Genomic DNA, 72089 nt, shown 5'->3' with positions numbered 1-72089 from the left:
AGGACGTCTAACTTGTTTTTGCAGGGTATACTTGTGATGTGATATGGCCAACGATGTGATGTGATATATTGGATGTATGAGATGATCATGTTATAATAGTTAATATCGACTTGCACGTCGATGGTACGGCAACCGGCAGGAGCCATAGGGTTGTCTTTATAACTAACGTTTGCGCTTGCAGATGCGGTTACTATTTTGCTAGGACGTAGCTTTAGTAGTAATAGCATGAGTAGCACGACAACACCGATGGCGACACATTGATAGAGATCATGATGATGGAGATCATGGTGTGATGCCGGTGACAAGATGATCGTGCCGGTGCTTTGGTGATGGAGATCAAGAAGCACGTGATGATGGCCATATCATGTCACTTATGAATTGCATGTGATGTTAATCCTTTTATGCACCTTATTTTGCTTAGAACGACGGTAGCATTATGAGGTAATCTCTCACTAAAATTTCCAGACGAAATTGTGTTCTCCCCGACTGTGCACCGTTGCTACAGTTCGTCGTTTCGAGACACCACGTGATGATCGGGTGTGATAGACTCAACGTTCACATACAACGGGTGCAAAACAGTTGCGCACGCGGAACACTCGGGTTAAGCTTGACGAGCCTAGCATGTGCAGACATGGCCTCGGAACACATGAGACCGAAAGGTCGAGCATGAATCGTATAGTTGATATGATTAGCATAGAGATGCTTACCACTGAAACTATTCTCGACACACTTGATGATCGGACTTGAGATAGTGGATTTGGATCATGTACCACTCAAATGACTAGAGAGATGTACTTTTTGAGTGGGAGTTCTTAAGTAATATGATTAATTGAACTAATTGTCATGAACATAGTCTAATGGTCTTGGCGAATTACGATGTAGCTTGCGCTATAGCTCTACTGGTTTTATATGTTCCTAGAGAAAATTTAGTTGAAAATTGATAGTAGCAAAACTTTGCAGACTGGGTCTGTAAAACCGAGGATTGTCCTCGTTGCTGCGCAGAAGGATTATGTTCTTAATGCACCACTCCGTGTGCTGCACCTCGAGCGTCGTCTGTGGATGCTATGAACATCCGACATACACGTTTATGATGACTACATGATAGTTCAGTGCAAAATACTTAATGGCTTAGAAGCAAGGCGCCGAAAACGTTGTAAAACATCACGGAACATAAGTGATGTTCTAAAGAGATGAAATTGTGATTTCATGCTTGTGCCCTTGTTAAGAGGTAAGAGACCTCCGACAAGATTCTTTGTCCACAAAGTAAAGGAGAAAGGCTCAATCGTTGAGCGTGTGCTCAGATTGTCTGAGTACGACAATCGCTTGAATCAAGTGGGAGTTAATCTTCCAGATGAGATAGTGATAGTTCTCCAAAGTCACTGCCACCAAGCCGTGAGAGCTTCATGATGAACTATAACATATCAAGGATACATACAATGATCCTTGAGCAATTCGCGATGTTTGACACTATGAAAGTAGAAATCAAGAAGGAGCATCAATAGTTGATGGTTTGTAAAACCACTAAGTTTCAAGAAAGGCAAGGGCTAGAAGGGATACTTCGTGAAACGGCAAAACAGTTGCTGCACTAATGAAGAGACCCAAGATTAAACCCAAACCCAAGACTAAGTGCTTCTGTAATGAGGGGAACAGTCACTGAGGCGGAGCAACTCTAGATACTTGGTAGATAAGAAGGCTGGCAAAAGTCAAGAGAAGTATATTAGATATACATGATGTTAATATGTACTTTACTAGTATTCCTAGTAGCATGAGGGTATTGGATACCGGTTCGGTTGCTAAGTGATTAGTAACACGAAATGAAAGCTACGGCATAAAACGGAGACTAGCTAAAGGCGAGGTGACGATACGTGTTGGAAGTGTTTCCAAGGTTGATATGATCAAACGTCGCACGCTCCCTCTACCATCGGGATTGGTGTTAAACCTAAATAATTGTTATTTGGTGCTTGCGTTAAGCATGAACATGATTGGATCGTGTTTATTGCAATACGATTATTCATTTAAAGAGAATAATGGTTACTCTATTTTCTTGAATAATCACCTTCAATGGTTTATTGAATCTCGATCGTAGTGTTACACATGTTCATAATATTGGTGCCAAAAGATACGAGTTATTGATGATAGCACCACTTACTTGTGGCACTGCCGCTTGAGTCATGTTAGTATAAATTGCATGAAGAGGCTCCATGTTGATGGATCTTTGTACTCACCTGATTTCGAATCACTAGTGACATGCAAACCATACCACATGAGCAAGGCCTTGTTTTCATTGAGATGAAATAAGATAGTAACTTGTTGGAAGTGATACATTTTGATGTATGCAGTTCAATGGGTACTGAGGCACGCAGTGGATATCATTATGTTTTTACTTCACTGATGATTTGAGTAGATACAGGAGTATTTACTTAATGAATCACAAGTCTGAAATGTTGAAAAGTTCAAATCCGTTTGAGAGTGAAGTTCGTCGTAACAAGAGGATAAAATGTCTATGATATGATCATAGAAATGAATATCTGAGTTACGAGTTTTGGTACGCAGTTAAGACAATGTGGAAATTGTTTCGTAGTTCATGCCACCTGGAACATCATAGTGTGATGATGTGTCTGAACGTCATAGCCACGCACTATTTGGTATGGTGCATACTATGATGTCTCTTATCGAATTACCACTATCGTTTATGGGTTATGCATTAGAGACAATCGCACTCACTTTAAATAGGGCACCGCGTATTTCCGTTGAGATGACACAGTATAGACTGAGGTTTAGAGAAATCTAAACTGTCGTTTCTTGAAAGTTTGGGGTTTCGACACTTATCTGAAAAAGTTTCAGTCTGATAAGCTCGAACCCAAAGCGGACAAATGCTTCTTCATAGGGTATCCAAAACAGTTGGGTGCATCTCCTATCTCAGATCCGAAAGCAAAGTGTTTGTTTCTAGAAACGGATCCTTTCTCGAGGAAAGGTTTCTCTCGAAAGAATTGAGTGGGAGGGTAATAGAACTTGATGAGGTTATTGAACCATCACTTCAACCAGTGTGTAGCAGGGTACAGGAAGTTGTTCATGTGGCGCCTACACCAATTGAAGTGGAAGCTGATGATGGTGTTCATTGAGCTTCGAATCAAGCTACTACAAACCTCGTAGGTCGACAAGGTCGCGTACTACTGCAGAGTAGTACGGTAACCCTGTCTTGGAGGTCATGTTGTTGAGCAACAGTGAACCTACGAGTTATGGAGAAAGCGATGGTAGGCCCAGATTCCGACAAATGGCTGGAAGCCATGAAATCCGAGAGAGGATCCATGGATGAAAACAAAGTGTAGAATTTGGAAGAATTACTTGATGGTCATAGGACTATTGAGTAAAGATGGATCTTTAAAGGAAAACAGACGATGATGGTGATAAGTCACTATTAAGAAAAGCTCGACTTATCGCAAAGATGTTTTCGACAAGATCAAACAGTTGACTATGATGAGACTTTCTCACTCGTAGCGATGCTAAAGGTCTGTTAGAATTATGTTAGTTGTTGATGCATTATTTATGAAATATTGCACGTAGGATGTCAAAACATTGTTTCCTCGACGGTTTCCTTGAGAAAACATTGTATGTGATACAACCAGGAGGTTTTGTCGATCCTAAAGATACTAGCAAGTATGCAAGCTCCAGCGATCCTTCAATGGACTGGTGCAAGCATCTCGGAGTTGGAATATGTATACTTTGATGAGATGATCAAAGATTTTGGGTTTGTACAAGGTTTATGAGAAACTTGTATTTCCAAAGAAGTGAGTGGGAGCACTATAGAATTTCTGATAAGTATATGTGGTTGACATATTGTGGATCAGAAGTAATGTAGAATTTCTGTAAAGCATACAAGGTTGTTTGAAAGGAGTTTTTCAAAGGAATACCTGGATTGAGCTACTTGAACGTTGAGCATCAAAAGATCTATGGAGATAGATCGAAAGCGCTTAATGGAAGTTTCAACAAGACGCATGCCTTGACAAGTTTTGAAGGAGTTCAAAATAGATCAGCAAAGAAGGAGTTCTTGGTTGCGTTGTAAGGTGTGAATTTGAGTAAGACTCAAAACCCGACCCCGGCAGAATGAAGAGAATAGACGAAGGTCGTCTTCTATGCCTTAGCCGTAGAATCTAAAGTATGCCATGCTGTGTACCGCACCTGATGTGTGCCTTGACTCAAAGTCTGTTGAGAGGTACAGAGAGTGATCCATGATTGAATCACTAGCAGCGGTCAAAATTTATCCTTAGTAACAAATGGACTAAGGAATTTTTCTCGATTATGGAGGTGGTTAAAGAGTTCGTCGTAAAGGGTTACGTCGATGCAAGCTTTGACACTAATCCGAATAACTATGAGTAGTGAAACGGATTCATATAGTAGAGTAGATATTTGGAGCATTTCCGAATAACACGTAGTAGCAGCATCTATAAGATGACATAAAGATTTGTAAAGAACGCACGGATCTGAAAGTTTCAGAACCGTTGACTAAAACCTCTCTCACGAGCAAGACGTGATCAGACCCCATAACTATATGGGTGTTGGATTCGTTGGAATCACATGGTGATGTGAACTAGATTATTGACTCTAGTGCAAGTGGGAGACTGTTGGAAATATGCCCTAGAGGCAATAATAAATTAGTCATTATTATATTTCTTAGTTCATGATAATCGTTTATTCTCCATGCTATATCTGTATTGATTGGAAACACAATACTTGTGTGGATACATAGACAAAACACTGTCCCTAGTAAGCCTCTAGTTGACTAGCTCGTTGATCAAAGATGATCAAGGTTTCCTGGCCATAGGCAAGTGTTGTCACTTGATAACGGGATCACATCATTAGGAGAATCATGTGATGGACTAGACCCAAACTAATAGACGTAGCATGTTGATCGTGTCATTTTGTTGCTACTGTTTTCTGCGTGTCAAGTATTTGTTCCTATGACCATGAGATCATATAACTCACGGACACCGGAGGAATGCTTTGTGTGTATCAAACGTCGCAACGTAACTGGGTGACTATAAAGATGCTCTACAGGTATCTCCGAAGGTGTTCGTTGAGTTAGTATGGATCAAGACTGGGATTTGTCACTCCGTGTGACGGAGAGGTATCTCGGGGCCCACTCGGTAATACAACATCACACACAAGCCTTGCAAGCAATGTAACTTAGTGTAAGTTGCGGGATCTTGTATTACGGAACGAGTAAAGAGACTTACCGGTAAACGAGATTGAAATAGGTATACGGATACTGATGATCGAATCTCGGGCAAGTAACATACCGAAGGACAAAGGGAATGACATACGGGATTATATGAATCCTTGGCACTGAGGTTCAAACGATAAGATCTTCGTAGAATATGTAGGATCCAATATGGGCATCCAGGTCCCGCTATTGGATATTGACCGAGGAGTCTCTCGGGTCATGTCTACATAGTTCTCGAACCCGCAGGGTCTGCACACTTAAGGTTCGACGTTGTTTTATGCGTATTTGAGTTATATGGTTGGTTACCGAATGTTGTTCGGAGTCCCGATGAGATCACGGACGTCACGAGGGTTTCCGGAATAGTCCGGAAACGAAGATTGATATATAGGATGACCTCATTTGATTACCGAAAAGTTTTCGGAGTTACCGGGAATGTACCGGGAATGACGAATGGGTTCCGGGAGTTCACCGGGGGGGGCAACCCACCCCGGGGAAGCCCATAGGCCTTGAGGGTGGCACACCAGCCCTTAGTGGGCTGGTGGGACAGCCCAAAAGGGCTCTATGCGCCAAGCAAAGAAAATCAAGAGGAAAAGGAAAAAAAAAAGGAGGAGGTGGGAAGGAAGGGGGACTCCCTCCCACCAAACCAAGTCCAACTCGGTTTGGGGGGGAGTCCTCCCCCCTTGGACTCGGCCGACCCCCTTGGGGCTCCTTGAGCCCCAAGGCAAGGTCCCCTCCCTCCCACCTATATATACGGAGGTTTTAGGGCTGATTTGAGACGACTTTTTCACGGCAGCCCGACCACATACCTCCACGGTTTTTCCTCTAGATCGCGTTTCTGCGGAACTCGGGCGGAGCCCTGCTCAGACAAGGTCATCACCAACCTCCGGAGCGCCGTCACGCTGCCGGAGAACTCTTCTACCTCTCTGTCTCTCTTGCTGGATCAAGAAGGCCGAGATCATCGTCGAGCTGTACGTGTGCTAAACGCGGAGGTGCCGTCCGTTCGGTACTAGATCGTGGGACTGATCGCGGGATTGTTCGCGGGGCGGATCGAGGGACGTGAGGACGTTCCACTACATCAACCGCGTTCTCTAACGCTTCTGCTGTACGGTCTACAAGGGTACGTAGATCACTCATCCCCTATCGTAGATGGACATCACCATGATAGGTCTTCGTGCGCGTAGGAAAAATTTTGTTTCCCATGCGACGTTCCCCAACAAAAACTATCTGAAGACAAAGAAAGTGCAAGTATTCGAGGGGTATCTAGCCAAGCAGCGAATCACTGGAAGGAATTTCAAGAGTACAAGGAGTCAGAAGATGCCCAGGCATTATCAGAAAAGAACAAGATAAATGCCGACAAGAAGAAATATCACCACAAGCTGGGGCCAGGGGGCTATGAGACCGCCATCCCAAAGTGGGAAAAGAAAGAGCAAGATCTGATAGATAACGGCATCGTACCTGAACCACTCCGTGATGAGTGGGAATTGAGAGCAAGAAATTGGTTCCTTGAGCATGGTGGGTCGTACGACGAAACAACAGGGGACCTCATCTGCAATGACAATCTTAGGATACCCACAGAGAATTGGAAAAGGATAGTGAAAGAAATTAAGGAGGGACAAAGAAAGTTCACTGCAGATACAGATAAAGATTTGCTCACACTGGTCCTCGGCAATGACGAACATGGAGGACGAACGCGAGGCTTCGGTCCATCTTACCCGTGGTGGCTTGGGTTTGCCAGAGACCAAGACACTTACAGAAGCCGAGAGAGAGCAAAGAAGCGGCAGCAGGATGAGGAGAATGACAAGTTCAACTAGTTGCTTTCCAGGATTAACGAGCAACAGAAGCAGATTGATGAGCTTAGAGAAGTACCGCGCGAGGAAGATCCCGCACTTGATATTACCGGCGCCCCATCTAAGCGGAAAAGCAGCATGGCTAAATCTTAGGCCCCGCGCGACGATGAACGAAGAATGATAGAGGGCGGTCCCGGCTACCCCGTGGATGGAATCAAGGAGTCAACATCATGTGAACTCCATCAGAAATTCAAGAACATATCCATGAAGGTGGCCGTCGGACAAGCTTTACCTTCTGGCCCTGATGCACGCTGGCATGGCCGTGAGATTCCAGCTGGCTTTGCTAAAGTCGGGGTGGATGAAATCATGACGGGGTTTAATGATATGGAGCTCGACATAGCTGGACCCGAAGATGAGAGGACACTCGGAGAAGTACTGGGTGGAGTCATCCTATGGGACAAGAACTACATCAAGCTTCCAGGCTCAGCCCCAAGGACAACACCGCCTCCGAGTCGTCGCAGGTCACCTACACCTCCATTACCTCCAAGCCCTCCACATGACGTCGGCCAGCACAACACGAGTCCATCTCGATCACCGCCGCCGGACTTGGGTCGTCCGTCTCCGCCGCCGCCCGCTCCGGATACAAAGCCTGAGCCTGCCACGGATACAAAGCGGGAGCGTGCCACCAAGAACGCTCCGCCGCCGCCCGCTCCGGATACAAAGCCTGAGCCTGCCACGGATACAAGGAGGGAGCGTGCCACCAAGAACGCTCCGCCGCCGCCCGCTCCGGATACAAAGCCTGAGCCTGCCACGGATACAAAGCGGGAGCGTGCCACCAAGAACGCTCCGCTGCCGCCCGCTCCGGATAGAAAACCTGAGCCTGCCACGGATACAAAGCGGGAGCGTGCCACCAAGAACGCTCCACCGCCGCCCGCTCCGGATACAAAGCCTGAGCCTGCCACGGATACAAAGCGGGAGCGTGCCACCAAGAATGCTCCGCCGCCGCCCGCTCCGGATACAAAGCCTGAGCCTGCCACGGATACAAAGCGGGAGTTGATGCCTTCGACCCATTATCGAGACCCTTGGAACAGTTCCAAAGCCTGCAGGACATGCTTCAAGGGTAATTTCAATCATTCTTGCGCTCTATCGGTCTCTTTCGATGATTTTCTGATATATCAATTAATGAAAAACTTAGCAAATCATTATCCTTGTCGGGCAGGGTTTGGAAGCGTTCAAGTGCGTGACTCCCGGTATCGAGCATGAGAAGTTGACCTTTAGAGCGGCTCAGGTAAGTAGTAGTATGATATACTTCTTTTTTCAATACATTTATGATGCTAGATTATTATTTTAATTATATATATTCTATTCTCGTAAAGTGCGACCAGCAGCCACGAGGAACGCATCTATGCGGATACTATGTTTGCGAGACCATTCGCACGTTTACCTCTAAGCACAAGGATCACAGATTCGACGTAAGCAATGAACATTCACACCTCTATTTTTACCCGTCATTCTTTGTTATCATGATTGATATTCATATTCATCTCCTCTTCTTATATAGCACACGGCCATGACGATGAAGGTCCTACCAGAGCAACGCGCGATTGCTGTTGCAGAGGAGCTTGCGACCTTTCTGAGGACGGAAGCTATAGATGACAAATGACGATTTAGTGTAGCTAGGGGGCATTACTGATGTTCGTTCATGTAATCAAATAGACGGGCTCTAGTCCCGATAATTCAGATCTCCATATAATTGTATATATATGCTCGCTTGTAAGATAAGTTAACCTTATATATATATGCATAATTATTTCTATTTAAATTATATGAAAACTAATTTCCGAACACCAAACGAGGCATCACGTTAATCTCCCGAACACCTAAATCCTAAAACCCTAAAACCCAAAAATAATTTCATTAAAAAAACCCCGAAAATAAGCAAAATATGAAAATCTTTAGTCCCGGCCCGTGTAACGAACCGGGACTAAAGGTCCTGCCCCTGGGGCGCTACGAGGCGTCCACGTGGAGCACCTTTAGTCCCGGCTTGTAAGAGGGCCGGGACGAAAGGTTAGGCCTTTAGTCCCGCCCCTTTAGTCCCGGTTGGTGAACCGGGACTAAAGCCCCTTACGGGCCGAGGCTAAAGGCCCCGTCCCCACTAGTGAAGGTTCCCTTAAGGATCAAAATCTTCTTGTAGTTTGTGCACAAGAAGGTGATTCTAACCAAGGACAACTTAGCTAAACGAAATTTGGAGGGTAATACTACTTGTAGTTTCTGTGACAACGAGGAAAATATTGCACACCTCTTTCTCCTATGCCCCCTTGCGAAGGTTCTTTGGCAGACTATTCACATAGCCTTTAATATTACACCTCCGGACAGCATTGACACGTTATTTGAAACGTGGCTAGATGGAGTTCATTCGACTATTGCTAGACACATTCTTATTGGAGTTTGTGCACTTTTCTGGGCTATTTGGAACTGTAGGAACGATGTGGTGTTTGACAGACATACAAATATATTTTTTTTGCAGGTAATTCACAGAGCGGCGGCATCGATCCGTACCTGGTCATTACTCACTCCTGCGGAAACCAAGGAGTCTTTGGTTACTGGGTCTACCCGATGGGAGACGGTAGCGCGGGATATCTTCAACCGGTTTGGATGGCAGTCCACTAATAGGATAGATGAGTAGACATCTAGGCCTATTTTTCTGGTTGTGGCATTATTATTATTATTATTAGCCTTATGTTTTTTGTTTGAGACTATGAGGTACCGAACTTTGTTTACTTCATTAATAAAAGGACCGTATGCATCATGCTGATGCAGAGGCCGGAGGTAATCCTCCTTTTCTAAAAAAAATCTAATTAGAAAACTGCACGAATTAATTGGTTCACCTATTTTGAAATGCCTAAAGCTAAAACTGAGAACATTTTCGGGTTCAATTCGAACCAAGCAGTACCATAACTGAGAGTTGAGGGTTCAAAATAGACTTGCATTAGCCTCCAGAAATATTTGACTAAGTAAGCACATGTGCTTATGATGTTATGTCTCTTTATATTTGTGCACCCACATATAGTCATCTTGTATTGCACATGTCCTTTATAATTTTGGGTGCCCTGAAAAAACCTTGAGACAAGTCAAATGCATGCATGAGTGCCCACCCTACGGCAGGCTGGACCTTTTAGCCGAGGTGGGGACGTGTATAGCATAGGGTGTTATAGCATGTGGTAAATTGCTTTTCTTCCGCGTGGTTAGGTTGGGTTTTGCTGCGGTCAAAGTGTATGTTCTTAAGAATGGTACCACACTGTATTTGTGCTTTCAGCTGTCTATAGGACCATGCATGCTGCCCAATCGACAGATGAACAAGAAGTTACTCAGTGTGTAGAGCCGTACAGTTGTCCAGGTATGATGATCAATCCTTTGTATCATTGCACTAGATTTCTCTGGTTGAAGATCACACTACACTTCCATCAATTCCGTGGAAGATTTTGAGATGTAGAAGTTTGATTTGATGCAAAAAAAAAAGTTTGATTTGATGTGAGTATCACAACCACCTCAGCATAGCTACCTAGCTAGCTATACCTATCAATGTCACATCACAGTCCAGTAAATTTCACTTGATACGACAACTGCAACGCAAACCGGCCAATCGATCTCATTAAGCTCTTGATTACCATTCGTGTCCTACCTAGAAATTCGTGCTGTCAGCGTCGACAGAGCATGCATGCACCAAATTAACTGATGAGGGACTAATGGCATCCGTTAGCCTTAGCATTCTATTGATTATTTCCAGAAGCATGATCAGTAGGAATTATGATGTCGATCAACACTGGGGCGTAGGCATGCATTACAAAACATGTGCTTGTGCTAAGTATGATGCCACCTACTATGTTAGGGCACACCAAATCCTTTCCTCATGAGAATAAATCAAATTTCGGTGCCCCCACATCATTCCGGTTCTCATTGCTTGCTAGCTGCTGATCAACTCATGATCGAAGGTAACATATGTATTTACAGTTATGCAATGGAACTTAAGGAATTTAACATTTATAAATATTTTAATTGTTGTGCAGCCATTTTTCTCTAAAGAAACCTCGAAGGATATGAGGCCTTCTCTTTAGAGTTCCTCAGCTAATTAGAGAAAAGCTATCAAAAAAGGACATGTGCACACGTATTCATGTAACAAGGACAACCCCAAAACTTTCTACGTGATCTGAACAACTTTACACCAATCCAACTACAACTAATAGTATGATGAGCCAAGTCAACGAAATCTACAGTGAGTAATAAAAATGTATCTAATTAAATCTAACGGTCTCACATGGATAAAGCAAGGATTGGTCAAAGTCCTTGTGGTTAAGACAATGCATTTATAGATCTTTTATGTTTTGTCACACTTGGTCAGTCATCCAAATAGCGTTCAATTTGTATTTCCTCATAAGTTTAGACAATTTATATGGTCAGGGGTTTTACGGGATACCAAATAGGGTTAGCGCATTAATACAGTTGTGAGCGTTTGCCTTATTGTGGTCGCTTTGCCTATGTTAAAATGATTTTGTTTTTATTGGAAAACTTTCTTCTCAATGTATGTTATTTTTCGCTGTATGCACTCGTTTTGAACGTGATCCGTGCACATGGAATAGAATACCAACTGTTGTTCAGGGCGGTGTGTATGCGGTTGAAATGAGTGGTCATAGAGATTTTTACTCGACAATGGTGACAGCATAATCTTCAGATCGTCCACCCCCTCCTTAGATTGTTAGACATAGGCGCGATGTCGGTCTTATACGGTTCATCTGCATTATATCATTAAGTATATCAAAAGCCATTACAGAACATCATGAATAGAGAAATGATCAAATTAATACAGGTTCATTATGTTAAAACCAAAATATAGTAGTGATCAAATATTATTATAGCAAAAATAAATACAAAAAGTTCATACATAGTTCTTATAAAACAACATACAAGTGTCTAGAGCATCTAAAACATACATTAAAACTAACATACAACTACGTAAAACATTTAAATTTAACAACAAATGCAAGCAAAATTGCAACTAAAGTAAAAAATTGAACCAACAGTATAATGATACCAAGCCTCTTTATCAATGGCATATTTTTTAATTTTTCTAATCTTCAAGCGCATTGCATCCATCTGGATCTTGTGTAGATCAACGACATCGGCAACATGCAACTTCAATTTCATCTTCTCTTATTCAATTCTTTTCAGTATTTTTTTCAAATAATTGTTTTCTTTTTCAACTAAATTTAACCTTCGATAAGAGGGTCGGTTGGAATTTCCGGTTCACATACCTCCTACGTAAACATATCTATGTCAAGTTGGTCAGCATAATTGTCATAAACACTAAATGAAATAAATAGTTATAAAAGATGATATACCACATCCGGATCATAGACCGGACGAAAGCTGAGGGAGGAGGATATTAAAACCATGGCACTATATAATAACAAACAACTATACAAGTAACTATATCTAAATGATACAAGTAAGAATTTATTTATTTTAAAAAAGAGATACGAACAAGAGGCTCACCACGGTGGTGCCGGCGACGAGATCGGCGCGGGCGATCGATGACGGGGACGAGAGATTGGAGGAAGAACAGAGGAGAAAAAGGGAGAAAACTTAAGTGTGGTTCCGGCACCTCATATCAATGACATCATGCTCTCAGACATTTCATCGAATACCTCTATGCATAGAAAAGAAAAACAAACTACCACACACCTCCCACCTTCTCCGAGGAAAAAAACAGAGGAGATGGGGTGAGGGGCGAGGGTATATATATAAGCAACTTTTTAGTCCCGACTCGTGTCCAAAACCGGGACCGAAGACAGAACTTTAGTCCCGGTTGGAGACACCAACCGGGAGTAAAGGGTGTGGGACCTGCCGCAACTCCTTTAGTACCGGTTGATGTCTCCATCCAGGACTAAATGTCCATTTTAAACGAGGACTGATGCCCGCCAAACCCCAACCGGCGTCCCCACCGCTCGAACCGGGAATAATGCTCTCATTAGTTCCGGTTCATAACGCAACCGGGACTATTGCTCCGATCCGGCTAGAACCAAAATCCTGTTTTCTACTAGTGGTCTGAGGCAGCTCCCAAGCAAGTCCGCTTGGACCAGGTTTGGCTGCAGTTGGCCATGAAGGTGCACCGTAAAGCTGGAGTGTGTAACTACAGAGTCGCGAAGGCGAGTGTTGGTAGTCGTGGTTATTCTACAACCGGAATGATGCCCCTGCAAAAGAAAAAACCCTAACGTAAACTACTAGCAGCAGTGAGTCATTTTTTTTTAAAAAAAAGGAGGCAGCAGCGAGTCATCGAGATCCCCTTTGACACAACCGGCCGCCTAACCGCCAGAGGGGATGGATCAGTAAGCTCACCGGCAAAGCGGCAAAGCGGGGAGGGGATGAGCGCCCTAGCCGCCACACACGCGAGAGGGAAAGAGAAAACCCTACCTAGTGAAATTAGTTCACACACTACCTAAGAGCACAACTACTTGTTTTCAGGGTTGTTGTACTGCTAGTTTGATTAATAAATCTGAGTGCTTTTTCACAGAGAAAAAAAAGTTGTAGCTAATAACGTACTACACTTGACGGACAAGTGATCAGGCCCAAGCAGAACCGGAGTCCAGCATATGTACCCATTCAAACAATTCTGCTCACTGATAATTAACACGCGCCGGAACAAAACAATGATACACTTTTGGTTCTTGGACCATCTGCTTGTTGTAACCAAACCCTCAAAAAAACCTAACAAGGATTGCAGATAGGTGTGAGCCCATGGAGTAAAAAAGGATTACGGACACATGGCCCCACCGTTGGCGCAACTCGGTTGGGTGGGTCTGCATCATGCCCTCGCGACGGAGGTGACAATAATAATTCGGCCCTGCAGCGACACATGCCCCTTTTGTTTCCTCCTCGCGACAAGAGAGAGAGAGAGAGAGGAAGATGGGTCAAAACAGGGGAGAGAAAGTAATTAAGCAGGCCATTTGGCAGCTGCTAATGATCATGTAACCTCAAAACAATCTCACGCGCGCTAATCCCGATGGGAGCCTAGCTAGCTAGCACGCACGACATGAGACGGGACATTCCCTGACCTGACTGCCGCCGCTTTTGCTCCCCGGACGACACGTCAGGAGCTCTCTGAAAAGATCACTGCATGCCGGTTAAACTCTACTTAATCCAGTCGTGCCCCGCCCCTGGTGGCCCGTCGTGTTCTTGCATTGGCCAGCATTAGGGAAGACCATGACACACATGTTTTGCATCAGGCCCATCCTGGCCCAGCAGCCAGTAATGCCCACTTTCCATTTGCCTTTTTTGTGTTTCTTTCTTGGTTGATGCAAGTTTCCGTGTCAGAACAAATAGTTGTCTCCTGTTGCTCATCTAACGCTGTCAAAAATGGCACCAGTATATATATATATATATATATATATATATATATATATATATATATATATATATATATATATATATATATATATATATATATATATATACTGCTCCAAGTAACCTGAATATACACATGACCTGGCAATCTCTTAAGTTGGCCATGAATTCGGTCGGTTCAGTTCATCACGCATCATGTGACTGCCACCGTGCGCAGCAGCCGTTAACCACATACATAGTATTTTCGACATAAAGAGGACCCCTTTTCATCTGTCAAAATTCCTCACTTCAGACCTTTCTAGCTAGCTAGGATGGATCCACCGAAGGAGCGGGCCGGAAACAGCATGCAGATCGATGGATCGGAAAGCTGCAACGGCACGCCGTGCATGCATGTTCCGTTCCGTTCTTGGCCGGCCGGCCGGCCAGTTAAGGCTGATGGCCTGTCGCCCTTCCCTTCCAACGCAGCTAGCTTAACCCTAACAGCATCTATCTACCCAACAAAAAGTGCACTTAATAACAAATAACAGGATAAGCTAGTTAGCCCGTTACGCTTCGGCCGTACGTACACAAATGTATACTCTACAAAGGTGCGGCGCCCAATCGCCGGGCGTCCAGCTATATACAAATCATGGTGCCCCGATGATCGATGCATCTAGAACTACTATAGTATCAGTACAAAAATACCCTGCTAGCTAGAGCTCCTGGCACTAGCTAAGCTTGCAATACATACATCTTCTTTAAGTAACATATCCTGAAGCTGAAACGGCAGTTCACCACAAAGAAAGCACACCCGGAAACTCGAGGTGTAGCTAGCAGTAGTGTAGTGCAATGTAATGAACGTAAAGCGGGGAATGTGGGGTGTGCGTACGTACGTGTCCGTGGGGGAAGAAACGGGGGTGCAGATCGACCAGAGCTTGGGTTGCTTGGGGCCGGCCATGCATGCCCCATGCACCACCAAAACCGACCCTACCAGCTGAAACGATCGATGCGGTGCGACTCTTCGTTCGTGGCCGGCCGGCCGGCCAGCCTCTGGACTCGACACGTACGTACGTACGTGCGTGGTTGACAGGCAAGTTGCAAAAGGGCGGCCGGCTTTACGTAGACGGTACACCACGCGTACGTATGTCTTTGTGTACTCGACGGTATTTTGGGCTACGAGGATTTCCACTTGTGAAGAGTTTGTTGCAGGAGATTATTGCTCTGGGCTCTGGCAGGATGTGCACATGTACCTTGCATATGCATGGCAATAGCTAGCAAGCAGGAATGGAGGATCCGTGTTGGTGGAGACATGTGGTGCAAGTACAGCTTGTGTTGCTACATGCATGCGCATGTGCGTGTGCATGTGCCCTTTCGTCATTGGCACAGCTGTGCGTATATGATCGGTATGTTGATGTGTATACCAGAGCTGCATGCACCATGCGTGTATCAAGCCATGGATTGATTGGAGTGAAGATCGATATATATGGAGTGCAAATGAACATAAACAGTAGTACGTGTTCCTTGCCCTTTTAATCTTCTCCTAGCTTCGGTCTTCATCTAACTCAAAGTTTTCAGACTTTTTTGCGCCGTGGAAAGATAGGGATATACACATCTGTCCCCTCTAGAAACAGGCCCTGTGGACCAGCTGCTCGGCAGCAAAAGTCAAAAGACGTAGTACGCGCAGGGATGAACTTTCGAAAGGCAGGCGTACTTTTGATGCGATGTGACGGGCATTGCATTACATGGGGACGCTACTCCTGGCCGTTTTTACTTTCTGCCGTAAGTTGATGATCGATGAGTGCTGCGTATATGCACTCGATCGAAGGCATCCACAGCAAAAGATCGACATGCATGCATGAAAGAAAAGGATCGGAAAGGCCGGGGTAGACGGGAAAGGCGTGGAGCATTATGGGCATGCATTTCCAGAGACGACGGTACTCGATGCGTGTATATCGATCTCCCACACAAACGAGCTCGCGAGCTCGATCGATCGATCGATCACGGTTTATCTTTCTGCTTAGCTCTCATTGAATTGGCTGGTCCATGGTGGCCATGATCGTGCCGTATCCTGGAAAATGTTACCTTTGTTGTGTTAGTTAATTAAAACTCTGAAATCTTACCTTTGGAATCTTGATTGTATTCTACATGCAGTGCCCGCGGAGGCAGGCTAACCGTCGCTATCGAAATGACTTCACTGCTTCACTGTCTCTCATTAAGTGGTAGTTACCTAGCAGTGCTTGGAAGAAAAGCTTGTTCTCTGTGTGAACTTTGACCGTGCCTGTAAAGCTTGTCGGTTAGACAGACGTCAACTTTGTTTTTCACAGAAGTTGGTTTGGACTTGAGATGGGTTCAGAGATAAAGAGTCATACGAACGTGCAAGTCGTGGAACACAACTACTCCCTCCGTTCCTAAATATAAGTCTTTTTAGAGGTTCAACTAATGGACTACATGTGGATGTATATAGACATACTTTAGAGTATAGATTCATTCATTTTGCTTTGTATGTAGACACCTAATGAAATACTCCCTCCGTTCCTAAATATAAGTCTTTCTAAGAGTTTCACTAATGGACTACATACGAATGTATATAGACATATTTTAGGGTATAAATTCACTCATTTTGCTCTGTATGTAGACACCTAGTGAAATATCTTAAAAACTTATATTTAGGTACGGAGAGAGTATCTTAAAAGACTTATACTCCCTCTGTTCCTAAATATAAGTCTTTTTAGACATTTCAATAGGAAACTACATACAGATGTATATAGACATATTTTAATGTGTAAGTTCATTTATTTTGCTTCGTATGTAGTCCTCTGTTGAAATGTTTAAAAAGACTTATATTTAGAAACGGAGGACTATTTAGGTACGGATAGATTAACTGCATGCACCCAAACATGCACGCACGCATGCAATGCAACTGTGCAAGTTACACAAGGAAGAGTGAAGTGTTTTTGCCGACGGAGCATGGAGGACGTAGGTAGTGGGGCGGTGCGGTGCGGATGGGGATAGGGATGGGTCGTCGCCCGCCCATGGCCATGCACGCGCCTCGCCCGGTCGGACGGCCCGAAAGATTTCGGAGCCCCGAGTACGTCACCGCCCGCCCAATCATGAGCGCGCCTCCCCTCCCCTCCCGGCCGGTATCATTATCCCCTTCCCCGTTCGGCGTGTGCGCGACGCCGGCCGGCCGGCCGGCCGTCCGCCGTAGGCCCCGCCGCCCACCACCACCACCACCGCTCTCCCCTTCTTCCTCCTCCTTATCCCGCACAAGTTTAGCGTGCCGCCCCACGCTCGAGCGCACAAACCAGCACAAACTTATACCTTGCTTATATATATACTCTACTCGCAGATCCACGGCCATCGGCAACACTTAGGTACGAGATATCTGCACGGTTATTCGGGGTAATGGACACGACACGACCGTGCCATGCTGCAGGTTTCGGGCGTGGATAGGCCGGACCGAGACCCGGAGACTGACAGCTTATGCATGTCACTTGCTTTCGCGCGCGCACTTGGCTGCCTTTTCTCGACCGTTTGGTGAAGAAAGAAGATATGTGTATTGTGTGTGGGACGATCGAGATCGATCCTTCCTTGGCGAGCTAGCTTGGCGTAAGCGGCAAAAAGGCTAAGGATAGCATGGCATAGCATGCATGCATACACAGCTACCTTGACAGCAACACCACACTGCGGTGTACTACTGCTACTACCACCACTGCGGTACGTACACGATATGATATGCCATGGTATACCGTTACTATACTATATATGCTCGATCGCTCGCCCGCTGCTTGAAGAGAAAGACTCTCTTTTACCTTTTCTCGTCAAAGCCATATCAAGTGCAACTGTACACGTAACGTGCTCAAAATGACACTCCTACATGCATGATACTGTATTTTCAAACACAAGATGTGTGCATGCTTGCATCGTGACCGGCGGCGGCCCTCGCAAGGGATTCATTTGGCGGCACGGTGATAGACGGTTAGGCACACGTCGGTCGACGAAAAACATATAGTACCTGAGGCGCCTCCGGTGGGCTGCCTGCGGGCGGCGCAGGCCGCGGCGGCGTGGACCTGCTGTCGTCGGTGGCCTCGGCTTCTGGTGAGGGTTGGCGCGGGTTCGGGCCGACGGCGGCGGCGGTGGGCGCCCCGATGACGACAGCGGCTGCAGTCGGCGCGTGGTGGGCTGCTAAGGCCTCGGTGGTGGCGGGTTGGCCTCTTCCCGGCCAGATCTAGTGCGGACGTGACGGATGGCGCAGGGCCAGGTGCTCGAGGGCGACGGGGGCGTGTGGCCGATGCAGATCCGGCGAGGCAACGCGCGTCCGTCGCGGTGGTGCTGCTCGGGACTTCCCGGTCGGCGGTGGGGCGGGGCTGCTGTCTCGTTTGGCAGCGGTCGATCCGAGACTGTAGGTGGCAGTGCGGATCTGGTCAGTGGCGGAGGATGGCGGTCGGTGGTGCACAGGCAGTGGGCCGACCTAGTCCGCGGTGGTGCTTGCCGCCGCGTTAGTGCCCCTTCTTGTTGCTCCTTCGTGTTGTCGGTCCGAGTGGGCACCCCTGTTGCTGCTATGCCACAGACATATCGACGGCGCTGACTATGGCTGTGGCAGCGTGTGAGTTTGTCTCGGGCTGGTTTGGACCAAGCCGGGGCTTGCTCGGCGGTGGCCGTCGGCAGCTACTAGGCCGTGCTCCCCACAGTCGACGATGATTGTCGAGGGACGCATGCGTGGATACCCCCTACTGTGGGGGTGTTCACCCAGGCCGGGTGGCTGATGCCGGGCTAGGAGCGGAACGAGACACCTTCCGTCTCTCCCACCATGGGTGCGCGTTGTGAGGTCGGCGGTTGACGGTGACGGCGTGGGTGGGGGCTGGGGTCCGGCTTCGGACTCTCGGCGGTTGCGGTTGGTCCCTTCCGTCGCGGGCGTGCGGCGGGGGTGGAGCTAGGACAATGGCGGTCCGGCGCCTTGGTGGAGGTGGCCGGCGGCGCGTGTGGTGGTGGTGCTTCCATTTGGCGACGGGGCGGACTGGTCGTGTTGCAGCAGCCAGGATGCTCCCTGTGCGGAGGTGTGGAGGAGCGGCTTGGACGGGGGGCGGCGTCGCAGACGGCGTGCTTTCTGCAGCGCGACGGCGGGAGCTTTACAGGCATTTGAAGCCCCGGCCGGACCTGTGGCCACGGGCCTGGTTTGCTCCCGTTATCGCGTCCGGTCAGTTACCGTCATCGACGGTGGAGGTTGTACCCTCCCGCGTGCCGTTGGTGATGATGCCCTCAGCCCCGTCTCCTCTTCCTCGTCGTACAGACCCCTCCTTGCGTTGCTGTGGTGAGCCGGTGTGGAAGCTTCAAGTCTGTGTTGACGCGGGGTGGTGGTCGGTTTGGTGGCGGGCTCCGATGCGCCTGAGGTCGAGGTTGGGATCGGGAGAAATCACAGTCGGCCTGGTCGACACCGTCGCAGTGGCGCCTACGGGTGCCGCCAGACCTTCCCGTAGGGCGTCGGGGCTACCCTTCCTTTCCCCTCGCCGCGTACCAGGGGAATCCCTTAGCAGCAGCGGCGTCATCGCCGTATCCCTTCTTGGAGGTGTTGATTGGTATCGGCGTCTCGGAGTCTAGGAGCTTGGTGGGTGTTCTTCGGTGGGCGCAGCAGTCGCGGGGCTTCTCCGTTTTCGGTGATCCACCGGTGTTGGCATTTGTTTCTTTTATTCTTTCTTTGTTGTTTCTTTTGGGTGTGCCTGTGTTGTTTCCGCCCCAACACCTATCGTTGGATGTACCGGAAGTGGTTGCTTTGTAATACAAAGCGGGGCGAAAGCCTGTTTCGAGAAAACTACATATGTATGCATATAGACATACTTTAGAATGTAGATGCACTAATTTTGCTTGGTATGTAGCCCACTCATGAAATATCTAACTTTGCAAACGAAAAAATTCACCAACTTTTTATAGGTCATCTACAGAGCTACAACTTGGATCCGTACCTGATTGTCACTCACACATGAGGAGTCCAGAGGGCGTTTGGTTACGGCCGGTGGAAGATGGCAGTGCGGGCTATCTTCAACTGATATGAATGATGGCACATTAATAGCTAGGTGTCTAATCATCGTAGGCTATTATTATCTGACCGAATGGGGCATGTAATCTTTTCTCTTTTTATGAGTTCTTTTCAGCTCTCGCTGCATATTGCACTTGTTTTAAACTAGTTCTTTTAATAAAATGGTGGCATATCATCATTGATGCTGAGGCCGGGGGTGATCCTTCTTTTCAAAAAAAAAATCATGAAATGTCGGAGTAATGGAGATCGCTCGAGGTTTACGTACGGCAACAGAAATATCTACACAACGAACCAAAGGAAAATAGAACTCTGTTGCTATTGATACGCCCCTACGTGTTGAGGGACGGCTGTGGATCCAAGGAGGAATGGAGGTTGGTGAAGCGAAAGGGACGGCGCAGCACGTTTCGGCTACTGAAAAAGGTGACGGGTCGATGCAGGATAGATAGACGTTACAGATAGAGAGCTAGCTAGCTAGCCAAGATACTTGCGGCACACTCTTACCACTTTTGATACATGCATGCATATGCATGTGATGTGAGCGTCAAGCTTGTTTTCCTCCCCATCGATCTCTTCCCTGGATCCGTCCATTCTTTCTCTTCCCGGACTGTGCTACATGCATGCTGTCCCTCACTGAGCTCCATCTCCGCGTGCGTGTATGGCCTGCCGATCCTCCGCCGCCATCATTGCTACCTCCCGCGCCTTGCATTCATGTATGGGTATGGAGTATGGACGGAGCGCCGCCATGGTTGCCTGCAAAGCTAGCTCAAGCTAGCATGCATGGCGACGAACACGCGCCTGCCCAGGAAATAAGTGGAGGAATCCTCGATTACAGAACGACCGCTGCTACCGTTGCATGCATGCATGCAGCTGGGCCGAACAGTGCGTGCATGCTTGATCAGATCGATCGATTGATAGTCGAACAACCAAACATGGCGCGTAGTATTACTGCGGGTCTGAGCGCGTCCGCGGGACGGAAATCATGTAGCGAGGGACTGGCTGGCTGGCCGGCCGGCCGGCAGGGTGCGTACGCCATCGATGGACTTCGTGGACTAATAACCGGCGGAATGATCGTCGATCGATGGGCCGATCTGGTGACGACGACGAACGTATAGTGAAGCTAGCGGGCGATCGAAATGATACGGCTCACAAAAGTTGGCTCTCCACAGCTATATACGAAGCTCATAATAAGTGCTACAAGATCCTTCATGATCTGGTCTAATGGCAAGAAGACAAGTGTGTATGCAAATGGTGTGATCATCGTCAAATGCTCGCACTCGCGAGCCTCGTTCACTAATTAACGTGCTTAATTACATGCATGCATACAGCCATACTGAAGAGTTGATATCGACGTCAGGGATTAACAGCGACTTGAGGCACGATCAGCATACATATATAACCGGAAGATATCTGCTCGATCTGTGCCATCTACTTATGATCGAGAGCACAGAGCAGCGCATGTGACTGTCACTGCCATGCGCTCTGCCCTCGCAGCTGCATCCGCAGTGGGTGGCCGGCCGGGGCGGTGCCGCGCTCTCGGTCGCCTTCCATATCCCCTGCTAGCGCCCCATCGATCACTGCGGCGTTGCAGCCTTGCCACGGCACGCACACGAGCGCGTCCATTAGATCCATCTCGATGCTCCACTCGTCCTGTCCACCGCGTCGATCGATCGTCGATCGGGAACGAAACGTAGGCCTTACATCACGCCCGTGCTCCTGCGCTCCTCCCCCGATCGGTGGCCGGCCGGCCGCCCGTGCCGCCCGGCCGATCGACATGATTCGCTCGCTCGCTGTCGCCGCCAGTTTCCCAGTGGTCTTTATCGATCGTGCATGCAGAGTTACTGTTACCTCTCCCCTCTTCTTCTTTTCTTTTTTACCTTTTTCTGCCATGGCATTCACACGCCAATGGTTGATCTGAGCTGAAAAGCGAGCGCAAGGAGCATCGATCGATGGATCCATTGCATGCACTTGCAGCCCACTCCGGGCTGCTCTTGCGTTGCGATCTCGATCGATTGATTGCCACGCTCCTTATTGGCGCTACGCTATACCTTTCGTCTCTGTGACTCTTCTATCCGGTAATTATTCCCGTCAGGTGATCGATCGGGCATGCATTGTTCTGCGTCTGCATTGACGTACGTATACGCTGCCTTTTGCTCTGCTAGCTCCCACCCTATTCTGGTGGAGTACTTTATTGGAGGGGCTGGTTTGTACTATTCCCTTTGTTCTAAAATATAATACTTTTCAAAGGTTCTATTAAAATACTATATACGAATATATATATATAAACATACTTTAAACGGTCTTGCTAATACTCAGATAGCTGAGTAACAACTATGGTCTCATTCACCTGTTGAAAAGTTTGATCAACAGACATGCAGGGATTCCTATAAACGGCTGGGCATGTGTAGCAACGCTAGTACGGCCCAATTTATTTTTTCCTTCCTGGTAGTCTAGTTCGGACCTTGTTGGGCTGGGTTATAATGCGTACAAACTCCATTACTAAATTCAGTTTGTTGTCTGCTACATTAGGACCCACTTAAAATAGAAATTTATTCCACTCTTTTCCCTTTTCCTAATTAAGTGTATTCATTTCATTTAACTTAATATTTAAAAAATCTGTTTAGGCTTTCATTATTTTTTGTTTTTATCTTTTTTTTACTTTCTAGGTTTTTTTGTTTTCTATTTTTATTTGTACTTTTATTTTTATTCTCTGGTCCTTGTTTTATTTAATGTTTTGGTGTCTTTTTTTCTTCTTACATCAATGACATCAATATTTAAAGTTGGATCGCAACTGCATGTTTTTAAATGTGACCATAACTGCAAATATTCAAAGTCGGGACGCAACTGCAAGTATTCAAAGTCGAGTGTCAACTGCAAGTATTCGAAGTTGGATCGCAACTGCAAGTATTCAAAGTCGGCTCGCAACTACAAGTATTCAAAGTCGGGTCGCAACTGCAAGTATTTAAAATCGGGTCGCAACTGCAAGTATTCAAAGTCGAGTCGCAGTTGCATGTATGCAAAGCCGGGTCACAACTATATGTATTCACAGTCGGGTCGAAATTGCAAGTATGTAAAGTCGGATCGCAACTGCAAGTATTCACAGTAGGGTCGCAAAATGCAAGTATTCAATACAAATTTTCAACTAGGGTCGCAACAGAAAGTTTTCAAAGTTTTGGGGGTGCAACTGCAAATTTTAAGTGGGTCACTAAATTTTCTGAAGTTGGTGTCACCAAATTGTAAATGGGCTCGCAACTACAAATTTTACAATGATGTCGCAATTGCATGTTTCACAACGGTTCACATTTAAAAATAAAAAATCTTCACTAAATTTTGCTAAAGTATAGTTACTGCTCACTGTACAGTAGAGTTGATTTTTCCTTCTCAATGCTTTTTTTTCAGCACAAAGTTACGTGATGAAAAACCCATCTAGGAAGTTTTTTTTTCTTTTGTTTATGTGTAGTACGTAGCTAATGAAAACCTATCTTACCTCACTATAAAAAAAGCTAATAAAAATCTCCCTCGACACAAGAAAAAAAATAGACGCTAGGAAAAGAAGTAGCGACCAATCCAACAATCACCCATATACAAACTGCAAATATCCAATCAACAACAAGCTCACGGAAATTAAAAAGGCCCAAGCCCATAGATAAACTGAAAAACAATCTACAACAACAATACATGATGTTGGCTGATGTCAGGTGAATGAGACCATAGTTTTGTCTCAGCTAGATGAGTTCTAGCTAATCCCATCTTTAAAATATGAGTCAATTACATCATAGATGTTTGAACTTAATAAGAAAAGTCAGTTTAGTGCTATAATTTGTCGCATACATTGAACCGGTGCGAAAATTTGACTTAAGCGTGCATTTACGGTGCTAATCATGTTATGTAAACGCGAAACATGTTATGTATACGCACAACATGCTGACGAGGCGCGTCAACATGACATGGGACCCAATGTGATTAACCAGAAGGCGGGGACAGGTGAGAGGCCTGATTTTTTTTTGCGAAAACCATCATGATATTTTATATTTTCTCTCATAAAAAGCATCTCAATTTTTTCTTCTTAAACTAACCCTAAAACATTACTATGACAATTGGACAAGACACGCCCGGACAAAATACAACAAAGGAAAATTGGGAACCAAAATTTAGCACCGGCCAGGTTGAAACACAATAGCTTTAGGGCCTGTTTGTTTGGGCTGTGGCTGGCTGGCTGTGGCTGTGGCTGTGGCTGTGAAGGGAAAGCTGTTGTGCAAGGAAAGCTGCTTATCTGAATGTCACTGTTTGGCGACTTGGTTGGCTGTCTAGCTGTGGATCAAGGATATGTCTAAAATACCCTTAGAGTTCCGAGTACCATTACACAAATAGAATATCGTACCCTTAGAGTTCCGAGTAATACATAACATTAAAAAAAAATTAGTAGGATATAGATTTGTCCAAAATACATATCGTACCATTACACAAATAGAATATTGTCCATAATTAATATATATTAATTCAAACTACATGTCAATAACGTTACACATAATAACTAGCTAGCATGAGTAGATCATCTTCTTCTCGAATCGAACACTTCGGTAGCAATGCGTTCACGCCTTGCTTTCATGTCATCAGTGTTTGTTCCACTCGGGGCAGTATCACCGGCTAGTGTTGTTGACTGCCTTTGAACCTTAGGGACGTAATTCTCATCTTCATCACATCGATCAAACTGTTTATCACGCAACTGTGAGTCCCTAATGAAATTGTGAAGTGCAATGCAAGCCAGGATAATTCTTTTCTGTGTCTCGAGACCATAAGAAGGAATATACTTGAGTATGCGCCATTTGTTTTTCAAGATACCAAAAACACGCTCAATAGCATTCCGAAGCGATGAATGTAGAAAGTAGAAAAGTTCTTCTCTTTTTGTTGGTCGCCCTTCTCGGCGAAAATCTGGGATATGGTACGTGTTGTTCTTAAAAGGAGCTAGGAATCCCTTCCTATTTGGATAACCTGAATCAACAAGATAGTACATATCTGGGCATAAAAGGAAATGTGACAATCAGAATCAAATAAATAGCAATGCATGTGCAGTAGAGTCATGTGAATAATCATAGAGAATATTACCACCAGGAGGGGTCGGGAATTCGACTGGATACTTTTCGATGCTCCGTTGGAGAATGCGTGTATCATGTACTGAACCAGGCCAACCAGCAACAGCAAATGTGAATCTCAGATCGAAGTCACATATCGCTAGCAGATTCTGTGATGTGTATCCATGCCTTCCAGTGTGGTTAACCTTCTCATCTTCGGGAACTTCAACAGGAATATGTGAGCCATCTATGGCGCCAATGGCATCTTTGAAATGAGGCCAAAAGCGTGGATCTTGAAGCCTTGGATGCACATCCTTGAAATTCCGATCTACTGGTTTTATGTTATCCTTACCCAATTTGTACAAGCAATTCAGAACCATGTGAAACTTCCGAGAAATTGTTTCAGTTGAACGACTAAAAGTAATCTCAACTTGTCTAACTGACTGTGGCCCTCCAACCATCCATAAAAACATAGCTAGGGATTCTAGAGATGACATGAAAACACTTGATTCTAACCCATAGCTAGAAACTAGAAGGTCATGCAATTTATGGAACACATCTGGATACATCCTAAACATCTTGTAGCATCTTTTTCTATTTCCAAGATGTTCATTAACCCATTCAAACCCAGTTTGTTGTGGAATCCTCTTAGGTGCCTTATTCAAATACTTCTCGCAATAGAGGTTACCATAGTAGCCCAACACAGCCATGTCGCGCGCCAATCCAAGAAGATGACGCGTCTTCTCAATTTCTTCATCACTTTCAGTGCCACCATCATCCATCTACACAAGAAGAAAATAGAATATGTCAAAAACCAGTACACATGCAACAACCATATAGAACATTGGACAAATAGCATACATGCAACAACCATATTGTACAACCATATTATTCGAATACATCAATGTTTCACACAACAATAAGCAAAGGTTCACAGAATAAGGAAATACAATGGTGGTTCATACAGATAGTCTTGAGAAATACAACAATGATACACATAATACATGACTCATCTACTTGTTCATCCCAGCATGTGTACGCTGCAGCCAATCGAGCCTCCCCTCATTTGTTGCAAATGCTGCAAACACCTCTCTTGAATCCCTGTTCATGGCAAGCTTGCTTGCTGTGAACATGATGTCAGTTCCTTCACTCACTCCACACTCCCGAACCGTCGCTAAAAACTCCTTCATAGTTGGGACCTTGTCAGCCTTGGTGGAAGAACTACCTTCATTCCTTGAAACAAGTGTGTTGAGAGCATTGTTGTAAACCGTGAAAAATGGGCTCTCTTTTTCGTTGCCTTCTCCAGCACCAAACTTGCGCTTTCCTGTTATTTTGGAGGAGGTACCACGATCATCCTCAAGCAATATTGGAGCTTCCTTGCCCCCTCCTGTTTCCTGTCCAGCAATGGCCGCTGATTCTCCGGTGACATGTGCCTTCCTAAACATAACATCTTGCTGCTCCAAATTTGGAGGTGGCCCGTTCCTAAATTTTGCATGATCAGGGCGCATCTGAAAATAATAACAGAATAGATACATGAGTCCAATTATTTGAGCAAAAACTAGACAGGAAGAAAGATAGTTCAAAACATGATAAATTACCTCTAGGTGAATTTTCCACCAATCATCATCTGCATCCATGGTTTTTGTTTGGGGATCCCAGCCTAGTCCGGTTGCATTTAGCAATTCCATCCACCACGTGTACTCCTTTTTCAACTGATCCCATTTGTTCTTAAATTGTTTCCTCACTAGCTTCTCTCCTACTTTCTCATAAAATTTTCTCTCCAGATTTTCATAGCCTTTTTTACTCAAGCAGCCCCCATCCCTATTGTTGTTGTTCACTTCTTCCATACAAATGTCGCAAAACACTCTAATACGGTATGCATCCCAAGTGGCAACCATTGTTTCTTCACTAGTTTCTATCAAAATTACAGCAAACAAATAAACATCAGATGGAGGCCAGTACTTGCTGTTCCTATCCCAGTACTTGCTGTTACAAACAAATAAACTAGCTACAAACAAATGGAGGCGGCAAGTACTTGCTGTTCCTATCCCATCTATGGAGGCCAAGCAAGTCCTAGCATCTATGGGAGCCCAAGCAGTACAAGCAGAGAGGAGGGGACGGGAGCTATACCTGAGGCCGACGACGAATCCGGCAGGGAGGTGGACGAATCCGGCAGGGCTGTGGACGAATCCGGCAGGGAGGTGGACGAATCCGGCAGGGAGGAGGGAGCAGCGGCGAGCTAGCACGGCGGGGATCCCTCCGCGGCGGACGACGAGGCCGGGAGAAGCAGAGAGGAGGGGACGGGAGGCCGGCGGCGGAGTTCGTGCTGTCGGCGACGGGAGGACTGCGTGCCACTTCGAGGACGGCGGGGACGGGAGGATGGCGACGGAGGGAGAAGGTCTTCGCCGCCAGGAGGTGCGCCGCTCGCCGGCGGGAGGAGTAGACGAGGCGGCGGCGGCGGGAGGAGGAACCCTAGGAGGATGCGTCGGGCGCGTGGTGTTCGTGGAAGGGACTGGTGGGGTGGAGGCAGGGAGCGGTGGGGCTGTGGGAAAAATTCGAGTGGCATTCGGTTGTAATTTCCTTAGAACGAAATGTCCCTTATACAAAACGGTTCGGATCACTTTGCGGGAAGCGAAGGAAAGCCACGGAAAGCACGTCTCGGGGTGCTTTCTCTCCTACGTGCAATGGAGAGGCCGGCTTTGTCAAAGCCAATAGCTAAGCTAGGCTGTTTGGTGAGCTTTGTTGGCTTTTTTTCGTGGAAAGCCACCAAAAGCTGAAACAAACACCCCCTTAACGTTGGCACGGAAATGCTATCCATCACACTGTGTATCAGCTGATGTGCAACGGGAGTTCTACCTATAATGACCTATTGACAAGCACGCACATAGGGCTTAAATGAACTGCAGTCATTGGGTGCCATTTTCGCAGGTTAGTTATTTTAATTTTTCATTGCATTTTGTAAGAATAGATAAAGTAAAAAAAACATTATAAATAGAAATAAATAAACTTAATTAGTATAATGTTCCTGTAATTGTAAGAAAAATATTTAAGAAAATGTTCATGTAATTCTCAAATATATTCTTATTTAACATAATGGTCATGTAATTCTATTATCATTTAAAATAATGTTCATGTAATTCTGAAAATATTATTATTTAAAATAATATGCACATAATTCTAAAATATGCTTTGTTTAAAAGAAGGTAAAGTGTATCCTATTAAATATGCAAGTACTACTTCAAAATATTTCTGCATTTAAAATAATATTTACGAATTATAATGTTTTTTGTAAATTATAAGCAAAACATGCATTATTAATGTATTCAGAAAATATACATTTGTTTTTGGCTGTTTTCATGCATTCTGACAAAATATTCATGTAATCACTTTGAGATAGAATATTACTTAGAATATTGTTCTTGTATTTCTAAAATATATTCCATAATTATTAAAAATAATAATTACATAATTTAAGTAGAAAATATGAATTTTACTCCTTTTTAGGGGAAAATAGTAAATATAATTTTTAATGATTTTTAGATAATTTTAACTGTATTTAGTATGAACTAAAAACATTATCATGGTAATAATGGGATCATTGTGTTTTTTGGTGCAAAACATGGGTCACCACGTAAATCTGGGCATATGCCGGGCCGGGTCGGGCTTCTGGCACGGCTTTACAAAGCCCGAACTGGAAATCCCAAGCTTTACAAAGCCCGGCTGAAAAAACGCAAATTCAGGCCCGAGCCTGACCCGAATGAACTTAAAGATGAATATCGGACAGGCAGGGCCTCCGTGTAAATCACCATTTTTTGTAAGCCCAATTTTCAAGCCCGAACCCAACCCGAACACAAACCCAAACCGGACAGGTTTGGGTTTTTTGGGTCGGGCTCGGCCCGGGTCTCCGCGTCGGACTTCCCATGCCAAGATGTATCACCACGTATAGCTACCACAATATCCCTCAAATAAAAGGTATAGCTAGCACAGCAACACAACAAGCGTGACTTGACGGTGTTGCTTGTTCCTTCGCCTTGTTAGGATGAAGTCGCCTTTTCGAACCCCTCAGTTCTAAAAAAATATTTGTTTCCTCTTTGTACCGTTTCCTGTCGGCCGAACCTTACTAGTTTTTCTAAGAAATAAGTTGAAGGGTTTTTTTGTGATAAAAAATATTGAAGGGTCTTTTTCATAAAAACCCAGCTCACACATCAATCACCACCATTTCAGTCACTAACAGTGGGTCCTATGCCATGTTGGTGCACCTCATCAGCATGCTAAGCACCCTAAATGCACAGTCCGGCCAAGTTTTATCACTGCTTCAATGTATGTCGTAAGTTTTAGCACCAAACTGATTTTTCTTGTCAACTTTAAGCACTTGTGGTGTAATTAACTCTTGGAATATATATTCACTTATATTGTTTCGTATGTAATCCCTTACTAAAATCTTAAAAAACTTATATTTAAAAACGAAGGAAGTGCTTTGCAGGGCTTCACTGTTCCTTTTTGGTCTTCCCTTCTATTATGTTTTAATGCACTGAGGAAAGGACTGGTAAAAAGGAGAAAGAGATTAAGATGATGGGCCTGGAAATAACCTTTCTTCTTCAGTAACTCAGGAGGGGGGTCGTATAAAGTGCACAGGTCGCCAGCAAGCGACCTGACGTTTGTATGTACGGGTACATTTAACGGAGTTTCTATTTTATTTTAATTCTCCTTTTCTGTTATTCTATTTTTTCTTCCTTACTTTTTCTCATAGAATTCAGGTTTTGTTCATCGGATTAAAAAATGTTCATAAAAAATCAAAAATAGATCTTCGAATTTAAAATTTTCGTCAAATTCGAAATTTGCTCATCATTAACAAATGATGTTTATAAATTGAGAACGTTATTATTTAATTTAAATAAATTCATCCATTTTTTCTAATAAATGTTGATGAATACATTTTTGTTCACCAAGCCCAAGAAATATGTTCATCAAAATAAAATAATTCATTAAAATTGGAAAAACGTTTATTATTTTTAAATCGCAGACAGCTCTGAATTCAAGAACTATTTTTTATTTAGGTGAACATTTTTTTGAATCCGTGAGCAGGTGTCAACATTTTCTCAAATCATGATTTCTTTTTTCAAATTCATGAACATTTCACAGTTTGCAACTATTTTTGAAATCCCTATTTATTTTTAAAAAGGAAAACAATTTAAAATAGAAAAAGGTAAAAAAAAGATGTTCATTTTTCTTTTTTTAGCTTTTCACTTTTTAAAATAATTCGTAATTTAAAAAAATTGTAAACTGTCAAATGTTCATGGCGCCTCCCTGGTTCCCTCGCACGTACATCCCCAAATTGGAGGTCCCAACTCAGCAGCCTCTCAGGGAATGACGAACCCTTGATTAAGCTATCATAATTAGGCATTCTTCCCTTAAACACACTGGCCTGTTTAATGGTCCCAAACAATACTCGTCATACATTCCTTCGTGGCCGAAATAGGGCGTAGGAGCTTTTTTTTTTCGATAGAACGCACGGGAACTATTTCTCGCTATTCACGAATCTTAAGTAAGTCTCAACTCTGATGTAACGCTACTAGGCAATTCAAGTACTGGAGCAGTCGACCGAGTTTTTTTCATCTTGTTTTATGTATCAGGTTTTATTGTTTTGCATCAGTTTTCGTTGAACATTGTTTGGTTTTTCTCTACTTTTCTTCCTTTCTTTAGTTTTCTGTGTTTCTTTCTTCGGTTATCTTTATTTTATTTTTCAGTTTTCCCTTTTTTCATACACATTATAATTTTATTTTTCAGTTTTCCCTTTTTTTATGCATCAAGAGTATTTTGTATACATGTTTAACATTTTTCTAAATACTTGATTAACTCTTTTTCGGATATATGTTTTGATGTATACATATTGTACATTTTTCGTGTACCTATAAAATATTTCTATACATGTATTTTTCAAATACATGATTAACATTTTTTGAAGTACATGCTTTTAAAATATTTTGAATATAGGTTACATTTGCAAAATACACATTAGAACATTCTTGGGATGGTATGAAACCTTATTTTTCACTATGTGACATTTGTTTACAATGCATTTTTTTAAATGTAACATATTTCCTTCAAACCATATTACTTGTTGCAGGTTTAGTTCAACTTTAGTGCAAAGTTCTACTAAAGCCGCGACAAATAATATAGATTAGAGGGAGTTCATTTCATTATGGTATGAAGCATTTTTTAACATTGCATAGATTTTATCATAAATATCACATCCATTTTTGTTTGAAATGTGTAAACCTGTTCTAAATGTCACATATAATTTTATTGTATTATAAAACAGTTTCTAAAAGTTGAGACCAAGTTTTTTACACTGTGTTAAGTTTTTCTTAAATGTGCAATGAACACTTTTAAAGAATTAACTAAAATTAATCTGTCTCAGTATAAGTGCTTAGTAGTTTTCAAAAACAAATCTAAAAAACCACGTGTGTGTGTGTCGTCAGTGTGACGATCCCGCATGGCTACTGGGCCATCGTACTACTGGCTCCCCGTTGGACAGCCCAGCTACAATCTTGCATAAAGCCGCGCATGAGACAGCGAGCGAAATTATTAATAAAGGAGTACTCATTTTAGAAATCACTTCCATCTTTTGAGATGAGAGCTCCTATACGTTGCTCATGCGAGCAATTGGTCAAGCAAAAACATATAGAGAGCTCATGAGCCGGCTGCCAGGTCAGGTGTTCCAGCTCCGATTTTCTTTCCTTTGATTTTCAGCCAGTCCCCCACTCCTAAGAAAGGACTACTATAATTTTTATTGACATTAAAATATCTAATTGGATGATATTTTAGACATGTTTAACATTTTTCCAAATACATGATTAACCCTTTTTCAAATAGATATTTTGATGTCCACCCTTTTTCATACTCATTGTACATTTTTCGTGTACATATAAAATATTTTTATACATTCATTTTGAAAATACATGATTAACACTTTTCTAATTAATTGTTTGTAAAATGTTTTGAATATGCGTTCATTTCTAGAATACACATTAAAACCTTTTTGGGATGGTATGATTTTTTTTAAACTATATAACTGTTGTTTATAAAGGATAATTTGTTTAAAAATGTAACATACTCCCTTCAATCCATATTACTTGTTGCACGTTTCGTTCAACTTTAGTGCAAAGTTGTATTAAGCTATGACAAATAATATGGCTCAGATGGTGTACACGTGTTAAAATCAACAGTCTTCGTAAGTCTCATTCTACTGACACTTCATTAAGTCTCAGTCGATGATATATACGTGAGATCTTACTTTAAGATCCGTGTAGTTTTTTTCTTCATTTTTTCATTTTTTTTTCTCTTGCATGTTATGTCATTTGATTCAGACTTGGTTAAATCTCAGTCGACTAAGACCTAGCCACACCCTAAAATCATATGTTTTCCTCCCTAAAATGTGTTGTTTTGCCTCCCAAAAATAGGTGTTGTTATGAGTAGGTTTATTGGGAATGGCAGGTGTGTTTTGAGTTAGGGAGAGTGTGAAGCTTCCTTCGTATCTAGAGAGAGAGAGAGAGAGACGCGGGTGTATTCACATAAACAAAAATAGTGGAGATAGTATCAAGGTGCCAGCAAAACAGCCATCAATTCCTTGTCTGTACCTTGCACTAGGACGGATCGAACAGTCTTATGAAAATACTCGGTACTGTTACAAGCAGATAATGATAGCTGAACGAGTCTTCCTTCCTTCCGTAGTATAAAACCGGCAGGGGTTTGGCACGATCGATGTGCTTGCAAACCGGCGGGGGTTGCCATGGGATGGCATGTCTACACAGACATGCTGATGAGTGATGACATGACACCACTGTGGCACTCAACTGCGCATATTACTGGAGGATGACTAAGTATGGGGAGACGAACACGGTCAGTATATGGATCAGGATCAATCTGTACCCCAGAGAAGCCACATCCCATGTGGTTTTTGACCCCAACAACCGCGCACTAACTCGATTGCATCGGTCGTCCCATGCATGCATATGCATGGAGTCAAGAGGCCAATCGATGATGGATCCATCCATCCATGCATCCTTCCTAGATTGAATTCGCGGTGCACACGCCACATCAAGACCTGTGGCGACTCACGAGGACGTACGTACGGCGCCACCGTGGGGGCACGTGAGCCGGCCGGCCGGCATATTGGAGTCGGGTAGGACCGAGCCCAACCACCACCTTCTGTGCTCCGCCCACCTACGTGGCCACGTACGTACATATGACATGCCATGCATGCATGGCACGGCATGTGCAGGTGGTGGCGATCTATATATACGCACCCCAGAACCTATGGCTGTGGGGCATGCAGAAGAAGCATGCAGATCCAGCTAGATGCATCAGGAGCTATTCTTCCGGCTGACAATTCATTGGGTACGTACGGCTCGCATACGTGCACTTTGCGAGACAGCGATCGCCGGTTTTCTACGACGGCGGCGTCGCGTCACTGGCCAAGGCCGTACGCGTCCGTGGCCGTGGCCGTGGCTGTGGCCGTGGTGTGCGTGGTCCGGACCCAAATGCTACGCATGCATGCATGCATTTCGCTGTCGGCATGCATGTTCCATTGCTCCTAGTACCTCGCTCTGCAATCTGGCCCGGCCACAGCCACCAGACCTGTAGCATTCATGCGACGCACGCAGTACCAGATTATTATTATTTTGCTCGGGGGAGTATGCATGAGATTTCCTGCTACTGTTAGCTGCAGGCACGCAGTTGACCTTGAAGCAGTCTCTGGATTTAGATCGTGTAGAACGCACGGGCCCATAAGAATGGCCGCCCTATAATAATAATTCGTTGGTGCAGCAGTGGCCTGCCTGCAGGCCGGCCGGGGGGCTAGTGGTAGTGGGGGCAGACAAACTAAAGGCGGTCGAATCAACCCAACCCACCTCGAGGCTCGACCATCATATCCATCATCGTATCATCGACCGTCGACCGATCTTGCTTGCTTACTGCATGCCACATCACGTACGGCTGCCGATCGACCGAGCGCGCGGCAAGACCAAGGCACGTCGCGATGTGATGGGCATGCACCACCCGACGAGTGATATATCAGTGATGAATCCGTCGCCACGTTCGCCGTAGAAGTAGAATATCCACCCGCCACTTCCACGGGGGGCTAGCTAGACGGCACGGCAGCACGACCTCGTGAGTCTTCAAGTCCACCATGCATGGGATGGGAGGTGGAAAGAAGAAGACCAAGACCAAGGAAGGAAGAGGAGCAGACCATGATGAATTAATGCATGGGGTGGCCGCTGAGTAATGCTACACCTACAAAGGCTTACGTAAAGATTTTACGTATAAACTGATGTGTAAGATTATAATTAATAATTGAGGGATGAGGGGCTTCATCCCCACTGAAAATCAGGAGAGGGGAGAGAGAAGAGTTAGTTTGGAAGGTTAAGTAAACCTTTGTAAGTTTTTGTATGTCTAGCATTATTGGGTGGCCGCTGCATGCATGGGCTGGGCTCGGTGCGTGCGTGGGGTCCACGCGGTTTCCCTCTTTCTCGCCCCCGGAAAGCCGCTTTGGCAAGTCATCGTCTTCCTCGTCCCTTTCCCAACGAAAATCTCCCTTCCATTCCATCGGCGAACCTGCTGCTTTTCTCTTTCTGGGCGCTTGGCCATGTGTTTCCCTGCCCGCGCACTATACTTCCATCACCGGCTTAACCCGCTCGACAAAGATCGTGAGCTGCTGATTGATGATCTAGGCTACGTGTATCTTATATAGGACTAATTAAATACCATCAGATATAAACATGGTGGCGCACGTGATGTGTCGCGGAAGCGCACCGGCCGGCCGCCTGCATGTGGAATGCACAAGTACAGCTCGGTGAGGGGACTGAGACTTGCCCACCAAGAAACTGGCCGAGCATATCCGGCCGGCATCTTGTACCATGTACGTGCTATTCGAGCAGCATCTGGGTCGACACTGTACGTGAGATTAATTCGCCTCCATAATAATTCAGTTAGGGGAATAACGAATTGTGCTTTCCCTTTAACTATGCTTCGGCCTCAGTGCATGCATATGCAATTATGCATGCTCGATGGAACAAAGCGGGCTGACACTTGAATGCGCGACAAACTAAAAGGCGAGAAGATCGTATTCATGGATCCCGTATAATTGGTTACGCTTGATTTGTGGAATTGCGGTAGAAAAATTATAGCAACTGAATTTCATGTTATTGCATTGCTCCACGGGTAAAATAAAATTGTGTGCATTCACTATTAAAAAACTGACCCTACGTTTGGACCATTAACCCCGGTTCCAACGGCTAGAAGCGATTAGGAGGCGGGCATCTTTAGTCCTGGTTTATTTGGTACCTATAGTTCCGTTTTGTATCACAAATGAGACTAAAGGTATAATGACAGGCTGACGTCAGGTTGGGCCCCACAAGTCCGTTTAGTCAAAATTTGTATCACAAATCGGGATTAAAGATAGTCATTTAGTCCCGGTTTTTATAACCAACTAGGACTAAAAATGTCCCTATATAAGCCATTTGTCCATACCGGACCCATTTCTCTGTTTTCTCCATTGCTCTCTCTGTTCACCCCCTTAGCTCCAGCTCATCCTTCATCTTTTGTCAAGATTTGAGGCACCCCATCTCTTCAAGTGTCCACAAAGCTTAGAAACATTGTCCTTTCATCTTTCATTGCTAGATTAGCTCGTGCAATGCTTTATAAGTATAGTGATTTGTGGTTTCAGTATGGAGTAATTTTATGGGAGTTTATTTGATTTATATGGAATTTAAGCTCAAATTAACTTCTTAGTTTGCATATGTGTAGGTGTAGTTTACTTAGTGCCTTCCCATCCCCGTCCTAATCACCGTCGATCGCCCACACCGTCCCGTCGTCGGCACCACCTAGGTGAGCCTCTTGTTCTTACCCTTTTTATTAAAAAAAATCTTATTTGTACGATTTGTATGATTATTTGTTATACATAGTGCCATGGTCTTGATATCCGTCCCCATCTGCCCTCGTCTGGTTTATGATTCGAATGTGGTATATTCTTTTTTATAACTATTTGTTGCATTTAGCGTTTATGACAACTATGCCCATCAAGTTGACATAGATATTTTTAGCAAGGAGGTATGTGAACCGGAAATTTCAACCGTCCCTCTTGTCGAGAAGTTAAATTTAGTTGAAAAAGAAAGCGAGTATTTGATTTTTTTAAAGAATTGAAGAAGGGAAGATGAAATTGGAGTTGTATGTTGCCGATGTTGTCAATGATCACTAGATCAAGATGGATGCAATGCCCTTGAAGATTAGGAAGATTAGAAAATATGTTGTTAATAAAGAGGCTTGGTATCACTATGTTGTTGGATCAATTGTTAGCTTAGTTGCGATCTTGATCACGTTTTTTGTTGCATTTAAATGCTTTATCTAGGTACTGGTGTATGTTGTTTTATGTGTATATGAACTTTATGTATGAACTTTTATTAATTTGGTCTTTTCGGTCTTGTGTAATGAAGATGAACCAGCAATGGATGTAAAATTACCGACCCTCTTCCGAGTTCATTAATGGCGTGCAGAGTTTACTGCATGTGGCTAAGGCAAACCAACGGGATGGTTTTATGTGTTGTACATGTGCTGCATGTAAGAATGATAGCACTTACTCTAAGTCAAGAGTCATTCACGTCCACCAGTTTACTTGCATGTCCTAATGACTGCATCCTCTACCGCGGTGAGGAGTACAAGAATTTGAATGCATACCGTGTATGCGGTGCGTTGTGCTATAAGATCTACTGCGATGACCCTCGTGACGATGTTGAGGACCAGCGCCCCAGGAAGAGGATTCCTGCCAAGGTGATGTGGTATGTGATACGTCCATTTTGCATCATGCTTTACTGTTGATATTTATCACTTTATGGGTTGTTATATTACTTTGTGGTACCATATTTATGCCTTTTCTCTCTTATTTTGCAAGGTTTATTTGAAGAGGGAGAATTCAGGCAGCTGGAATTCTGGACTGGAAAAGGAGCAAATCTGAGTCCTCTATTCTGCACAGCTCCAAATGCCCTGAAAATTAACGTGGAATTTTTTGGAAATATATAAAAAATACTGGGGAAAGAAGTGCCAGAGGGGAGCTACCAGGGCGCCACAAGCCTGGTAGCTGCCACCCCTGGTGGCGGCTACAGGACTTGTGGGCTCCCTGACGGCCCACTGGCCCCCTCTTTTGTTGGGGATCGTCGCATGGGAAACAAAAATTTTCCTACGCGCACGAAGACCTATCATGGTGATGTCCATCTACGAGAGGGGGTATTCGATCTACGTACCCTAGTAGACCGCACAGAAGAAGCGTTAGTGAACGCGGTTGATGTAGTGGAACGTCCTCACGTCCCTCGATCCGCCCCGCGAACCGTCCCGCGATCAGTCCCACGATCTAGTGCCGAACGGACGGCACCTCCGCGTTCAGCACACGTACAGCTCGACGATGATCTCGGCCTTCTTGATCCAGCAAGAGAGACGGAGAGGTAGATGAGTTCTCCGGCAGCGTGACGGCGCTCCGGAGGTTGGTGGTGATCTAATCTCAGCACGGCTCCGCCCGAGCTCCGCAGAAACGCGATCTAGAGGTATAATCGTGCAGATATGTGGTCGAGCTGCCGTGGCAAAGTTATCCCAAATCAGCCCTAAAACCTCCGTATATATAGGGGGAAGAGGGGGAGCCTCGCCTTGGGGTCCAAGGACCCTCAAGGGGTTCGGCGGAGCCAAGGGGGGCAACCCTCCCCTTCCAAACCGAGTCCAACTAGGTTTGGAAGGAGGAGTCCTTCCCCTTTTTCCCACCTCCTCTTTTTTTTTTTCTTTTCTCTTTGATTTTCTTCCTATGGCGCATAGGGCCTTCTTGGGCTGTCCCACCAGCCCACTAAGGGCTGGTGCGCCACCCCCCAAGGCCTATGGGCTTCCCCGGAGTGGGTTGCCCCCTGGTGAACACCCGGAACCCATTCGTCATTCCCGGTAACTCCGAAAACCTTCCGGTAATCAAATGAGGTCATCCTATATATCAATCTTCGTTTCCGGACCATTCCGGAAACCCTCGTGACGTCAGTGATCTCATCCGGGACTCCTAACAACATTCGGTAACCAACCATATAACTCAAATACGCATAAAACAACATCGAACCTTAAGTGTGCAGACCCTGCGGGTTCGAGAACTATGTAGACATAACCCGAGAGACTCCTCGGTCAATATCCAATAGCGGGACCTGGATGCCCATATTGGATCCTACATATTCTACGAAGATCTTATCGTTTGAACCTCAGTGCCAAGGATTCATATAACCCCGTATGTCATTCCCTTTGTCCTTCGGTATGTTACTTGCCCGAGATTCGATCGTCAGTATCCGCATACCTATTTCAATCTCGTTTACCGGCAAGTCTGTTTACTCGTTCCGTAATACAAGATCCCGCAACTTACACTAAGTCACATTGCTTGCAAGGCTTGTGTGTGATGTTGTATTACCGAGTGGGCCCCGAGATACCTCTCCATCACACGGAGTGACAAATCCCAGTCTCGATCCATACTAACTCAACGAACAGCTTCGAAGATACCTGTAGAGCATCTTTATAGTCACCCAGTTACGTTGCGACGTTTGATACACACAAAGCATTCCTCCGGTGTTAGTGAGTTATATGATCTCATGGTCATAGGAACAAATACTTGACACGCAGAAAACAGTAGCAACAAAATGACACGATCAATATGCTACGTCTATTAGTTTGGGTCTAGTCCATCACGTGATTCTCCTAATGACGTGATCCAGTTATCAAGCAACAACACCTTGTTCATAATCGGAAGACCCTGACTATCTTTGATCAACTGGCTAGCCAACTAGAGGCTTGCTAGGGACAGTGTTTTGTCTATGTATCCACACATGTATATAAGTCTTCATTCAATACAATTATAGCATGGATAATAAATGATTATCTTGATACAGGAATTATAATAATAACTATATTTATTATTGCCTCTAGGGCATAATTCCAGATTACGACGTTGCCCTCGGATATCTCCGTTTTTAGCAACAAACACTTTGCCCTCGGATTTGAGATAGAAGGTGTACCCAACTGTCTCTTTTGGGTAGCCTATGAAGATGCACTTTTCCGCTTTGGGTTCCAGCTTTTCATGCTGAAGCTTTTTGACATAAGCATCACATCCCCAAACTTTAAGAAACGACAACTTTGGCCTTTTGCCATACCACAGTTCATATGGTGTCGTCTCAACGGATTTTGATGGTGCTGTATTTAAAGTGAATGCAGCTGTTTCTAATGCATAACCCCAAAACTATAACGACAAATCGGTAAGAGACATCATAGACCGCACCATCTCTAATAAAGTACGATTACGACGTTCGGACACACCATTACGCTGTGGTGTTCCAGGCGGTGTCAACTGTGAAACAATTCCACATTGTCTTAAGTGAGCACCAAACTCGAAACTCAGATATTCACCCCCACGATCAGACCGTAGGAACTTGATCTTCTTGTTACGATGATTTTCAACTTCACTCTGAAATTGCTTGAACTTTTCAAATGTTTCAGACTTGTGCTTCATTAAGTAGACATAACCATATCTACTCAAATCATCAGTGAAGGTGAGAAAATAACGATATCCGCCGCGTGCCTCTACGCTCATCGGACCGCACACATCGGTATGTATGATTTCCAACAAGTCACTTGCACGCTCCATTGTTCCGGAGAACGGAGTTTTAGTCATCTTGCCCATGAGGCATGGTTCGCACGTGTCAAGTGAATCGAAGTCAAGTGACTCCAAAAGTCCATCGGCATGGAGTTTCTTCATGCGCTTTACACCAATATGACCTAAGCGGCAGTGCCATAAAAATATGGCGCTATCATTGTTAACTCTAACTCTTTTGGTCTCAATGTTATGTATGTGTGTATCACTATCAAGATTCAATATGAACAATCCTCTCACATTGGGTGCATGACCATAAAAGATGTTACTCATAGAAATAGAACAACCATTATTCCCTGACTTAAAAGAGTAACCGTCTCGCAATAAACAAGATCCAGATGTAATGTTCATGCTCAACGCAGGCACTAAATAACAATGATTCAAGTTCATAACTAATCCTGATGGTAACTAAAGTGAAACTATGCCGACGCGATTGCATCAACCTTGGAACCATTTCCTACGCGCATCGTCACTTCATCTTTCGCGAGCCTTCGTCTATTCCGCAGTTCCTATTTCGAGTTGCAAATATGAGCAAAAGAACCGGTATCGAATACCCAGGCACTACTACGAGAGCCGGTTAAGTACACATCAATAACATGTATATCAAATATACCTGATTTTTCTTTGGCCGCCTTCTTATCAGCCAGATACTTGGGGCAGTTGCGCTTCGAGTGACCCATACCCTTGCAATAGTAACACTCTGTTTCAGGCTTAGGTCCAGCTTTGGGTTTCTTCGTCGGATTGGCAACAGGCTTGCCGCTCTTCCTTGAATTACCGTTCTTGCCTTTGCCATTTCTCTTGAAACTAGTGGTCTTATTCACCATCAACACTTGATGCTCTTTACGGAGTTCAGACACTGCGACTTTCAGCATCGCAAACAACTCGCCGGGTGACTTGTTCATCCCTTGCATGTTGTAGTTCAACACAAAGCCTTTATAGCTTGGCGGCAGTGATTGAAGGATTTTGTCAGTGATAGCCTCTTGCGGGAGTTCAATCCCCAGCTCAGCTAGAAGGTTTGAGTACCCAAACATTTTGAGCACATGTTCACTGACACACGAGTTCTCCTCCATCTTGCAAGCATAGAATTTATCGGAGGTCTCATACCTCTTGATCCGGGCGTTCTTCTGAAAGATGAACTTCAACTCCTGGAACATCTCAAATGCTCCATGACGCTCAAAGCGACGTTGAAGTCCCGGTTCTAAGCCATACAAGACTGCACATTGAACTACTGAGTAGTCCTCCTTACGTGTTAACCAAGCGTTCTTAACATCCTGGTCAGCCGTAGCGGGTGGTTCATCTCCTAGCGCAGCATTAAGGACATAATCCTTCTTCCCAGCTTGTAATATTAGCTTAAGATTACGAGCCCAGTCTACAAAGTTGCTTCCATCATCTTTCAACTTAGCTTTCTCTAGGAACGTATTAAAATTCAGGGTGACTGTCGTGTGAGCCATGATCTACAACACAAATATATTCAAAGTGGACTTAGACTATGTTCAAGATAATTAGAGTTTAACTTAATAAAATTACTCGCTAAACTCCCACTCAAAAAGTACATCTCTCTGGTCATTTGAGTGGTTCATGATCCACTTACACTAGCTCAAGTCCGATCATCACGTGAGTTGAGTATAGTTTCAGTGGTAAGCATCCCTATGCTAATCATATCATCTATATGATTCATTATCGACCTTTGGGTCTCATGTGTCCCGAGGCCATGTCTGCACATGCTAGGCTCGTCAAGCTTAACCCGAGTGTTCCGCGTGTGCAACTGTTTTGCACCCGTTGTATGTGAACGTTGAGTCTATCACACCCGATCATCACGTGGTGTCTCGAAACGACGAACTGTAGCAACGGTGCACAGTCGGGGAGAACATAATTTAGTCTTGAAACTTTAGTGAGAGACCACCTTATAATGCTACCGTCGTTTTAAGCAAAATAAGGTGCATAAAAGGATTAACATCACATGCAATTCATAAGTGACATGATATGGCCATCTTCACGTGCTCCTTGATCTCCATCACCAAAGCACCGGCACAATCTTCTTGTCACCGGCGCCACACCATGATCTCCATCAACGTGTCGCCATCGGGGTTGTCGTGCTACTCATGCTATTACTACTAAAGCTACATCCCAGCAAAATAGTAAACGCATCTGCAAGCACAAACGTTAGTTTAAAGACAACCCTATGGCTCCTGCCGGTTGCCGTACCATCGACATGCAAGTCGATATTATCTATTACAACATGATCATCTCATACATCCAATATATCACATCGCATCATTGGCCATATCACATCACAAGCATACCCTGCAAAAACAAGTTAGACGTCCTCTAATTTTGTTGTTGCATGTTTTACGTGGTGACCATGGGTATCTAGTAGAATCGCATCTTACTTACGCAAACACCACAACGGACATATATGAATTTCTATTTAACCTTATACAAGGACCTCCTCGGTCAAATCCGATTCAACTAAAGTTGGAGAAACTGACACTTGCCAGTCATCTTTGAGCAACGGGGTTACTCGTAGCGATGAAACCAGTCTCTCGTAAGCGTACGAGTAATGTCGGTCCAAGCCGCTTCAATCCAACAATACCGCGGAATCAAGAAAAGACTAAGGAGGACAGCAAAACGCACATCACCGCCCACAAAAACTTTTGTGTTCTACTCGAGAAGACATCTGCGCATGAACCTAGCTCTGATCCCACTGTTCGGGATCGTCGCATGGGAAACAAAAATTTTCCTACGCGCACGAAGACCTATCATGGTGATGTCCATCTACGAGAGGGGGTATCCGATCTACGTACCCTTGTAGACCGCACAGCAGAAGCGTTAGTGAACGCGGTTGATGTAGTGGAACGTCCTCACGTCCCTCGATCCGCCCCGCGAACCGTCCTGCGATCAGTCCCACGATCTAGTGCCGAACGGACGGCACCTCCGCGTTCAGCACACGTACAGCTCGACTATGATCTCGGCCTTCTTGATCCAGCAAGAGAGACGGACAGGTAGATGAGTTCTCCGGCAGCATGAAAGCGCTCCGGAGGTTGGTGGTGATCTAATCTCAGCAGGGCTCCGCCCGAGCTCCGCAGAAACGCGATCTAGAGGTAAAACCGTGGAGATATGTGGTCGGGCTGCCGTGGCAAAGTTGTCCCAAATCAGCCCTAAAACCTCTGTATATATAGGGGGAAGAGGGGGAGCCTTGACTTGGGGTCCAAGGACCCCCAAGGGGTTCGGCCGAGCCAAGGGGGTCAACCCTCCCCTTCCAAACCGAGTCCAACAAGGTTTGGAAGGAGGAGTCCTGCCCCCTTTTCCCACCTCCTCTTTTTTTTTCTTTTCTCTTTGATTTTCTTCCTATGGCGCATAGGGCCTTCTTGGGCTGTCCCACCAGCCCACTAAGGGCTGGTGCGCCACCCCCAATGCCTACGGGCTTCCCCGGGGTGGGTTGCCCCCCCCGGTGAACACCCGAAACCCATTCGTCATTCCCGGTACATTCCCGGTAACTCCCAAAACCTTCCGGTAATCAAATGAGGTCATCCTATATATCAATCTTCGTTTCCGGACCATTCCGGAAACCCTCGTGACGTCAGTGATCTCATCCGGGACTCCTAACAACATTCCGTAACCAACCATATAACTCAAATACGCATAAAACAACGTCGAACCTTAAGTGTGAAGACCCTGCGGGTTCGAGAACTATGCAGACATAACCCGAGAGACTCCTCGGTCAATATCCAATAGCGGGACCTGGATGCCCATATTGGATCCTACATATTCTACGAAGATCTTATCGTTTGAACCTCAGTGCCAAGGATTCATATAATCCTGTATGTCATTCCCTTTGTCCTTCGGTATGTTATTTGCCCGAGATTCGGTCGTCAGTATCCGCATACCTATTTCAATCTCGTTTACCGGCAAGTCTCTTTACTCGTTCCGTAATACAATATCCCGCAACTTACACTAAGTCACGTTGCTTGCAAGGCTTGTGTGTGATGTTGTATTACCGAGTGGGCCCCGAGATACCTCTCCATCACACGGAGTGACAAATCTCAGTCTCGATCCATACTAACTCAACGAACAGCTTCGGAGATACCTGTAGAGCATCTTTATAGTCACCCAGTTACGTTGCGACGTTTGATACACACAAAGCATTCCTCCGGTGTCAGTGATTTATATGATCTCATGGTCATAGGAACAAATACTTGACACGCAGAAAACAGTAGCAACAAAATGACACGATCAATATGCTACGTCTATTAGTTTGGGTCTAGTCCATCACGTGATTCTCCTAATGACGTGATCCAGTTTTCAAGCAACAACACCTTGTTCATAATCAGAAGACCCTGACTATCTTTGATCAACTGGCTAGCCAACTAGAGGCTTGCTAGGGACAGTGTTTTGTCTATGTATCCACACATGTATATAAGTCTTCATTCAATACAATTATAGCATGGATAATAAACGATTATCTTGATACAGGAATTATAATAATAACTATATTTATTATTGCCTCTAGGGCATAATTCCAACAAGTTTGTCTTGTCTTGTGACGAATGCCAAAGAATAGGGAACATTAGTAAGCGTCAGGAAATGCCTATGAACTATTCAATTGTCATTGAACCATTTGATGTATGGGGCTTTGATTATATGGGACCCTTCCCGAGTTCCAATGGGTACACTCACATCTTAGTTGTTGTGGATTATGTCACCAAGTGGGTAGAGGCTATACCCACTAAAAATGTTGATCACCACACCTCTATTAAGATGCTTAAAGAAGTCATTTTCCCAAGATTTGGAGTCCCTAGATATTTGATGACTGATGGCGGTTCACACTTCATTCACGGTGTTTTCCGCAAGATGCTCGCTAAGTATGATGTCAACCATAGAGTTGCATCTCCTTATCATCCTCAGTCTAGTGGTCAAGTGGAGTTGAGTAATAGGGAGATCAAATTGATCTTACAAAAGACTGTCAATAGATCTCGAAAGAATTGGTCTAGCAAACTTGACGATGCACTATGGGCTTATAGGACTGCTTATAAGAATCCCATGGGCATGTCGCCGTATAAAATGGTTTTCGAAAAGGCCTGTCATTTACATCTTGAGCTGGAACACAAAGCTTATTGGGCAATCAAAGAGCTCAACTTCGATTTCAAACTTGCCGGTGAGAAGCGGTTGTTTGATATCAGCTCATTAGATGAATGGAGAGCCCAGGCATATGGGAATGGCAAGTTGTTCAAGGAAAAGGTTAAGAGATGGCACGACAAACCAATACAGAAACGAGAGTTCAATGTAGGTGATTATGTCCTGCTATACAATTCTCGCTTGAGATTCTTCGCAGGCAAGCTTCTCTCTAAATGGGAAGGTCCTTACGTTATCGAGGAATTATATCGTTCCGATGCCATCAAAATCAATAACACGGAAGGAAATTTTCCTAGAGTGGTAAATGGGCAAAGAATCAAGCACTATATCTCCGGTACTCCCATAAATGTTGAGACCAATATCATCAATATCATAACTCCAGAGGAGTACATAAGGGATGTTTATCAGCCTATTTCAGACCCTGAAAACGAAGAGGTATCTATTTCGTAAGTAATTGGACTCCGAAGCTTTTCCAATAGGAAATTTCCTCCGTTTTGGATTTTTTGGAAAATTAGAAAAATAAAAAGCAGTCCGAAGAGTGCACGAGGCGGCCACAAGCTTGGTAGCCTCCACCTTCCCCCTGGTGGCGGCTAGAGAGCTTGTGGGCACCTCGTGTGCCTCCCGGACTCCGTTTTTTTGCGGAGCACTCCTTCTGGTCCAGAAAAAATCATTATATATACGCCCAAAGGTTTTGATCTCCGTATCACGCATTTTTCCTCTATTTTCATTTCGAGCCTGTTTCTGTGGCAGATCTAGATCATCATTACTTCCCCAAACGCTCCTAAGGACAAGATCTTCGAGAAGGTCATCAATCCCTACCTTACGGAAGTGCTGAAACACCCTCAATCTATCAAGATGAGTGAGGGGATGTTGCACATCCGTGATATTGAGGGGCCTAAGAAGACCAGAAGCATGGAGACGGGGCTCGAAACAATGGAGCAACAAGTCTTCAAGTGCCAAGTGATGGTGGAGCGTGGACTCAATGCCAACTATATGATGATCACAGAGTTCACTAGCAATCACAAGATGGATGCCATTGACATTGGGAAACACCTCTCCAGGCTCTATGACAGGGTTGATCAACTTCAGGGCCAGATCTATGACCTGCAGAACCAAAACTGTGAGTATGAGTATAGATTTAAATCAATAAGGTTGGCTGCAGATTTGAGGATTCCGGTGACTCGTTCATCCTGCCATGATGGAGCACCTATGCCTTGGAAGACGGAGGATCAGACTACTTCAACAACTCCACCACCATCACCACCAAAGGAAGATAACTAAGCATTGGTATGGGCAATCCCCTTAGCTTCTGCCAAGCTTGGGGGAGTTGCCCTGGTATCGTATCACCTTTATATGTTTTGCTTTTACCTTTGTTTTAGTTCTTTCCTTTTCAGTTTTTATTTCTTCTCCTAGTGGAATAAGTCTTTAGTATTTAGTTTGAGTCTTTTGCCTTGTGTCTCCCCCGATGTATTCGAGCTTACGAGCTATATAATAAAGAGTATCTTAGTCAAGGGCTTCGCTTTGTGTCGTGATCAAAAGTATGAAAAGAATGATAGCATGAGAGATCATGAGATGATATTATGGAAAGTGATAACTTCACATATGACACGTATGATGATTGAAACTTGTTGAGAATAAATCAACATAGACCTCAGTCATTGTTGCAATTAATAAGAAGTAATAAGGAAAGAGAGGTTCACATATAAATATATCTTCTTAGACACTTTTTACAATTGTGAGCACTCACCAAACTATTACGTGCTAAGAAGTAGATGTTGGACAAGGAAGATAACATAATGAATTATGTTTGCTTGGTTCCAAACAATGTTATATGATTAGAGATCCCTTAGCATGTGACGATTGCTTCCACCTCATATTAGCCAAAACTCCCGCACCAAGTAGAGATACTACTTGCACATCCATAAACCTTCAACCCAGTTTTGCCATGAGAGTCCACCATACCTACCTATGGATTGAATAAGATCCTTCAAGTAAGTTGTCATCGGTGCAAGCAATAAAAATTGCTCTCTAATATGTATGATCTATTAGTGTGTGGAAAATAAGCTATGTACGAACGTGTGATGAGGAAGACATAAAAGCGACAGACTGCATAATAAAGTTCTTTATCACAGGAGGCAATATAAAGTGACGTTCCTCCGCACTAAGAGGACACGCATTCAAACCTCAAAAGCGCATGACAACCTCTGCTTCCCTCTGCGAAGGGCCTATCTTGTACCTTTACTTTTTGCCCTTGTAAGAGTCATGGTGATCTTCACCAATTCCCTATTTTTGCCTTTGTCTTGCCTACTGTCGCATGCTTGGGAAAGATCTGTATTCATATATCAACTTGGAGTTGAGTACTTATGCTTTATTGTTGTTGACTTTACCCTTGAGGTAAATAGTTAGGAGGCAAAACTATAAGCCCCTATCTTAGTGTGTGTCTAGCTGAAACTTTGATACCATGAGTACCACGTGAGTTGTAACAATTGTGGAAAATAAAAGAGATGATTGAGTATGTGGGTTTGCCTTACAAGCTATTATTTGACTCTTTCTGATGTTATGATAAATTGCAATTGCTTCAATGACTTTGGACTCTTGTTGGTTACTTCTCGGTAAGGTTTTTGCTTCATACTTTGCCTTCTGAAGGAATTGTTACTTTCCCATAAGAATCTTTATGGTGTATTGTTGTTCTATGTGTGATCATGCTGCCCTCATGTCCGTATTATGTTTTATCGACACCTTCGTCCCTAAACATGTGGACATGTTTATGGAACTTAGTTTTCACTTGAGGACAAGCGAGGTCTAAGCTTGGGGGAGTTGATACGTCCATTTTGCATCATGCTTTCATGTTGATATTTATCGCTTTATGGGCTGTTATATTACTTTGTGGTACCATATTTATGCCTTTTCTCTCTTATTTTGCAAGGTTTATTTGAAGAGGGAGAATCCAGGCAGCTGGAATTCTGGTCTGGAAAAGGAGCAAATATGAGTCCTCTATTCTGCACAGCTCGAAATGCCCTGAAAATTAACGTGATATTTTTTGGGAATATATATAAAATACTTGGTGAAAGAAGTACCAGAGGGGAGCTACCAGGGCGCCACAAGCCTGGTAGCCGCCACCCCCTGGTGGCGGCTACAGGGCTTGTGTGCTCCCTGACGGCCCACTGGCCCCCTCTTTTGCTATATGAAGGGTTTCGTTCCAGAAAAAATCAATCGGGAGCTTTTTTGTGGTTTTGCCGCCGCCACGAGGCGGAACTTAAGCAGATCCAATCTAGAGCTCCGGCAGGACGATCCTGCTGGGGAAACTTCCCTCCCGGAGGGGGAAATCGTCGCCATCGTCATCACCAACACTCCTCTCGTCGGAGGGGAGGCATCTTCATCAACATCTTCATCAGCACCATCTCCTCTCCAATCCCTAGTTCATCTCTTGTAACCAATCTCCGTCTCGCGACTCCGATTGGTACTTGTAAGGTTGCTAGTAGTGTTGATTACTCTTTGTAGTTGATGCTAGTTGGATTACTTGGTGGAAGAGTTCATGTTCAGATCCTTGATGCTATTCATTACACCTCTGATCATGATTATGATTATGCTTTGTGAGTAGTTACTTTTGTTCCTGAGGACATGGGATAAGTCATGCTAATAATAGTCATGTGAATTTGATATTCGTTCGGTATTTTGATATGATGTATGTTGTCTTTTCCTCTAGTGGTGTTATGTGAACGTCGACTACATAACACTTCACCGTATTTGGGCCTAGAGGAAGGCATTGGGGAGTAGTAAGTAGATGATGGGTTGCTGGAGTGATAGAAGCTTAAACCCTAGTATATGCGTTGCTTCGTAAGGGGCTGATTTGGATCCACTAGTTTAATGCTATGGTTAGACGTTGTCTTAATTCTTCTTTTGTAGTTGCGGATGCTTGCGAGAGGGGTTAATCATAAGTGGGATGCCGTAGCGACCCGACTCAAGACGAGTCAAGCCTCTGGTGTTTCCGTACCATCCCAAGATCATGCTGGTACACACTCAGTACATCAATGTATATATCAAGAGTTCAATCACACAGCTTTATTAATCGAAATCTCATATCGAGTACTTTATTACAATAAAGGATTACAATAAAGTGGCTGAAGGCCATCTCATGAGTTAACTAACGAAGACTAGCGGAAGCATCAGGTAGACGAGTCCATCCGACTCCAGGGCATGTCGCTGAGCGTAGATCGTAGCCTCACTCCTGGTCGGAAAGGTACTCTACAACATGATACGTTGCAGCCGTGTAGGTCAGCATATGGAATATGCCGGCAAGTCATCAAAGAGAGGGGTAAAATAATAATCAACTATCTCTACATGCATATTTGGCAGGTGGGGCTACAAGTTTTGCATAAAGCCAATTTTATCCTACAACAAGAGGGGCTGGAAGCAAAATATTACTACATTGTGTGTTGTTAACGAGATGGTTCCGCCAACCAATTCTCGTACCCGAGTTGTTGTTAATACCCACATCATTATTAAGTTGTGTCGAGAGTTCCGGGGAATTTCAATGCCTTCGGCTCAAGTTGTCCATGACCGTGGACACGGCTAATCGATTAGGTTGGGCACTCTGCAGAGTTTTGCACACGTTCCCCACAAGATTTGATCGCCTCCGAGTATGTCCTCGCACTTCAGGGTGTTTGAAGACCGGATGATCAAAACATGGTCTTTCAACGGGTCCCTATGAATCCCTGTTGGTGCCCATCCATTCCTACCGTTCTTCTACATCTGCTAGCACCGCCTGTCCAGAGTCGCCGCGTTGTCCAACCAAGCCAGAGCCCATAATGACTTGTGGCTGTGCAGGTGAGCCTTGGGTCTTGAAGCCTCCCTCCGTCTCTTCGATTCTGGGTGAAGCTTTCCGCAAGATGTCATGGCCGTCTCCAGCATCCCGGGTCATCCACTGGTTTCTCCAGGGAGCCGATCAACCGTCCTTCACCCAGAGTTGCATTGCATCCGGGGTCTTGAAAATCTTGTCTTAACCGGTCTTGATTATTTAATCAACCTCGCATCACTCGTGTTATGCACTCAACCGAAATCCCGTCTACTCAAGCATAACAATATGAAATTTGTCGTCCCGGGGCCAAGTATCGGGGTTGTTGTGTGCCCACCGCATGATACTACAACCTATACTAAAATTTCCAAGTACCTAAGCAGCATGCAATTGGGCAAAGAAAGGTGAAACTACCATGCATCAAAAAACATAGGAAATAGTATGATCAAAATGACTTGCCTTGATGATAGTTGTCTTGGTCGAGCGCTTCTAAGTAACAAGCTTCACACTCCGGGTGATCTACCGATACAAACAAAATACACACCATAAGCACTACAATCAAACAACAAGTAAAAATAACATCACAAGTAAAAGTTGCTATGGCCTAAGTGAAAGAATTTACTATACGTCACTATGGCAGAAACTTGTTTCTGTTAAAAACCCAAGTAAAAAATATTAAAACAAAATTGAAACTTATACCACAGTAATATATAATCACTAGGAAGCAGTAGCAAAAAGAATCAAATCAAAATCATTTTTTAAACTCCTGGAATAAGCAAAACAAGGTTTAAACTAAATCTGATCTAATTCAAATTTGAAAATTTCAAACATAGACAAATTATATGTTTTTAAAAACTACAGAACAATTGTGATCTACTGGAACAAGTTTCAACTCCATTGGAAATCGGTATCAAACGCTATGCTCAAAACAACATTGAAACTTTTCTGTTTTTGGAACTAAACAGAAAAAGAAAACAGATCCTAACCGAATACGTGGCAGTCCCTGATTTGCTGCGGGGTGTGTGCTGCGGGTAAAATGAGCAAACGGCCGAAACTTAAGAAAATCTGCGGCTAGAAGTAAGTGGGGCAGAAAACCGTTTGGGTTTTTACTTAAAAACCGAAGGGGTACCTCATTTTCTAATCTACAGCGTACATCTAATATCGGACGGCTACGGGGAGGGGATGGGGTGCTCACCGGCGTGGGAGTCTCCGGCGAGGGCTTGACGGTGGCGGCGGCTCGGGTGTGGACGTGGGTGGCGTTCCAGGGGGTCTCCGGCGGCGGCGGAAGCTCCAGCCGATGCGGACGAGGACGGCGGGCGCGTTGGTGGTGCGAGGAGAGGTCGGGGATGTCGGGGCGGTGCAGTGGAGCGGCCGGAGTCTAGGCCGAGCTCGGGTGCTCCGGCGAGGTGCAACAGGGCGGCTTGAGGCGGCGGGACGGCGTGGCGAGGTGGGGAACGGGGTGCGGCGTGCGGTGGGAGTATTTATAGGGGGAGAGGGGACCTCGGGAGGGAAGGGGCAGGGAGATCCGGGCGGATCCCGGCGAACTTGGAAGGGAAGAGCTCGGGCTCTGGTTAGGAAAGAGGAGGGGCGAGAGGAGGAAGGAAGGGAGCCGGCTCGGGCTGGGGTCGGTCAGGGGGGCCCCACGCGGCAGTCAGGGAGAGAGGGGCGCAGGGGATCGGCCACCCGATCCGAAAGGATCTCGGTCCCGGGCCTTAAGGGATCTGGCCCAATCCCTTAAAAGCCGCCTGGGGCGGTTTCCTTTTCAAAAAAATGTTTCCTGTTTTTAGTCTTTTTCAGAAACAGAAACTAAAACAAATAAAAAGGCAACGAACAAAAATAATTAATGTAGGGTATTATATACCAAAAAAATCAGAAAAATATCCTCTACTCGATTAACATTTTTCCAAGGCAAAAATAAAAACTTTTTAATTTTTTTCCAGAAAATCCCCTAAATGCTTTATTTCTTTTTGCAAATATTTTCACGATAAAACCTTGGCTTTCTTGGCTCCAATTATTTCAGAGATGCCTAACATTTTTGGAGGGTCATTTTCCTCTGCTCTCTCTTGCGTGCAAGAGATCATTTCCCGGCATTTCTCGTGTGAGGAAAAATAGAAATGCAAAAGGCAAAAGTCGAAAGAAATGCAAATGCAAACTTTATTTTAATCGATATGCATAGATGCTTAGCTACAATGTAAAACATTCCCAATTAGGAAAATTGGGATGTTACAAACCTACCCACCTTAAGATGAATCTCGCCCTCGAGATTCGGGTTGGCTAGAAAATGGGTGCGGGTGGTCTCGACGAAGATCCTCTTCCCGTTCCCAGGTGGCTTGTTCCTCGGTGTGGTGGCTCCACAACACCTTGCAGAACTTGATGATCTTGCTGCGGGTAACTCTGTTGGCAGTCTCGAGAATCCTGACGGGTTTCTCCTCATACGTCAGATCACTGTCAAGCTGTATGGTCTCTAGGGGCACTGTATCTCTCAACGGAACATCGACCATCTCAGCGTGGCATTTCTTCAACTGGGAAACATGGAAGACATCCTAAACTCCGGACAATCCTTCCGGCAGTTCCAGTTTATATGCAACTTCGCCTCTACGTTCAAGAATTTTGTAGGGGCCAATGAATCGGGGTGCTAACTTTCCTTTCACACCAAGTCTCTTGATTCCTCGGAGTGGAGACACCCGAAGATATGCTCGTTCTCCCACTTCGTAGGATACTTCCTTGCGTTTGCTGTCAGCATAACTTTTCTGCCTGGACTGAGCTATCTTGAGTCGGTCACGAATTAGCTTGACCTTCTCTTCAGAATCTTGGATAAGGTCGGGACCAAAAAGTTGTCGGTCTCCAACTCCATCCCACATCAACGGTGTTCTGCACCTCCTTCCGTATAGAGCTTCGAAAGGGGCCATCTTCAGACTGGTCTGGTAGCTGTTGTTGTATGAGAACTCGGCATAAGGCAAATTGTCATCCCAACTAGACCCATAGTCTAGTGCGCAAGCTCTCAACATGTCCTCCAGAATCTGATTGACTCTCTCGGTCTGTCCATCTATCTGTGGGTGGAAAGTTCTACTGAACTCCAATCTCGTTCCCAAGGTTTTATGCAGTTGGTGCCAAAATTTTGATGTTAACTGAGTCCCTCTATCTGACACAATACTCTTCGGTACTCTGTGCAGGCATACGATCCTGGTCATATATATCTTGGCCAGCTTGGCACTCGTGTAAGTAGTCTTCACAGGAATGAAGTGAGCTACCTTGGTCAAACGATCGACCACAACCCAAATAGAATCATATCCAGAACGGGTCCTGGGTAATCCTGTGATGAAGTCCATACCAAGCTTTTCCCATTTCCACTCGGGTATCGGCAGAGGTTGGAGCAAACCTGCTGGCTTCTGATGCTCGGCTTTTACTCGCTGACAAACATCGCATATTGCTACGAACTCGGCAATGTCTTTCTTCATTCCTGTCCACCAGAAACTTTCCTTCAGATCCAGATACATCTTGGTGTTGTCGGGGTGTATCGAGTACGGGGAATCATGGGCCTCCTGAAGTATCAACTTCCTGAGTTCGGGATCATTGGGCACATAAATGCGATCCTCAAACCATAAAGTTCCGTGTTCATCCTCACGAAAACCTTTAGCCTTCCCGTCTTTCATTTTCTGCTTAATCTCGCTATCTCCTTGTCTGACTTCTGTGCTTCGCGGATCTTTTCTGTCAAAGTGGACTGAATTTCCAGTGTGGCAACAAATCCTCTTGGAACTATTTCCAATTTGAGCTCTCGGAGGTCATCGGCTAACTCCTGGGGTAACCCTCCTGCTATGAGTGTGTTCACATAACTCTTGCGGCTCAACGCATCGGCTACAACATTTGCCTTGCCTGGGTGTTAATGCAGTCTCATGTCATAGTCCTTGATCAACTCTAGCCATCGCCTCTGTCTGAGGTTCAACTCCTTCTGCGTGAAGATATATTTCAGGCTCTTATGATCAGTGTAAACATCACAACTATTTCCGATCAGGAAATGTCTCCAGGTCTTGAGAGCGTGCACTACGTCTGCTAGTTCCAAGTCATGCGTGGCATAATTCAACTCATGGGGTCTGAGCTGTCTGGATGCATAGGCTACAACTTTACCTTCTTGCATGAGCACTCCTCCGAGTCCTTGACGGGAAGCGTCACAGTAAACCTGGAAATCCTTCCGAATGTTCGGCAATATCAACACTGGGGCTGTAACCAGACGTTTCTTCAACTCTTGAAAACTGATTTCACATTCCTCAGTCCAAACATAATTGGACTCCTTCTTCAACAACTCTGTCATGGGCTTGGCGATCTTTGAGAAATTCTCAATGAACCTCCGGTAATATCCGGCAAGTTCGAGGAAACTGCGGATCTCCTTGACTGAAGTGGGTGCTACCCATTCGGTGACTGCTGCGACCTTGGCGGGGTCCACTGCTATTCCTTCTCCTCAGATGACGTGTCCGAGGAATCCGACTTCCTTCAACCAAAACTCACATTTGCTAAACTTTGCATACAACTTATGCTCTCGAAGTTTCTCCAGAACTAGACGCAGATGTTCCTTGTGTTCCTCTTCGTTCTTGGAGAATATCAGTATGTCATCGATGAACACCACGACAAACTTGTCCAAGTATTCCATAAATACCTTGTTCATCAGATTCATAAAATATGCCGGAGCATTAGTCAGTCCAAATGACATGACCGTGTACTCATACAAGCCGTACCGAGTGGTGAAGGCTAACTTGGGTATATCCTGTTCACGAATCTTCAACTGATGATACCCGGATCGAAGATCGATCTTGGAGAATATTCGGGCTCCAACTAACTGATCAAACAGATCATTGATCATCGGCAAGGGGTACTTGTTTTTGATGGTCACCTCGTTCAATGCACGATAATCGACAACCATTCTCAAGGACTTATCCTTCTTTTCAACCAAGAGCACTGGGGCTCCCCAAGGTGAAGAACTTGGGAGAATATACCCTTTGTCCAACAACTCCTTAATTTGCTTCTTGATTTCTACCAAGTCATTTGCGGGCATCCGATAGGGTCTCTTGGATATCGGGGCTGTTCCGGGTAATAGCTCAATCAGGAACTCAATCTTTCTATCAGGTGGCATGCCCGGTAATTCCTCTGGAAATACATCTGGGTACTCCTGTACAATTGGTACTTCCTCCTGGACTACTCCCGTGAGAGAGTTTACTCGTTTACTCCGTGTCGGGCGCTGAGACACGTACTTAATCCGCTTTTGCTCGGGGGTGTTGAGCAAAATAGACTTAAGGGCACAATCAATATTCCCTTCATACTTGGCCAACCAATCCATGCCTAGGATTACATCCAATCCCTGGGACTCTAATACGATGAGGTCGGTGGGAAAATTATAGTTCCCGATGTTGAGACTCAAAGCATGGCATCCTATCTCGGCTGTCATCATGCCTCCCGGGGAACTGACCTTAATAGGCTGGCTGAGGGTTCTAGTTGGCAAACTATACTTCTCCACAACTACCCTTGATATGAATGAATGCGTTGCACCAGAATCAAAAAGTACCAATACTGGACGTGAATTTAGCAAAAACTTACCAACCACAGTATCGGGGTGATCATAGACCTCTTCAACATCAATGTGATTCACCTGAGCTCGAGGAAAAGTATTGGGCTTCTTTGCTGCAGAGTTGCCGTTGCTGTTTCCATTTCCCTGCTTGTTCTGGGGACATTCAGTGGCATAGTGTCCCGTCTTCTGACACTTGAAGCAGGTGATGTGATTCAGATCCTTCTGAGCTGGAGCTGAATGATGCTGAGTGCTAGTACCGCCATTCTTGAAGTTGTTGTTGTTGCGGTGGTTCCCATTCCCTCCATGGTTGTGGCCTCCATGGTTGTGCACTGGGTGGTTATGCTGGACGTGTCCTCCAAACTTACCGGATCCAGTCCCGGTATTCCCTGAATAAAGCATGTAGCGAGGCTTCTGCTGAGTGCCGGAGTTGAACTTTCCATTCCCATACTTCCGCTTGCGGTTCTCCATCTGCTGGTGTTTCCCCTCCAAGATGAGGGCCTTATCTACCAGCTCCTGGTAGTTGTTGAAAGTGGCTACAGTCAGCTGAATGCTCAACTCATCATTGAGTCCCTCCAAGAACTTTTCCTCCTTGGCCGCATCATCGGCCACATGTCCAGGTGCATAACGGGCGAGCATGCTGAATTCATCGACATACTGAGCCACAGAGCGATTTCCCTGGCGTAAGTTGCGAAACTCACGCTTCTTCAGACTCATTGCACCAGCTGAGACATGTGCGGTACGGAAGGCTTGCTTGAACTGCTCCCAAGTGACTCCAGCAAGGGGGTATGTGGTGGTGTAGTTCTCCCACCATGCAGCTGCAGGGCCTTCAAGTTGATGCGCGGCAAAGCGCACCTTCTCAGCTTCAGTACAACCAGCAGTAATAAGTTCACGCTCCATCTTGCGGAGCCAATCATCTGCCACAATGGGCTCAATGCTGCTGGAGAAAGTCGAAGGGTTCAACCTCAGGAAACGGGTGAGATTGTCGGCCTGGGGTGGATGATGGTTGTTGTTATTGTTCTGGTTCTGGATGATCAGCTGCATCAGGGTGTTCTGTTGCTGAATCAACTGGGTGAGTTCCGGCGGAAAGTTGGAGGTAGGGGCACGTCTCGGAGGCATCTGATGTTTGTAGAGGGGTGATATTAGCATAGAACAATGGTCTAAGAGTAATTACACTACCCATATGAAATGCAACAAACAAGTATCACATTCTATTCAATACCATCACAAAGGTTCACACGGGGATACAAAATTCGATAATCCTAAACATCGGCCTAAGCGTTTAACAATAAGATAAATTTGGTGGTCTAGTCTAAGTGTCCTCCTCAGAAAAGCATGGTGGTGGGTCCTTCGGTGGAGCTTTCTTCATAGTCCTCGTCATTGCTGATCAAGGGGGCTACGTCACCTTCGGGATGAAGGTTCTTGCCCATGTCCAGTTCCTCCTCCAGGTATGTAACTCGAGTCTTCAGCTTCTCGATCCTCTCCAGAAAGTCCTTCACCTCCAGTTCGTGCTCATAGTGGGCTTCCCGGGCTGCTTCTTCGAGTTCGAGTTCGCGGAGCGACAGTGGCTTGATCTTCCTGGCGTCCTTGATCACACGATGCTCCAGAGTCCCGCTGTGCTTCTCCAAGGTCTGGGCATAGAATAGGAGAGCGTCCTTGGTCTTGCTTGAGATGATTTCTCCATCTTCTCTTCTCCGGGATACCGTGAATAGGTCCGGTGAAATAGGGCAGCCTCTGTACACTTCCTTGATACGTCCGAGTGCACAATGGACCGCCATGTCCCTTCTGAGAATCCAGTTGAGTGCGATGAACTTGAAATCCACCGGCTCAGTGCGTGGCTCGAATGTCCTTCCGGGAACGTGCACCTCGATCCTGTAGCGTGAATCCTCCGGGTAAGACGAAGTCGGCTTCCCTGTGATAGTCGGCAGAGCAATCCTCAAGTCCTTGGTGATCTGTACCAGCTCCTTTCCAAAAGGCATAGTGGCGTCGGGCTGGCAAAACTTCGTGAACTTAACGGGGATGAAGGTGGCCATCTAAAACATTGGAAAATCGTAGAGAAGTCAGAAATGATCAGAAGAGAAAATAGAGGATTTATAGACATAAGAAAATAGTTTTCTTCCTAAGGCTTTTCCATTCCTAGAGGTTACGTCCTACGGTCAGCGTGTGCTCTGAATACCATTTCGGTAGCAACCCGACTCAAGACGAGTCAAGCCTCTGGTGTTTCCGCACCATCCCAAGATCATGCTGGTACACACTCAGTACATCAATGTATATATCAAGAGTTCAATCACACAGCTTTATTAATCGAAATCTCATATCGAGTACTTTATTACAATAAAGGATTACAATAAAGTGGCTGAAGGCCATCTCATGAGATAACTAATGAAGACTAGCGGAAGCATCAGGTAGACGAGTCCATCCGACTCCAGGGCATGTCGCTGAGCGTAGATCGTAGCCTCACTCCTGGTCGGAAAGGTACTCTACAACATGATACGTTGCAGCCGTGTAGGTCAGCATATGGAATATGCCGGCAAGTCATCAAAGAGAGGGGTAAAATAATAATCAACTATCTCTACATGCATATTTGGCAGGTGGGGCTACAAGTTTTGCATAAAGCCAATTTTATCCTACAACAAGAGGGGCTGGAAGCAAAATATTACTACATTGTGTGTTGTTAACGAGATGGTTCCGCCAACCAATTCTCGTACCCGAGTTGTTGTTAATACCCACATCATTATTAAGTTGTGTCGAGAGTTCCGGGGAATTTCAATGCCTTCGGCTCAAGTTGTCCATGACCGTGGACACGGCTAATCGATTAGGTTGGGCACTCTGCAGAGTTTTGCACACGTTCCCCACAAGATTTGATCGCCTCCGAGTATGTCCTCGCACTTCAGGGTGTTTGAAGACCGGATGATCAAAACATGGTCTTTCAACGGGTCCCTATGAATCCCTGTCGGTGCCCATCCATTCCTACCGTTCTTCTACATCTGCTAGCACCGCCTGTCCAGAGTCGCCGCGTTGTCCAACCAAGCCAGAGCCCATAATGACTTGTGGCTGTGCAGGTAAGCCTTGGGTCTTGAAGCCTCCGTCCGTCTCTTCGAGCATGGGTGAAGCTTTCCGCAAGATGTCATGGCCGTCTCCAGCATCCCGGGTCATCCACTGGTTTCTCCAGGGAGCCGATCAACCGTCCTTCACCCAGAGTTGCGTTGCATCCGGGGTCTTGAAAATCTTGTCTTAACCGGTCTTGATTATTTAATCAACCTCGCATCACTCGTGTTATGCACTCAACCGAAATCCCGTCTACTCAAGCATAGCAATATGAAATTTGTCGTCCCGGGGCCAAGTATCGGGGTTGTTGTGTGCCTACCGTATGATACTAGAACCTATACTAAAATTTCCAAGTACCTAAGCAGCATGCAATTGGGCAAAGAAAGGTGAAACTACCATGCATCGAAAAACATTGGAAATAGTATGATCAAAATGACTTGCCTTGATGATAGTTGTCTTGGTCGAGCGCTTCTAAGTAACAAGCTTCGCACTCCGGGTGATCTACCGATACAAACAAAATACACACCATAAGCACTACAATCAAACAACAAGTAAAAATAACATCACAAGTAAAAGTTGCTATGGCCTAAGTGAAAGAATTTACTATACGTCACTATGGCAGAAACTTGTTTCTCTTAAAAACCCAAGTAAAAAATATTAAAAAAATTTGAAACTTATACCACAGTAATATATAATCACTAGGAAGCAGTAGCAAAAAGAATAAAATCAAAATCATTTTTTAAACTCCTGGAATAAGCAAAACAAGGTTTAAACTAAATCTGATCTAATTCAAATTTGAAAATTTCAAACATAGACAAATTATATGTTTTTAAAAACTACAGACAAATTGTGATCTACTGGAACAAGTTTCAACTCCATTGGAAATCGGGATCAAAAGCTATGCTCAGAACAAAATTGAAACTTTTCTGTTTTTTGGAACTGAACAGAAAAAGAAAACAGATTCTAACCGAATACGTGGCAGTCCCTGATTTGCTGTGGGGTGTGTGCTGCGGGTAAAATGAGCAAACGGCCGAAACTTAAGAAAATCTGCGGCTAAAAGTAAGTGGGGCAGAAAACCGTTCGGGTTTTTACTTAAAAACCGAAGGGGTACCTCGTTTTCTAATCTACAGCGTACATCTAATATCGGACGGCTACGGGGAGGGGATGGGGTGCTCACCGGCGTGGGAGTCTCCGGCGAGGGCTTGACGGCGGCGGCGGCTCGAGTGTGGACGTGGGAGGCGTTCCAGGGGGTCTCCGGCGGCGGCGAAAGCTCCAGCCGATGCGGACGAGGACGGCGGGCGCGTTGGTGGCGCGAGGAGAGGTCGGGGATGTCGGGGCGGTGCAGTGGAGCGGCCGGAGTCTAGGCCGAGCTCGGGTGCTCCGGCGAGGTGCAGCAGGGCGGCTTGAGGTGGCGGGACGGCGTGGCGAGGTGGGGAACGGGGTGCGGCGTGCGGTGGGAGTATTTATAGGGGGAGAGGGGGCCTCGGGAGGGAAGGGGCAGGGAGATCTGGGCGGATCCCGGCGAACTTGGAAGGGAAGAGCTCGGGCTGTGGTTAGGAAAGAGGAGGGGCGAGAGGAGGAAGGAAGGGAGCCAGCTCGGGATGGGGTCGGTCAGGGGGGCCCGACGCGGCAGTGAGGGAGAGAGGGGCGAAGGGGATCGGCCACCCAATCCGAAAGGATCTCGGTCCCGGGCCTTAAGGGATCTGGCCCAATCCCTTAAATGCCGCCCGCGGCGGTTTCCTTTTAAAAAAATGTTTCCTGTAGGGTATTATATACCAAAAAAATAATTAATGTAGGGTATTATATATCAAAAAAATCAGAAAAATATCCTCTACTCGATTAACATTTTTCCAAGGCAAAAATTAAAACTTTTTAAAAATGTTTTTTTCTTCAGAAAATCCCCTAAATGCTTTACTTCTTTTTGTAAATATTTTCACGATAAAACCTTGGCTTTCTTGGCTCCAAATATTTCCGAGATGCCTCACATTTTTGGAGGGTCATTTTCCTCCGCTCTCTCTTGCATGCAAGATATCATTTCCCGGCATTTCTCGTGTGAGGAAAAATAGAAATGCAAAAGGCATAAGTCGAAAGAAATTCAACTGCAAACTTAATTTAAATCGATATGCATAGATGCTTAGCTACAATGTAAAACATTCCCAATTAGGAAAATTGGGATGTCACAGATGCTTGTCCAAGTAAGGGTAGTACCCAAGCACCTGTCCACCCACATATCAAACTATCAAAATAACGAACGCGAATCACATGAACATGATGAAACTAGCATGATAGAAATTCCCGTATGTCCTCGGGAGCGTTTTTCCTCCTATAAGACTTTGTTCAGGCTTGTCCCTTGCTACAAAAGGGATTGGGACACTTGCTGCACCATTGCTACTACTTGTTACTTGTTACTTTTCGGTTGCTACATTTCACCTCACCACACCATCACTTGTTACCGCTACTTTCAGTGCTTGCAGTTATTACCTTGCTGAAAACCGTTTATCAGAGCCTTCTGCTCCTCGTTGGGTTCGGCACTCTTACTTATCGAAAGGACTATGATTGATCCCCTATACTTGTGGGTCATCAGTATGCTCCTATAATACAGCAATTGAAACGTTTGTTCCAAAAAAAAGCATGCCAAGTTGATGGGATGGCACAAAGAAGACCGTTAGAAAGACGGGAAGTTGAGAGTACCCGATGATGGGTCGCAGTGGAGCAAAATCGAGAGAGACTGGCCATACTTTGCAGATGATGTAAGGAACTGTTGGTTTGGTTTAAGTGCAGATGGCATGAGGACAGAGTGGGTGGAAAATGCTCGCTAGGAAAGGATTCAGTAATATGTAGGGACGGGTATTCTTGGGCGCAAGCACACTAAAAAGTTCTACAAAATTCCACCTTGGTGGCTTCGTATATCGAGGAACACATTGATATTGTACGCTCTAAGAACCCGGAGAAGTCTGAGCCCTCGATCAAACGTACACACATAGCGTTAATCTATGTGAAGGACATATTTACCAAGTCGAGAAAAAAAAGATATGGAAGCGAATACATCATACGATGAGCCAAAGCGTCATATAGTTCTTTGAGGAAAAATAAACATCGTGGGAGTGGAGGACAAGACAACATGTCCGAAGATTATGAAAAGTTTCATGAAATTCCTCCCTTCACAGTAAAGACTGACCCAAGCATCATGTTAAATGATGAAGATTGTCCATGGTTACGGCGCAAAGGGACACACGCGAAGAAAAAGTTTTATACCCTAAGACTCCACTCTGGGATGCGACTGGCTTCACCGTCATCACTTTCTTGTGTAGTGAGTTTCAGACTTATCTAGAAAGTCCCACTTCAGACAAACCAGAGGAAATCTTTGTATAAGATTTAGGGTATATATATATGTGTGTGTGTGTGTTTAGGCATTTGAAACGCGAAGAAACATTATGTCGGAGTTAATCAACACAATTATGTGCAAAAATAATCCTTTTCATGCATTTAATGATTTTTTTGAGCTAAATGACCCTGAAATTGAAAAGCATTACAACTGAACTCTGAAAAGGGTGAAACTTGAAAAGATATCATCATTTCACCCACATAGCATGTGCTAAAAAGTTGAGAGGGTTGCGACAAAAACTCAATGCACTTCGTGTACAAACTGGACAATCTCCTTCAAAGTATGAGGGTTTCGGTCGAAAACTCATGTGTTACAAAGGCATTTCATTTTTTAAAATTATTTTAACTCCAGACTTTTTGTGCGTTAAATATGCACCATTCAAAGCCACATCATCAATTTTCAACCCTTTTTGACTTCATTTGCTATTTTTCATGCATTTGATGATTTTTTAGCTCTAAAACAAAAAGAGCTAAACGAATCTGTTTTTGATTAAACACCCATTTAAAATAAACTAAAAATTACCAAATTTAATATAATGATAAAACACATTAATATTAAATAGTAGGGAAAAGAATCACTCAAAAAACTATTTCTAAAGTAAAGTTATTCACAAGCTAGTGATTCACACAAATTTCAAAGAATTCAAATTTAAACTATTCAAATTTGAAAACTACTGGCACTAACAGAAAGTTTATAATTTTTGTGACCTAAAGCAAAAAAGATACATTCAAAAACTATATATATTATAACTGTTATTCCAAATCTAAAAACAGAAACTATCCTCTTTAAAAAAACAAAACAAACCAAAAAAAGAGAAAATAGACCTTTAGTCCTCGTTGGAGCCATCAACCGGGACTCAACGTCCCTTCCCGCACGGAATTTGGGCCGCTGAAAAGGAGACCATTAGTCCCGGTTGGAGTCTCCAACCGGGACTAAAGGTCCCTAACCACGCGGAGTTTGGGCCGTCGAAAAGGAGACCTTTAGTCCTGATTAGAGCCACTAAGCGGGACTAAAGGTATCTCATTATATATAGTCGCGTCGTCCCGGTGCTAGTTATAGCATGGGAGAACTCCTCAACGCAGTCGCCAGGCCGCCCCGATGACGAACCGCTCTTGTCGCCACTTCTCATTGCTGCTCCTCATCGCCACCCTCGTCTCCGACTGTCGACACCGCCAGGCCGCCCCGAACCGCTTGTCGCCACTCCTCTTCGCTACCTGATACCTCTCAAATGCAAATATAATTTTTGATGGTTTCATGCTGTTATCTTGTCAACTTTGGATGTTTTATATACCTTTTATATCTTTTTTGGGACTAACTTATTAATTCAGTGCCAAGTGCCAGTTCCTGTTTTTCCTGTGTTTTTGACTCTTTTCAGATCTGATTTTGGAACGGAGTCCAAACGGAATAAAATCTCCGAAATAAATTTTTCCAGAACAGAAGAAGATCGGGGGACTTGAGGGCCAAGGCAGGAGAGCCACAAGGGGCCCACAAGCCCTGTAGCTGCCACCACGGGGGCCGGCGGCTACCGGGCTTGTGGCCCCCGTGGAGCTCCCTGCCCTAGCTCTTTCGCCTATATATTCCCTAAAATCCCAGAAAAAATCAGGGCATCCACGAAAACACTTTTCCGCTGCCGCAAGCTTCTGTTTCCGCGATAACTCATCTGGAGACCCTTCCCGGTGCCCTGCCGGAGGGGACTTTGGAGTTGGAGGGCTTCTACATCAACATCATCGCCTCTCCAATGACTCATGAGTAGTCCACTTCAGACCTACATGTCCGTAGTTAGTAGCTAGATGGCTTCTTCTCTCTCTTGGATCTTCAATACAAAGTTCTCCATGATCTTCATGGAGATCTATCCGATGTAATCCTCTTTGGCGGTGTGTTTGTCGAGATCCGATGAATTGTGGATTTGTGATCAGATTATCTAGGAATTATAATTGAGTCTTTGCTGATTTCTTATATGCATGATTTGATATCCTTGTAAGTCTCTCCGAGTCTTGGGTTTTGTTTGGCAAACTAGATCTATGGTTCTTGCAATGGGAGAAGTGCTTGGTTTTGGATTCATACCGTGCGGTGACCTTTCCCAGTGACAGAAGGGGCTGCAAGGCACGCATCGTGTTGTTGCCATCAAGGGTAACAAGATGGGATTCGTCATAAATTTGAGATTGTCAATCTACATCATGTCATCTTGCTTAAGGCGTTACTCTGTTCTTTTGAACTTAATACACTAGATGCATGCTCGATAGCGGTCGATGTGTGGAGTAATAGTAGTAGATGCAGAAAGTATCGGTCTATTTGTTTTGGACGTGATGCCTATAGATATGATCATTGCCATAGATAACGTCACGACTTTGTGCGGTTCTATCAATTGCTCGAGAGTAATTTGTTCACCCACCGTCTACTTCCTTTCATGAGAGAAGCCACTAGTGAACACTACGCCCCCCGGGTCTATTCACAACTATCGTCTCCGCTTTTACTTTTACTTTGCTTTGTTTTCCTTTTTGCTTTCAGTTCTCACTTTGCAAACAATCTATAAGGGATTGACAACCCCTTCATAGCGTTGGGTGCAAGCTCTTTGTGTTTGTGCAGGTAGTTGTGACTTGACGTGATCCTCCCACTGGATCAATACCTTGGTTCTCAAACTGAGGGAAATACTTACCGCCGCTGTGCTACATCACCCTTTCCTCTTCAAGGGAACACCAACGCAAGGCTTCAAGGCCGCGGGGACATCCTTTGCATATTTGCCAAGGAAGTCCCTTTAAGCGTAGCCCGTAGCAGCTGGATTCTTGGCGCCGTTACCAGGGAAGGTCTGTTGTCGCAGTAGCAAAAGGATTTCTGGCGCCGTTGCCGGGGAGGAGAGATCAAGTCAAGAACTCATCCAAGTAAGTGTTGCAAACTCATCTCTTGCATTTACTTTGTTTGCTAGTTGCCTCTCGTTTTCCTCTCCCCACTTCACCAATTTGCCTTTTTCGTTTGCCTTTTTCGTTCACCCTTTTCTCTCGCTTGCTTTCTATTCGCTTGTGTGCCATGTGCCTTCAATATGCTTGCATCTTCTCTTGCTAAAAATCCAGTGATATGGATCCTCACCCACTTGCTAATCTCTTTAAGAGTTCCACTTATGTGGAACCAATTGCTAGTGAGTTGAGTGCACTTGACTTTCTCTATGGAGTTTTTCTTGAGATGCGTGAATCTGAAAATCGTGATGAAGAAATTTATGAAATTATTCACGAGGGCTCCTTGAATGAAAAGCATGATTGCAATGATTTCATTATAAATTCTATTAATGACAATCATGCTAAAAATATGCAAAACCCTAAGCTTGGGGATGCTAGTTTTGCTATGTCCACTACTTGTTGCTATGATATTTGCAATAATATTGAAAGTGGGTTTGGAGAAGTCATGACTTTAGTTGATGATAATCCCACTATTTTTGAAGAGCGTCAACTTTGCATGCATGTGGACCATAAAAAGAATATCCTATGTGATAGTTACATTGTTGAATTCGAATATGATCCCACATGTAATTATTATGAGAGAGGAAAATATAGTGACGATGCTCCGATGTTCCACAAGGCTCCTGCAAGGCTCCGCCCGAGCCCCGCAGAAATACGATCTAGAGGTAAAACTATGGTGTCTATATCTGAGTTACACGTGGCAAAAGTTGTCTCAAATAAACCCTAGACCACAACTATATATAGGAGGGAGGGGGAGGAGGCTTGCCTTGAGGTCCAAGCCCTCAAGGGTGCGCCGGCCAGGGAGGAGAGGAGGAATCCTACTCCAATTAGGATTGGAAAGTGGAGTCCTTCTCTTCCTTCCCACCTCCCCTTTTTTTCTTTGGTTTTTTTCTTATGGCGCCAAGGCCCTATTGGGCTGTCCCACCAGCCCATTAAGGGCTGGTGCGCCACCCCTAAGGCCACTGGGCTTCCCCCGGGACAATCCCGGAAACCCTAGTCACTTCTGTGATCTCATCCGGGACTCCGAACAACATTCGGTAACCACAAATATAACTCAACTACACTAAAACATCATCAAACCTTAAGTGTGCAGACCCTGCGGGTTCGAGAACTATGTAGACATGCCCCGAGGTACTCCTCGGTCAATATCCAATAGCGGGACCTGGATGCCCATATTGGATCTTACATATTCTCCGAAGATCTTATCGGTTGAACCTCATTGTCAAGGATTCATATAATCCCATATGCCATTCCCTTTGTCCTTCGGTATGTTTCTTGCCCGAGATTTGATCGTCGGTATCCGCATACCTATTTCAATCTCGTTACCAGCAAGTCCCTTTACTCGTTCTGTAATACAAGATCCCGTGACTTACACTTAGTCACATTGCTTGAAAGGCCGGTGTGTGATGTTGTATTACCGAGTGGGCGCCGAGATACCTCTCCGCCACATGGAGTGACAAATCCGAGTCTTGATCCATACTAAATCAACGGACACCTTCGGAGATACCTGTAGAGCACCTTTATAGTCACCCAGTTATGTTGTGACGTTTGATGCACACAAGGTATTCCTCCGGTGCCAGTGAGTTATATGATCTCATGGTCATAGGAACAAATACTTGACACGCAGAAAACAATAGCAATAAAACAACATGATCAATATGCTACGTTCATAGTTTGGGTCTAGTCCATTACATGATTCTCCTAATGATGTGATCCAGTTATCAAGTGACAACACTTGCACATAATCAGAAAACCTTGACTATCATTGATCAACTGGCTAGACAACTAGAGGCTTGCTAGGGTCATTGTTTTGTCTATGTATCGACACATGTGTCTATGTTTTCATTCAATACAATTATAGCATGGATAATAAACGATTATCTTTAAATAGGAAATATAATAATAACTATTTATCATTGCCTCTAGGGCATATTTCCAATAGTCTCCCACTTGCACTAGAGTCAATAATCTAGTGCTCACATCGCCATGCAATTTACATTGTAATAAATCGAACACCCATACAGTTCTGGTGTTGATCATATTTTGTCCGTGGAAGAGATTTAGTCAGCGGGTCTGCTACATTCAGATCCGTGTGCACTTTGCAAATATTCACGTCCTCTCCTTCGACCTAGTCACGGATGAGGTTGAAGCGTCGTTTGATGTGTCTGGTCTTCTTGTGAAACCTTGGTTCCTTTGCTAAGGCAATGGCACCAGTGTTGTCACATAATAGAGTTAATGGATCTAGTGCGCTCGGCACAACTCCAAGATCTATCATGAACTGCTTCATCCAGACTCCCTCCTTTCCTGCCTCCGAGGTAGCCATGTACTCCGCTTCACATGTAGAATCTGCTACGATGCTCTGCTTGGAACTGCACCAGCTTACTGCACCCCCATTAAGAATAAATATGTATCCGTTTTGCGACTTAGAGTCTTCCGGATCGGTGTCAAAACTTGCGTCGACGTAACCCTTTACGACGAGCTCTTTGTCACCTCCATAAACGAGAAACATTTCCTTAGTGCTTTTCAGGTACTTTGGAATAGGGATTTTAGAATATTCTTGACCGCCGTCCAGTGATCCACTCCTAGATTACTCTGAAACCTACCTGCTGTACTTATGGTGAAGCTAACGTCTGGTCTAGTGCACAACATTGCATACATGATTGAACCTACGGCTGAAGCGTAGGGGACGAAGCTCAGTTGTTCTCTATCTTCCGCAGTTGCTGGGCACAGAGTCTTACTCAATTTTATACCTTGTAATACTGGCAAGAACCCTTTCTTGGACTGATCCATTTTGAACTTCTTCAAAACTTTATCAAGGTATGTACTTTGTGAAAGTCCTATCAGGCGGTTCGATCTATCCCTATAGATCTTAATGCCTAGAATGTAAGCAGCTTCTCCTAGGTCCTTCATAGAGAAACTTTTATTCAAGTAATCCTTTATGCTCTCCAAAAGTTAAACGTTGTTTCCAATCAGCAATATGTCATCCACATATAATATTAGAAATGTCACACAGCTCCCACTCACTTTCTTGTAAATACAAGATTCTCCAACCACTTGTATAAACCCAAATTCTTTGATCACCTCATCAAATCGTTTATTCCAACTCCGAGATGCTTGCACCAGTCCATAAATGGATCGCTGGAGCTTGCATACTTTGTTAGCATTCTTTGGATTGACAAGACCTTCAGATTGCATCATATACAACTCTTCCTTAAGAAAACCGTTAAGGAACGCCCTTTTGACATCCATCTGCCAGATTTCATAATCGTAAAAGGCAGCTATTGCTAACAAGAGTCGGACGGACTTAAACATCGCTACCGGTGAGAAAGTCTCATCGTAGTCAACTCCTTGAACTTGTGAAAAACCATTTGTCACAAGTCGAGCTTTATAAACGGTCACATTACCGTCTGCGTCCGTCTTCTTCTTAAAGATCCATTTGTTCTGAATAGCCTTGCGGCCTTCAAGTAGTACTTCCAAAGTCGATACTTTGTTCTCGTACATAGATCCTATCTCGGACTTCATGGCCTCCAGCCATTTGTTGGAATCCGGGCCCACCATTGCTTCTTCATAATTCATAGGTTCATTGATGTCTAACAACATAATTGATAAGACATGATTACCGTACCACTCAGGAGCAGTACATAATCTTGTCGACATGCGAGATCTGATAGGAACTTCATCCGAAGTTTCATGATCATTATCATCAACTTCCTCCACAACCGGCGTCGCAGGAACAGGGGTTTCCCCTTGCCCTGCGCCACCATCCACATGGATTAGAGGTTTGACAACCTCATCAAGTTATATCTTCCTCCCACTCAATTCTTTCGAGAGAAACTCCTTCTCAAGAAAAGCTCCGTTTTTAGCAACAAACACTTTTCCCTCGGATATGAGATAGAAGGTATACCCAACTGTCTCTTTTGGGTAACCTATGAAGACATACTTTTCCGCTTTGGGTTCCAGCTTTTCAGGCTGAAGCTTTTTGACATAAGCATCACATCCCCAAGCTTTAAGAAACGATAACTTTGGTCTTTTGCCATACCATGGTTCGTATGGTGTCGTCTCAACGGATTTTGATGGTGCTCTATTTAAATTGAATGCAGCCGTCTCTAATGTAGAACCCCAAAACGATAACGGCAAATCGGTAAGAGACATCATAGATCGCACCATCTCTAATAAAGTATGACTACGACGTTCGGATACACCATTACGCTGTGGTGTTCCAGGCGGTGTTAACTGCGAAACAATTCCACATTGTCTTAAGTGAGCACCAAACTCGAAACTCAGATATTCACCCCCACGATCATATCGTAGGAACTTGATCTTCTTGTTACGATGATTTTCAACTTCACTCTGAAATTGCTTGAACTTATCAAACGTTTCAGACTTGTGCTTCATCAAGTAGACATAACCATATCTACTCAAATCATGAGCGAAGGTGAGAAAATAACGATATCCACCGTGTGCCTCCACACTCATCGGACCGCATACATCGGTATGTATGATTTCCAACAAGTCACTTGCACGCTCCATTGTTCCGGAGAACAGAGTCTTATTCATCTTGTCCATGAGGCATGGTTCGTACGTGTCAAGTGAATCAAAGTCAAGTGACTCCAAAAGTCCATCGGTATGGAGTTTCTTCATGCGCTTTACACCAATATGACCTAAGCAGCAGTGCCATAAAAACATGGCACAATCATTGTTAAATCTAACTCTTTTGGTCTCAATGTTATGTATATGTGTATCATCGCTATCAAGATGCAATATGAACAATCCTCTCACATTAGGTGCATGACCATAAAAGATATTACTCATAGAAATAGAACAACCATTATTCTCTGAATAAACGAGTAACCGTCTCGCAATAAACAAGATCCAGATATAATGTGCATGCTTAACGCAGGCACTAAATAACAATTATTTAAGTTCATAACTAATCCTGATGGTAACTGAAGTGAAATTGTGCCGACGGCGATTGCATCAACCTTGGAACAATTTTCCACGCGCATCGTCACTTCATCTTTCACGAGTCTTCGCTTATTCCGCAATTCCTGTTTCGAGTTGCAAATATGAGCAACAGAACCGGTATCGAATACCCATGCACAACTAAGAGAGCTGGATAAGTACACAACAATAACATGTATATCAAATATACCTGATTTTTCCTTGGCCGCATTCTTATCAGCCAGATACTTGGGGCAGTTGCGCTTCCAGTGACCCACACCCTTATAATAATAACACTCCGTTTCACGCTTAGGTCCAGCTTTGGGTTTCTTCGTCGGATTGGCAACAGGCTTGCCGCTCTTCTTCGAATTACCCTTCTTTCCTTTGTCGTTTCTCTTGAAACTAGTGGTCTTATTCACCATCAACACTTGATGATCTTTACGGAGTTCTGACTCTGCGACTTTTAGCATCGCGAATAACTCGCCGGGTGACTTGTTCATCCCTTGCATGTTATAGTTCAACACAAAGCTCTTGTAGCTTCGTAGCGGTGATCAAAGAATTCTGTCAGTGATAGCCTCTTGCGGGAGTTCAATCCCCAACTCAGCTAGACGGTTTGAGTACCCAGACATTTTGAGCACATGTTCACTGGCAGATGAACTCTCCTCCATCTTACAAGCATAGAATTTATCGGAGGTCTCATACCTCTCGATCCGGGCGTTCTTCTGAAAGACAAACTTATCAACTCCTGGAACATCTCAAATGCTCCATGGCGCTCAAAGCGACGTTGAAGTCCCGGTTCTAAGCCATACAAAGCTGCACATTGAACTACTGAGTAGTCCTCCTTGCGTGCTAACCAGGCGTTCTTAACATCTTGGTCAGCCGCGGCGGGTGGTTCATCTCCTAGCGCAACATTAAGGACATAATCCTTCTTCCTAGCTTGCAGGATCAACTTAAGATTACGAGCCCAATCTACAAAGTTGCTTCCATCATCTTTCAACTTAGCTTTTTCTAGGAATGTATTAAAATTCAGGGTGACTGTCGCATGAGCCATTGAACTACAACACAAATATTTTCAAAGTGGACTTAGACTATGTTCAAGATAATTAGAGTTTAACTAATCAAATTACTTGCTAAACTCCCACTCAAAAAGTACATCACTCTAGTCATTTGAGTGGTACATGATCCAAATTCACTAACTCAAGTCCGATCATCACGTGAGTTGAGAATAGTTTCCGTGGTAAGCATCCCTATGCTAATCATATCAACTATACGATTCATGCTCGACCTTTCGGTCTCACGTGTTCCGAGGCCATGTCTGCACATGCTAGGCTCGTCAAGCTTAACCCGAGTGTTCCGCGTGTGCAACTGTTTTGCACCCGTTGTATGTGAACGTTGAGTCTATCACACCTGATCATCACGTGGTGTCTCGAAACGACGAACTGTAGCAATGGCGCATGATGACCCACAAGTATAGGGGATCAATCGTAGTCCTTTCGATAAGTAAGAGTGTCGAACCCAACGAGGAGCAGAAGGCTCTGATAAATGGATTTCAGCAAGGTAATAACTGCAAGCACTGAAAGTAGCGGTAACAAGTGATTGTGTAGCGAGGTGAAACGTAGCAAGCAAAAAGTAACAAGTAACAAGTAGTAGCAACGGTGCAGCAAGTGGCCCAATCCCTTTTGTAGCAAGGGACAAGCCTGAACAAAGTCTTATAGGAGGAAAAACCCTCCCGAGGACACACGGGAATTTCTGTCATGCTAGTTTCATCATGTTCATATGATTCGCGTTCGTTACTTTGATAGTTTGATATGTGGGTGGACCGGCGCTTGGATACTGCCCTTACTTGGACAATCATCCCACTTATGATTAACCTCTCTCGCAAGCATCCGCAACTACAAAAGAAGAATTAAGACAAAGTCTAACCATAGCATTAAACTAGTGGATCCAAATCAGCCCCTTACGAAGCAATGCATAGACTGGGGTTTAAGCTTCTGTCACTCCAGCAACCCATCATCTACTTACTACTCCCCAATGCCTTCCTCTAGGACCAAATATGGTGAAGTGTTATGTAGTCGACGTTC

Source organism: Hordeum vulgare, chromosome 4H (assembly GCF_904849725.1).
Source record: "Hordeum vulgare subsp. vulgare chromosome 4H, MorexV3_pseudomolecules_assembly, whole genome shotgun sequence".
Classification (NCBI taxonomy): Eukaryota; Viridiplantae; Streptophyta; class Magnoliopsida; order Poales; family Poaceae; genus Hordeum; species Hordeum vulgare.
Note: the sequence above shows the minus strand (reverse complement) of the source record.